Below are 72,089 nucleotides of genomic sequence, written 5' to 3' on the forward strand. Positions count from 1 at the left end.
CAGGGCCCCTAGGAGTCGGCCAACGTTTATTATACATTGACTGATTTGGTGTTTATTTTGTAGAACTCCATAAACAAAAATTTCGTGACAGTTATTTTGACTTGTTGGGCCATTTTAAAACGAATGTGTGAAACAATTGTCACGAAATTTTTAGTTTTTATATTTGTAAAAATAAAATAAAGTGTTCAGTAGACTCAAATCAGTGTTTGATATCTTATATTATAAGTTTTATTATACATATTTACGTAGGTACTTTGACATAATAAAATAGACAAGCAGACGTAGAAACGCGTCTGCGTCTTTAAAAACTTAATGTTTACACCCTATGTTTTTTTATCGTTCTGGGTGGATTCTGGATGCGGTTGGAAAACGGTCTTTCAGACAATGCAATGCCATTTGGACAATTATATGCGGATTAAGGAATTATGATGCAAATGAGGAAGTTCAGCCCTGTGGGAAATTTGATAAAAATGTATTCTTGCACGCGGTAAAAAATAGAGCATTAAATTGTGCAGCGAGTTTTTTTTGATAATGTACGAAAAAAATATTTGGAAATGTTTTAATAAAAACTAATTACTTTGAACGCCATCACTAGTTCATATGAATCAACCAATAATAAGAGAGCTGTGACAGGTTTTCGGTTTACAGAAAGTCTACTGACGAATTAGCAGAACTCATCGAGAAGAAGGGAAAGAGAACTTGAGACGTCACACACGAAGTAATTTCAAAAACGAAAAACTTTAAAAAGCATAGCGCTGAAAATACGATATATAAAATTTAAAAAAAAAATATTTATGGCTTAGTTTAATAGTATGTTAACAGATTTAAAAAAACACTGAACTCCCACATTGTAATATTTTTTGAGATTTTATACACAAAGATATTTTATTTTTAGAATGGCATTAGGTACTTTTATCGTTAGAAATTAAGTAAAGATCTGAATTAACACTTCCTTGGGAAAGAAGCTTAAGAAATGGGTGCAATGCATGTATTTATTGAAGTGTAAACATACAAGTAAATAAAACAAGTAAAAATAGTTTCCCTAATTATTTGTCGACAAATACAACTGAAATTATCATTAGTTATTTACTCCGCGCAAATAGCAATGGCTCTGATTACGTAGAAATGATTTAATTTGATACGTGAATTATCGCGTAAGACGGGGTCTAACAACAGGTGTACTTTACCGTAGAAAAATGAAGTTGTGTTATTAAGAAAGCTTGTGTGTTCATTGCTTCACGTAATATTATACCCGATTATTACGGACTTGGATAAGTCGTAAACTTGCTATAAAGATAATGCTTCCGAGAAATTTATTTTAGAACGCAACCGTAACTAAAATATAAAATGTATTGTCGTAAATACAAGGCTTTATAGAAAAGTAAAGAACCTGAAAAAAGAGAATGAGGAACTGCTGTTTTTATTTATTTTTTAAAATGTTGTTTTTTTTTTATTTCATACGAAACCTGCCCTAAATACATAATAAACAAATTTTACTTTTAACATTTATCCTATGAGTAACACTACAAATACAAATACTTTTTTTACCTATTTGGCCTGATCTACTTATCAATCCGAACGCAACCCACCTCCATTATCCTCTTCTTGATAGCAATTTTATTTTACTCTTAATTGTACAAATGTTCATACGAGTACATGCAATTTGTTTATTGGATGGAAGGTAAGGTGATCAGTTATACGTTTCAGGTATGTCATTTTCTTACCGCAGATTATTTTATGGCCTGCCACACACTCGACGAGTGGCATGAGAAGTAGCGAGGAAAGGATGCAGAGACGTTGTGTGGCAACACTACTCGTCATGCCGCACGTCACGCTCCTCGTCGTGCCCACCGCTCCCTATTTTGTCGGTTTTTGAGCGCGAGTCAAAGGACCGGCAATATGAGCGCGAGTGGTTGGCCACATAATCGCGCGGTCGCAGTACGCATCGAGCGTTCACACGAGACACACACGTAATTTTTGAATGACGTATATTTCTTTGTATGACATTGATTTAATTAGCTATACTAAAAATGCATGGCGCGCACGCTGTCACAGTTTCATCGTCCATTGTATAGAAAGACAAATGACAAGTGCGGAGCGTCGCGATTAATTGCGCGAGTAGAGCAGTGGGTGGGCGGAGAGAGCAACATCGGGCGAGAGGGCGGCAGCGCGAGGAGCAAAGTGAGGAGCAGCGCAAGCGTGGCGGGGCTAGTACATAGGCCACTGCATTGGTACACGATCCGCATAGTGACTTAATCATTTGTGTTATTATACATGAACGTAGGGTTATCAGTGTGATGTTTTAGGTGCCAGTCCAGGGACTATGACATATTCTAGTGTAAAAACATCCTTATAAATAAAAAAATAATGTCAACCATGTCCGGCTTCGAACCTGAGACCTTTGCGGGGTAGGCAATCGCGCTGACCATATTGAATTTATCGCCATACAATACTTGTATTTCCGGGAGTTATTCCCATAGTTCAATCTGGAAAAGATTTAAAGTTTATTGTGATATAAAATGAGAATAAATAAGTACAAATCCAATATACTCATACTCTTGTTCTAGAATTAAAAATTTCAGATATTTACGCATTCATTCTGAGAGACAGCAAAATAACAACACCATACAAAAAAAAATTCTGACAGACATTAAAAAAATATTATTTTAAATCTATCGAATTCAAGTGAATATTTTAAATTCAGGCAAATGCAAATGATTCAATTTTCCTCTAGTCTGTTCTATTATTTTTTTACTCAAAAGTGTTCGTTTCGGATTCATATATCTTTTATTCAAGTGTCAAGCCACCCCTTCCTTTGATTCCGGTGGTTCTTGTTTTTGAATCCCAATAATATAAAGCAAACCTTGTATTTTATTATCTCTGGGCTTTTTACCAGTGCAAATCTCGAAGATGTTGTGAGATGTGAGAATATTTTTTTACTCCCGTAATAAGCCTTGCTGTTGCATTAAAAACAGATTAAAGTTTATTAGTTTAATATTTTAATGCACCTACTCCTCCCTGACGATGACGACGAGTCAAGAAAGCAACATGCGCGAACACAACGAAAAACGTCCCGCGAGCGTAAAGTGATTTGAATCATAAAAAATATACAGGAAACGAAAAAAGTGATTTTTGCAAACGAAAACGGTGTTTTTCTGGACCAGTGCCAAAGGGAGGGAATCGTCCTTACACCTTTCATTTTCCAGGATTGACACTTAAAAACATAACATCAAATAGTTTACGTAAAACCAGACGTTCCCTATTTTCTTCGAACACGCGTACCCCGGGGAGGCCTCGTTTACAGTCCCGAGGTCGAAGGAATCAAGCATCCAACAATGTTGGTCGTGTTAATAACATAATTTTAAAGTAATCGATTTATAATAAAATTGTTTAAGATACGTAGGACATAATAAATTAGTAATAAGAAATATAATCCGAAGATCTTGAGGAAGATCGAGATATTCTCTTTTTGAAGGCTATTATAAAACGCTGCGTAGTTTTACATCAAAGCATCGAATTGAAGACTAACAAAAATATATAACACGCATTATAAAGACGTCGTTTTACACGATGGATATGAATGGATATTAATCTCTCGTGATACATAAATGTCTAATAAAATGGTCTAATAAAATGTCTAAAAACAATGATAATCTTGTAATAAAACGGCTTTTAGTATTTTCCTTAACAAATACTTTATACAATGGTGGTATCTACGAGTACAAAAATTTTATCAGTCGCGTGTTGAATGGCTTTCCTTGTTTAGAAGGTACTCAATAAAATTAATTTTAGGAATCGGGCATGAGTAATGCCGAGGTAGTGAAATTTCATTGAACGGGTACAGAAATAGTATTTCCACTTCGATGTTGTTTTGTGAGTTCGGGGTAAACAACAATTATTAGCCTCGATTCAGAAAAGACTGAACAGGCCAGGCCTCTGGTGGAAAGCGGCAATAGTTCGGGAGCGTTTCATAGAAATGCCATGTTTTCCGATGATTAGCCACTGGCGACTTGCGATGAGTGGAAATCGCTTTGTGTGGAACTCCCTTAAAGTATCATAGTACAGTCTATGCTAATAGCAATAATAATGCGTTCATTCATTAGGTATAGTATCTATGTGTTTTATAGCTTTGAACTTTCACCATCATCATCATTTTCCCTTTCCGCACCCAGTGGTGCAAAGGGAACTGCATTCGTAGAATAATTTATTAAAGTGTTCACAAGAATGTTAAAAGTGATTTTAACCAATAATTGTAACAATACATGGGAAGTGAGGTTACTGACTGCATAAAAAATGTTAATTTATTTATTTTCATTTTTGCACCACAACAGGCCAGGAGGCCCAATTATTACCAGGCTTAAGAAAAATCACATTAATTTTTTTGTGTTTTCACCGGGAATCGAACCCGGAACCTTCCGTGTGTGAGTCAAGCGTCTTGACCACTAAACAACGAATGTCTCGAACAAGTAGAAGAATTTCTGTATCTGGGAAGCATGTTTTCAAGAGATGGAAGAGTAGAAAAAGATGTTGAAAGGAGAGTGAATGCGGGCAACAAAATGAACGGGGCACTAAGCACAGTAATTGCCAATAAAAATATGTCAATCGAAGCTAAACTGGCAGTGCACAACGGAGTTTTAGTCCCAACACTTATGTATGGAAGTGAAACATGGAACTGGCAGAGGAAGGATGAAAGCCGAGTGAACGCGGTCGAAATGCGATCTCTTAGACGAATGTGTGGGAAATCAATGTATGACAGGGTTAAAAATGATGAAATCAGGCGGCAGTGTAAATCTGAGTCAAGTATAATTAATAAGATTAAGAAAGGGTCTCTGAGATGGTTTGGTCACAAAGAACGAATGCACGACGAAAGAATGGTAAAACAAGTATAAATGGCGAAAATGAACGGCAACGTAAGACGAGGACGACCAGGGAAGACGTGGAATGATCAGATAAACCAAAATGTTAAATCTGGTCATGTCAAAAGCAGACAGAACCGATGGGCATGTATGACAAGATGTATGAATGTGGAAGAAACTAGGAATATATGCCAGGATAGACGTGTGTGGCGGTCCATTCTCTCTGCCTACCCCTACGGGGAAATAGCGTGATTGCAGTAGTAGTACGTGGTTAGTGTTGCGTAATTATCTGATTGAATTATTTCACATACTAGGCAAAACAGAAATGGAAAATTAATCAATTGTCTTAGAAGTATAAAAAAAATTTTATTCAAAAGGAGAGAGGAGGAGGAATCAGAGTAATAATCCTCTAGAGAAGCCTTGCTCGAAGGTTTGCTTTTAGTTTGGTTTTTAGTTTAACAACAAACGTGTAATGGACGGTTTCGGTTTGCGCTCGCAATTCTCACCCGAAGTACCTACGGCCAGTTGCATTGCCGCAATATGTAGCTAACTTCGTGGTCAATAATTATATAATCGTTTTTCTCCGTATGGGCGACTCTATTACGTTATTACTCAAAGTAAAAACGCTGGGTAAAGGGGTAGGTAAGTGAAATACTTTCAGCCAGGACAAAAAATCTCTCTGAACAAACATTCAACTGTAAAAACGCTCTTTAGGCGACCCTTTCTAAAGGTCAAAGTCCGTCGTAATAAAGATTTTTTACAATATTTTCGGGTTGGTGAAAGGGTTGCGCGGGGTGTGATCGTCTAAAAACAGGGGCGAAATGAAAATGGAACAGAATTCGCGGAAAACTTCTGACTATTAATGTAGCCGAAACGAAAGCGTTTGCTCAAAATGAAATGAAAAACATTTCTGAGAAAATTTTAAAGTAAAATGAGAATGAGAATATGGAGTAACTTCCAAGCCTAAAAAATAATTACACGGATTATTTTTTTTTACGATTAAATATTCATGAGAAGATTGCAAAAGTTAATTTATTTCAAATGAAACACTTAAGAGTTTAATATATTATAACACAACTAGTTTCAGGCATTTCAGGTATAAATAAATTGAAATGTTTTTCCACTTAGTAAATGCTAAAAGAATAAATAATGCAAATGTAAATGTAACGCAAAAGTCAGTCCGCCTTTTGATATACTTGTTGGCGCGTAAACTAAATAATATTGTCAACATATTACAACAGAGATGAAAAACATTTAAGAGAAGGTAATATATAATAGTCTATCTTAATAAAATTTAAATTTAAATAATTGCTGCGTTTTCGTAAAAATAGACAAAAGTTCGCACAAAAAGTCAAATTAAACAACTCATTTCGCACATTTTGTAAAAACGGAAGTTATTTAACATTAAACTTTAAGTAACTTTTGATCCAACTGGCACTTATTTCACTAGCAGACGAATAACATGAATTTAGTTAATTTTTAGAATTCACAAAGTTGTAAAAAATACTTCAGTCGTATCATTTAATGAGCTGGTAACACGCTACGATGGTTTTTAACATAATCTTAACGATTCTGGTGGAGGTGGTAGCATTTATAATGCTAATAATATGAACACATAGGTTATTTCTTAATTACAGTGAAATTCCATCAATAAGTGTCCGTAAGAAATAATATTGGGGTGATTCTGATAAATTAATAAAGAAAAACATGGGTCTAAAGCATATCAACACATACCACTAGATATGTACGTATGTAGGTATATTAAAAACATCATTAGCTTATATGTAGCAAATATACAAAAGTGCTATAATGCAGCCTTTCATGATGCTTCAAAATGTGTCAGAGTGTAAATTTTACAATGATATTCAGTCAGGTGAGATTAGTATAGATCAAGGGTGGCCAAAGCGTCGACCGTGTATCCATTTCTAGGCGCCCGCCTGCGCCTGTCTGATCTGCGTCGAAACTAGAATCAATTTGTTCGATTTCATAAGATACAGTACATTTTTTCTTAGGTCAATATACAAAAGCGTATCAATTTTGTTTACCTTTCATATAAATTACTTCTTAATAGTTTTGTTCAATCCCCGTGACAGATTACTCAGAATTTAATCTCGAAAGCACTATTGCGCCCCTAGCGGTGATGTGCGGCGTATTTAAAAAATTTTTTGATCAACTTTCCTCCGCGTATCTAAATTTTCTACAATGAACGCAATAAAAAAAAAACATCGCTCTCGTTTGGCAGATGACCATTTGGCAGCATGTTTATAAAAGTAGCTAGGAACCCAATTATAAGCTTATTGAAAATATGCTCCAGCGCGCCTTCTGATACTACATAAATAGTCAATATTTCATCATTGTTCCTTTTCCGCACCTAATAATGCATAGGACACTGCATCGGTACACCAGTCGCACGCAGCGTATCTTAATCATTTTTGTTACATGAAGGTAAGATAATCAGTCTTATGCTTCAGGTACCAGACCAGGGACTATAAAATATTCTAGTGAGAAAACACCCTTTAAATAAATATTTCTTATCAACCATGTCGGGAAACGAACCCGAGACCTACCTGAGGTAAGCAAACACGCTGACCGTTACATCACAATGCCGACGGTAAACTTACAAATTATAAAGCTAGCAATGACCACACTGCAACTGAAAAAAACGAACATCTTTTATTTACACATTATTTTTATGTTTGTGTGATGTCATCATCAATATGGAAATATTCCATACTACGAATACCGATAAAAATATATGAAATGGATTCAGAATAATTGATAGTCTTTTCAAAATCAATATGGATATTGTGGAGAAATGTTTTCATACATAACTCTAAAAACGAAATTATAAAAAAACCTATCCCTAGAAAAACGGAACATGTTTAGTATTGATAATTGTGACGTCAAAATTCGTGACAATGTTCTAAACCAATTTAAATGGGCAGGAACAAATAAACACGAATAAATCAATCAGGCCAATGCAAAGACCGTTTTTGCGGCAATTAAAAATGAAAATTTAAAAACATATTTTATCCTAAGTACTAATAAACAGCCAAAAATGTTTTTTTTGTTTGTAAGTATTTCATGCGTATTACTTGAAAAATGTAAAAAAGTGATATTTAGCTTTTCTTGAAAAAATTTTTGAAAGAAAAATTTTAAAAGCAGTTCGCCCAAAGTGGTTAAAACTTTGGCCACCCATTGCATAGAGTAACAAAGTAACGATTCATTTGAAGGAATATTATCTACATAACATGAGATACAAAGTGATATATTTTTTTAATACAAGTTGGTTACATAAGTACATACTAAGTACGCGTTCCAGTAGATTTTATTCCGAGAAGCTGAGACGACAATTTCCGCATCGACTGACATTCAAATTGGCAATATTATGTATCCGCTTCTGCTTCGCCGTACTTCGCTTCCCAGTATGGGTGGGTTTGGTGAAAGCGAGCTAATATCTCGTTACATAGGGAATAGGGTATATCGGTATCTGGGCCGCGATTACAATCGGAAGTTAGGGACGGTATGGTTGAAGATAAATTCTACCGAGCGATCACAGCGATAAACTACCGACTCTACCTTTTAAGTTTTAGGTAGGTACATCGACATTTACCAAGGTGACGCGTACGCCACGGTACACATATCGTCATAGCAGAAGATAAATTCTCGCGAGCGATCACGAAGATACACTACCGACCCCTTTCTTCAAGTTTTGAGGTAGGTACATCGGTATGTACCGAGGACTCAAGTACCCCACGGTACGCATGAAAAGTGACAAAAAATTTGTTACACTGAGCAATTTTTGCTTTAATTACAATTTATTTTAATTTTTCGTCGTTCTGAGGTGGCTACTTTTTTTTCTTGTTGTTTCTTGCCTGTTTCAAACACGAAAGAGAAATAAATACATTTTGAAGGCAGAATTAATACTGACAAAACTGTCAGTTTTGAAAACGAGATAATGTGGCTAGATGCTGACATATTAACATATAGCAGCATCTAGGCATACGGTTTTAAAACATGGGTTTGTAAAAACATTGCCTTCATAAAAAATAAACATAATATTATAAATAAATTATTTTTATATTTTCCCCACATTTTTCCTATCTTTCTGAGAGTGTATCGAGATGTCGATAGAGTTGAGCCGGCTTTGTAATATCTCTGTAGATACAGACATACGAAAAGTTAACAGCACCGTCTAGGTATTGCTAAACGTAATATAAAAATGTTCAAGCGATATTATTTTACTTTAATTGTGATTTGTTTGAATTTTTAATATTTTTTTTGCACCAAAACAGGCCAGGAGGCCTAATAACAGTGGTGAATTACATTACAAAACACCCAGGCTTGAGAAAAATCACATTAAATTAGTGTTATCTGTGTTCTCACGGGGAATCCAACCCGGAACCTTCCGTGCGTAAGTCAAGAGTCTTAAACACAACACTTTGAAGTGAACACTTTTGATAAAAAGCGTACCCTGTGATAACAGAAGCCTATTGAAAATACGAAAGAGCAATACTTTCATTTTTAATTAAGCATCGAACGCGGAGTAAAGTTTCAGCGTCACTTATAGCCCTGGACTGCCACCCGAAGCATGTGACTGATTAGCTTGCCTTCATGTATATTGTGAATGTTTGCTGATACGCTGCAATCAGAGGATCAATGTAGTGCCTTATGCACCGTTAGGTGCTTATTGATGAAGTATATTATAATAAATGTTGTACATTTTTCTTTATTTATACACTAACAAAAAACGATGCTTACATAACCTACGATAAACTTTTTTTCGTCTCTTGAACAATTTACATTTTGCCCCTTACAGCATTTCAAATTTTCGACGATTATATTTAGTCTGAGTCCGGACGGATGAGAAAACAGTTATGTGTGTGAAATAGAACCAGAATCCTGGACCAGTGTTTTTGGCTCGTCGGCTAGTCTCAGGTAAAAATCCTGAAAAAGAAATAGAGTGGAGAAAAGTCCACCTGGTAGTGCAGTGGTTGGCACGTTCGCCTACCATTACTGAGGTCCGGGGATATTTGTTTATAAGGTGCCTTTACATTGCCACGTTTCACTGTCCCTTGCGCCTGAAGCGTACGACCGATCACATTACCTTCACGTAACAGATGATCGAACTATGTTGCATTTGATGTTTCAATGTTGCGCCCTGTTGTGAAAGGGAAATGATGATGGTGATATGAAGGCAATGCATTAATGATAATAGGTTAAAAATAATTTATGAATAAGAACGCGAAGGTCGACGAGTTCCATGACCAAATTGTATTATTGTATACTTTGATGATGTAATTGTATAAGTAATAAAGTCGATATAAAGTAAGCATATATAGCATATAGCAACGTGGAGAATGAATAGTCCACGATATTAATAATTTTGTTCCTTAGTGGGGAAATACTACCAACTTAAACGATAAGTCACAAAGTAAACATTAAACGTCAATGGATAGTGACAAAAAAACTCTCCAAGGAGACACTTGCTAATACTTATCGCTAAGAAAACAAAATCATTACTAGGTATTCGGTAAAGAATTCAGCCCTACGGGAAATTCGCTATTAAATGTACCCTTACGCGCGGTAAAAAATAGAGCATTAAATTGTACGGCGAAGTTTCGCGAAATGCATAAAAAAATATTAATATAATAATTTGAATAAAAACGAACTACTACGAACGAGGTCAGTAGATTTCAAATTAACCAAAAAAAAGAGAGGTGTGATATATTTACCAACAATATTTTGAGTTTGTCCAAATTTTTGTAGACAAGGACTGGATTCTACTCCCCGGGAGCTTTAAATATTAACATATTACAACAGAGATGAAGAACATTTTAGAGAAGAATGGTGAATGGTGGTGAAAATGGCCCTCAAAATTAAATATTTGGGTAAATCATAAGAACGCAAATGTTTCTTTAAAAAAAAGGGCAGAATGGTGAATGTTACACAGTGTGTAAAGTGGCCACTTAAACCAGCCAATAACAGGTCATAAGCCCTGTAGATGCCTAGATATCTATATTGCCTTCTCTAAAATGTTCTTTATCTCTACTACTACTACCATCACGCCATTTCCCTGTAGGGATGGGAAAAGAGAATGGACCGCCACACACGTCTATTCTGGCATACATTCCTAGCTTCTTCCACATTCATACATTTTGTCACACATGCCCTTCGGTTCTGTCTGCTTTTGACATTAGCAGACTTAATATTTTGGTTTATCTGATCATGCCACGTCTTCCTTGGCCGTCCTCTCTCACGTTACCGTTTATTTTCGCCATATATACTTGTTTTACCATTCTTTCGCCGTCCATTCGTTCTACGTGACCAAACTATCTCAGAGACCCTTTCTTAATCTTATCAATTATACTTGACTCAGATTTACACTCTCGCCTGATTTCATCATTTATCTCTGTTGTAATATGATGATATATTTACGGTAAGTCAACTGAACAATCAGTAGAACTCATCGAGAAGAAAGGGAAGAGAACTTGATACGTCGCAAGCGGAGTAATTAAAAAAAATCTAAAACTTTAAAAAATCATAGCGCAGATAAATACGATCCATATTAAAAAAAAAAAATTCTTAGCAGAATAGTCTATTAACAAATATTTTTTTAATAAGTGAACTTCCTCGTTTAACAAACGAAACATGATTTTTAATATCTTTTTTACATACACAGTAAAAAGCCACATGTCCTTGGTTAGTAAAAATGTAGGTCTTTGAATAAGTATGTATTACGGATTTTCATAAGCTGGCGCGTGCGCTATACTTACACATACGCATTGTGTAGAATCAGTGAATAAGCCGATGGTATGACATCGCACGGCATACGCATTATGAAAATAATATCTGTCTCTCTCGCGCTCAGACGCGCTTATGAGCGTGGCATAGACAACTATTGCTTTATTAGTTTCTAATAATATGGTAATACAATATACACAGGATGCTTCTGCGTTCGCCTGAATTTCGCTGCGATTCTTAGTCGTAAAAATATAATAATATGTACGAGTATTAAGTTATGGATTAAAAACACTGGTTTATAAATATGTAGGGATTTTTATTTGATCAAATCATGAATAGGTCGATTATCTAGTGCTGGCGCTTTTGCAAAACGTACACAAATACATTTTCAATGTTTAAAATACTGATTTAAAAAATCTTGATGGTATATATGTAGTTATATTAAATGTTTTTAAAAAACTCTTTAGGATTGGAGCTAAAAAGATAATTATTTAAGAAAATGTCATATATTGACGAGTATTTATTTTCAAACAAGCCTGTTTTTTTATGAAATATTTTGAGTTCATCATAATAATAATAAATAGAGTGTAATTAAAATGTACAGCACAAACTATATCGGAGAAAATTATTTATAAACAATAAATCTTGTTATTAATATACTTAAAACAATCCACACAATTTCGCATTCTAGTTTTAGAGTAATTGACTATAAATAATTTTAAAAAATCAAATTTAAATGGCCTCTTGTTCTTGGAAGGACTATAATTAGTTAAATGCAACATTTTAAAAAATGACTTGAAAAATATAAAATAATGAAACAAAATATTTTAGTACATTAATATAACATTTTCTTAACCCATTGTATTTTTTTTTCATAAACACAACATTTTTTTAAAATTTTAAAAAAAGACAGCACATTTGGTTAAAATTTAATACAACATTTTTTTCATCAACATCCTGTAGATTTTAAATGCGTTAGTGTGAGTTTTCTGAACGCGCCAGCTTAAATTAAACCACCAGTACCTACACCGAGATTGCAATTTAATGAACGCATGGGAGGTATTAAAGTTAATTACGATATAAAATTCAGCGACTTTCAGTGCAAACATGAACATTGCAACGATTTGTAATTATTATTGTTTCTAAGAAAAACATTATGCGTGAAAATATCGCACTATTGTGCTGGATTTCAAGAGATTCTGCGAATAAAAACTGCGTGTTTTCAATAATCGAGTACAACATATTATTCAATTTAACGCTTGAATAATTCCTTGAAACCGTATTTGCAAAATAAATGCAATATTAATAATAATGAATACTGGATGTGACAATTACAAAACATATCCAGATACGATTTCTTTTCTGTGGAGCGTGTGGACATAACCAGACGCCTCCAGGAGACTCCCGCGTCCCTCAGTTCCGCCGAATATCATCCATCATCCAGGTCGCGGGAGCTCGCAGGTGTGAAGAAGAAGCAACTTGGGTTAAGGCTCCTGAGGCGTCCGCAGTACATGTCCAATCCAGGTCCACAGCTGCATCCCCAAGACGCTCGTTATGGGAGGCTACTGCGTCCGTTCTCGGATTTTAATGTTGTTTATGAAATCGAACCACCTTGTACATAATATTTCCTTACGGCAAATCATCATCATCATTCCCTTTCTGCATCCAATGGTGCACAGAGCACTGCATTGGTACACCAATCGCAGCAAATTTTCATCATTTTTGTTACATGCAGGAAATATGATCAGACTTACGCTCTAGGTGCCAGTCCAGGGACTACGAAATATTCTTATGTAAAAACACCCTTTTAAATAAATATTTTATGTCTACCATATCGGGAAGCGAAACCGAGTTACGATATTTTAAAAAACGAAATAAAAAACAAATTTAAAAAAATAGGTGTTAGATTACAAGTCTTGCAGCTACTGAGCGCATGGACGGTTCTAATTCTAGACCTTGACTAAATTTAGATATAAGATTATGCACTTGCACATTGCACATATATATATATATATACGAGTGAACGCCCTTTAGGCAATAGGGAAATTCACATACAACGAATACTGATGTGAAATGGATTTTTTTTTAAATGAATTTTTAAAATAAATATGGATATTGTGGAAAAATGTTTTCATTCATAATTTTAAAAACAAAATGGCTCAAAAATGCATTTTTATAAAAACGCGACATATTTTGCCTTTACAATTTTGACGTCGAGATTTGTGATGACGTTCTATCTAAATTTAAACTGTCACACAGGTCAAGATTTAACCGAATCGTGACGTATTAATTGAACTGTTTTTGTGCGAATTTTAAATTATAAATTGAAAAATATTTTTTATGCTACTAATAAGTACAAAAAAATGTTTTTATTCGACAGTATTAGACCGTTATTAATTTTTAAATGGTTAGAAAAAAAAGCCCAATATTTCCCTTTCGTTTTAATAAATAGTTTTTATTCCGTGACATTATTTGTTGTTTTATTCATAATTGCTGGGGTTTTCTATGCAAGCGTCTAATTGAAGTAATTATTTGTGGGGCGTTCCATGAATTTTACATAGAAATACTGAATAGGATAAACTAAAGGATACAAATACGCTCGTTAATTGGTCATTTAAAACCTCCAGTCATTTATTTATTTATGGTCTGTTAATTTTCTACAAACTAGAGGATTAAAGCGATACCCCGCCATTTAATTAATTGAAATTATTACTTTAATCAACTCACACAATACTGGTTGGGAAAAAAAAAATTAAAATTTAAGTTCTATACACGCGCTCCTAGAGAGACAAGTACCTACATAATAATTATAAAACCTGAGCCCCGATTACAATGAGAATTAACAGTTATCTTCAACAAAATGGATTGGGTTGTGGTCCCGTGGTTAGTGTTGTGGACTTATGGATCAGAGGTCCGAGGTTCGATCCCTAACTTGAAAACCATTTTTCTAATAATGAGAATTCACAACTCGTTGGCAATGGCCCCAAAATTGAAATAGTAGACATTTCTTTTTTTTTTTAATAAATAATTGTATTATAAAGTAAAATCGAATTTTCTGTACGAAAATGCGTATTTTTATATGAAAATGTTAATTATCATTGTCGCAAACCCGGAAAACAAGAGCAATGCAAAATAATACGTAAAATATTTAAGCATAAAATTAAACCAATAAAGTAATCTACAAAACACAATAAAAAAAGTTAGAAAAGAAACATAATATTAAAAAAAATGCTAAAAATAATTAATGATGTATGTGTGAAGGTATGTGGGTGCAGAAGTGGGGTTTGGTTTTGGTATATAGGTGTGTGTGATAAAATTAATATAAACCAAAAAAAATCATTTTACGTATTTAGATACTAATAGGGGTTTTTATATTAATATATCGTACTACGGATTAAATATACGCATTTTAGCATTACCATGACGGGTGCGGCTAACATTTGCCAAGAACACAAAATAATGAATGCACTTGGCGACGAAACAAAAAGAATTCGAATAAATAATATTACAATAAATAAACACCTTTTCTTAGAATCGATCATCAAATTGGTAGCCGAATAAAGTCAACCAGGGTCATGAAAAAAGCCATTCAGGGTCGAGCAAAATGACGGACATGTTTCATTAATAATTACTTTTTTGTATCGGTTTTGGCACTATTTAAAGCGATAAGTAGCTGTCGGGAGCTTTAGGCGTGTTGGTATTTGGTTTTCATACCATAAAAAGAGTAATCGGTTTTTGAAGATTAAGAGGCCAGTCATTGATAACGGACTTTGCTTTACGACATTCTTCTTAGAGACTCATAATTTAACAAAAATTATTACTAATAATCATATTCCGGCACCCTACAACATAGAACAGTTATTTCAATGCATGGAGATACCGGATGTGAGACAACTCCTTAAAGTACCTCAAATAAGCATTGACACACTTCTGGTCGAACAATAAGGAGAGATCTCGTCGTCCATCTTTTAAAAGGCGTACCTCGAATTTGTTAATTATTTAGACGACTTTTTAAGAATTTGTCTGGAAAATTTTCGCCTTTAAAAAGAATTAAAAAAATAATCTTAGTGTATTTTGCTGGGTTTTAAAAAAATATTTTAAGACAGTACGATGCCCATATATTCCATTGATATGGCATAATTTTTACTAAAATATGCATAACTCAATTTCGGCAAAAAACGAGATAGGCCTTTTTGAAAGATGGACGACGATCTCAGCAAAATGTTCGTACGAATGTTGTTTAAGTTAATTATTTTTCCTAACTTAACACAGACAGGACTTTGGTGTTATGGAGTTAGGACTTAAGTCTTAAAAAATGTAAAATGAAGTAGTTGCATTCTTAAAAGAGGCTGATATTTTTTTAATGTAGGTATTCTAGTACATAATCATCATCATCTTCTTTTCCGCACCCAGTGGCGCATAGGGCACATAATTGGTAAATTAAATACAGTGTAGTTCAATCATCGGTTAGATGTAGGTTAGGTGTAAGTATCACCATATCTTCGTGTGTATCAACAGATGATCGCGACACGCTAGATTTTGTTTTACCAACGCAGTGCCCCATGCTCCATTAAGTGCGGATAAATTAGCAGCCTCCATAGTGTAGTGGTTAGGACGCTTGACTCAAGCACGGAAGGTTTCGGGTTCGACGGAGAAGTTCGGGGGCGATGAACCCATTCGAGCTTCCTCATCCACCGACCAGATTGGTCGAGTAAAAGAAGAGACTAAAACCAACCTTAGACAAAACATATTCTCTAACCACAAGTGAAATTGTGCACAAGATAAAAAATCAAATAAAAAGATTTTCTCGATTAACTTTCGTTTAACATTAAAGGCATTAATTATATGAAATAAAATTTGTTAAAAGATTTGATGATGATGATATTTAAGTGTGTTGGTATTTTGAGTCATTTTATATTAAAATCTATGTCAAAATTTTGTACAACATTAATGAAATTAATTTTGTTAAGTCATTTGTATGTATTATTTTGAATCAAAATCGCGAACAAAACTAATGCTATTAATTTTGTTACACCATTTGTGTAAAATTGGCTTTATTTTTTTTATTTTGTGAAAATTATATTTAAGGTTTGAAAATTCCAAAGATTGTTTAGTATTCAAGAGTTTATTCAATAACTTGCCAAATGCAAGATCGTAATTTTACTATTGTGAATATTTAAATACTCTTTACAATGTGGATATTCAAAAGTTTGCTTTAAAGGTACTAGCAGAAACTGACACCTTAAGGTTGTAAGATTTTCTATGTAGGTCGAATACATTCCTATTGAAATGCCACGGTGTGATCAAAGCTACCGAAGTATACGAGTATGTATGTTAAAATACTAGTTATTTACGGTTTATTACGCGCAATGTTAAATCTCATTATTTCACGCTTTGAAATTACAATACTCAATTAAAATTATTGAGATTGACAATGAAATCAAACAATAAACATTTTTTTCTTGTACCGATGCGGAAAGAGAGAACAAATGTTGGTCGTAGGTTTATTTGACAACCTGCAATCATCATCATCATCAAACCCATATCCACACCTGATATGCAGCATAACTCAACTTGAACGTATGTTGCAGGAAGGTAACGTGATCAGTCTTACGCCTCAGGCCTTAGACCAGGGACAGTGAAATATTGCAGTGTATAACCGCCTTGTTAACAGATATTTCATTTCACGCTCAGCCTCCGTACCGGCTGGGCGTGAATTATAGTTTCTCTCTCCAATCGTAGTTTAAAATTCGAAAATAAATTGTTAACTGTTAAACAAACATTGTGTTAGTGTGTATAAGAAGACTATTCATTTTAAAGCATTATTTTGCGCTTTATTCTTACTAAAATATGTGACAAGTAGTGAATAACGGAAACTTTCAAACAGTGCGCCTACTTTAAAATCATAAAAAAGTATTTGAGCCCATTAAAATCGTTAAAGAATGTATTAATTTGTGATGCGAATGTACCAAGATTTAACTCTGGAATACTACCTCCCACGATAAATTACAACAGTGCTACTAAAAGTGAACTTATTGATAAATACTCAATAGATTTAAAATGATCTTTCCAATATACTCGTACATACAAAATGATACGTCAATCCTCAAACCACTTTCATACACACGTTTGTCTAATAATAAAAAAAATTGAGCGGGAATTTCATATTCATTATAAAACGAAATAATACAGACTAAAATGGATACAAAGTCGTTGGAACAATAGGCTTCTTTCTCCCCTCCGGCAACTACACGTGGACCGGACCATCTTCTAGAAATTTAGCAAACAACATGTGTTTGCACTTGTGCGACACTGCGACAGTGACTAGTGACTACCCAAAGTCTATGAAAGCTACCCTTTGGATACTTTTATCTGTTGTTATTCATAGTGTTAAAATGCTTTATCTGTTTAGTTTTTAATTGTTTACTTTTTAGCACGAACACTTACCAAATTTACTATTATGCTCAATGTTTGTTTTTGTAAATTTATTGATAATTCTAAGTTGCCAGAATTTCACTCGTCCATGCACTTTGTAGCTGCAAGACGATTAGTAATCTAGCTTCAATAGGTAAATATTATCAACTATCAAATATCCAAATTTAGTAAATGAGGTCTAGAATTCCAACCATCCATACGCTCAGTAGCTGCAAGACTTGTTGTAAACTAACTTCTATTTTTATAAATTTGTTTTTTATTATTTTTTTTAATATCACTAAATCTCTAAACTTTATTGTCAAATAAAAAAATAAAAAATGTAAATAGGGGCTAGATTTCTTATTGTCTATGCGCTCTGTAGCTGCAAGACGTGCTGTAATCTAGCTCCTGTATATAATAATTGGAGACGAGGAACAAGAATCCCAACCGTCCATGCGCTCTTTAGCTGAAAGACGTGGTGGGATATTTATTTATTGTACAGCGCCCTTGAGGTGATTTTCACAAAAACGGCGCTATAGAAATTATCCAAATATACATATATACGTCGACCCTCCCAGAAATTAAACTCAGGACTTCAAGCATAGCAGATGAACAAAAACTTGAATAATGTGTAACTCCTACATCTGAATACCTTTGAAATTATATTTTTAAGTTGGTTGGTCTTCTAAGTACTAAATAAGCGCTAAATAATTTAACATCAAAAACAGTCTAGTAATTGGTACAAGACGCTCGGGTGAAATAGATTATTACCAACTGGGCCAATATTTTCTTTTGGGTGTAATTCGTATAAAAAACAATACAATCAATTTGTAGTCATATAGTTGTTTGAACGGAAGGACATTCGGGAGTGATTACATACCCGAATCTTTCATCCGCGATTAGTAAGCTCTATTTGGTACAATATTTTTAATTATTCGCGATTCTTTCAAATAAAGAAAATGAACGTTAGATAAAAACAATAATTTTCTAAGGTATTTATGATAAAAACGTGCTTAAAAGTCTAAAATAAATGAAATATAATTACTTTTCGACCGGCAGATAAAACATAGGTACGCATTGGCGCTTATATAAACACAAAGTATTTAAGTAACCTTTGTTCTAATGATTTTAGGACAACGAATTAAACGGGAAAGTTATTAAAGAAAAAACTTGTACTCGTACAAGCATTTTTTTTTGCATATTTTTCTGAAATTCTAGGAAAAATTATGCCACCAATAATTCAAATGGTTAAAATAGTTTATATCAAAACTGTTTTATGGAGATATATTTTATGTCTTTAAGGAAGAATAATTTGATTGCATATACAGGGTGTTCTTTAAACCCTGTCACATCCGAAACCACGATGATCAGTATAGGCAAGAAGACATATAAGCATGTTAAAAAATATATTTAGAACGAAGATTTTTTTTAAAAATAAAATATTTAAAAAACAAATGGTTGCTTACTTTTGCAGGGGAGAAGCGAGGGGCGCGCGGCCGTGTGGCTCAGACTCCCCATACCCCCTCCTCGTTTCCTCTGCAGAAGTAAGCAACCATTTGTTTTTTAATTTATTTTTTAAAAAGATTTTAGCCGTTATTAAAAATTATTTTAGTGTGCCAATATGTCTTCTTGCTCATACTGATCATCGTGGTTTCGGATGTGACAGGGTTTAAAAAACACCCTGTATATGTAACTTCTACAGTACGTTTTAAGTCAAATTTTAAAATTCGTATCGACCATTCGGTGCCATAATTTTTTTTTCGAAAATATCTTGTCTTTAAAAAATTTAGTCTTTATTTCAACAGCATTTTTTTTCCGGTCGAAAGGTAATTATATTTAAGTTATATAATTTTTATATAAAAGTCCTATGAAAAACGTCCGCCTGGAAGTGTAATGGTCAGCACGTTCGCCCACTATGCAGGAGATCGCAGGTCCGAATCCCGTCATGGTTGACGTAAAATATTTATTTATTTAAAAAGGTGTTTTTACTTTAAAATATTTCATAGTCCCTGGACTGGCACCTAAAGCATAAGACTGATCATCTTCCCTTCATGTAGCGAAAATGATCAAAGTACGCTGTAATCGGTGTACCAATGCAGTGCCCTATGTACCATTACGCGAGGAAAGGGAATGACGATAACAATGACGGGTTATACGAGTATAAATATTTCAAACTTTTAAGCACATTTTTATAAGAAATACTTTAGAAAGTAACTGTTTTTATCAATCTAATGTTAATGGTATCTTTTCTTTTAATGGCGGGATTTTAAAAGAACGGCGTTTTAAAATGGCAAAATCGTATGATTTCCTTACTTTTTATCAAAGCAGCCTTTTTTAACGCGTTGTCAGTTTAAACTTGTTTAAAATTATTTATAAATTAAAATAAAAAAAGTATGAAGCACGGTTATTCTCTCACTTAATGCATAATAACTGTTTACGTATTTATGCTATAATAAAATACAAGCTTGAATGAGTACCGAGTAGTGCAAATTAATGCTAGGCTATAAAAGTAATTGGTAAAATATGTCTTACGAATTGGCCAAGATAAAAGCTATCCGTTTTTGTTTAATTTATATTTATGCACTATTAGGCATTCTGAGAAACTCCGAAATAGAAAAAGCCGAGGCCGTTTCAAACGGCACAATTCTAGATAAATTGAACAAATTATTGTTTCGCGAATTGTAGGAATATTATTTTGACGCGAAAGTACCTAAATTTTGCTATTTGGAACACTACACCCATAATTAATCAATTACAACAGTGCTATTAAAAGTGAACTGACATTTATTGATAAATACATAAAATTTCAAATATCTGCCTTCTAATAACATACAAAATGATAAATCAAACTTCTTATAACTAACTTATACGAAAAAATATTCATTTAAAAATGTGAATTGAACAGGAATGTTGCGTCTCATAAAATGAAATAATACGGACCAAAATGGACACCAAGTCGTTGGAACAATAGGCATAATCCCCCAGTCTACACACGTGCGTTTCCAGAAATTCTCCAGCAGCCTAGTGGACCACATGGTGACGATATCCACCTACTGTCTACAAAAGATTCTCTTCGGACATCTATCTCCCTTTGTTAACCATGGAGTTGATACAGTGCTTTATTTATTTAGTTTTTTATTGCTTACTTCTTGGCATGAACACTTGACAAACTTACTACTATGCTCTATTTTTTATAAATTTATTGATATCATTCTAACTTTGCTGGAATTCCACTCGTCCATGCGCTTTGTAGCTGCACGATGATTGGTTATCTAGCTTTCATATACCAACTTAAAAATACCTATATTTTTTAAATGGGGTCTAGAATTCCAATCGTCTATGCGCTTAGTAGCTGCAAGACGTGTTGTAATCTTACTCCTTTTTATTATTCATATTATTTTTAATTTTTTTTAGTATCATTAATACACTAAATTTATTTGTCAATTTTTAAAATGTGTAAATGGGGGCTAAATTTCTAACTGTCTATGCGCTCTGTAGCTGCAAGACGTCCTGTAATCTAGCTCCTATCTGTTATAATTTTTATTGATCTTAATTGAAAACGAGGAACTAGAATCCCAACCGTCCATGCGCTCTGTAGCTGCAAGACGTACTGGGATATTTATTAATTGTACAGCGACCTTGAGATGATTTTCACAAAAATGGCGCTATATAAATTATCCAACTATTTATATATATTAGCCAAAAAATAGCCATAAACACAAAATGTTTCATAACCAGCTGATTTATTGTTCATGCGTTCTAGATGTGCGCAATCATTATTTAAAACTCCCCACCCCTCCCGCGCTTGCGTCGTGACATATTTCATTAAGCAGTGTCCGGTGGAATATCACACACTTAAAACCGTTATAACTTTTGTACGAAAGCAGCTAGAGGAATTTGGAGTATGGCGTTTTAAGCACAAAAACGGTTTTATTTGTTACAAAAAATACTGGTTGAAAGATCGGCATTGTTTCGCTATCGAGGCATAATTAAAAGACGATGTTTGCCGAGAACTCAGCCATTGTAGAGAGTATCAATTTTTACGTTCCTGACAGTTATCTTCGACAGCGTCAGCACATACTATTTTACCTCCCGGCTTCCTAAACCAGCCTGCCTCTGGTTCTGCCGATTGGAAGAGCCATTGCTCAATGGTTCCTGGTTTTTAGATATATTGTCCCAGTATAACGCCTTAAATGTCATATTTTGCTATTTGTAATGTTGGTGAAATAAATCAATTTGAAATACGATACTCTTGTGACATTATTGTTTTGCCCTTGTTTGTCTTTGCTAAATAGTTTTATGTTCTTTTTGTTCAGTTTCTTGCATTTATGTTTCTTCGTGTAACTGTTGTAATTGGCTTAGGCCGTATATATAATAAATAAATAAATAAATAAGACTTATTAAACGCACAGTATAAATGGTCTATGCTCATTAAAACGAAATATTATAAAATAAATCCCGCAATCCAATATTTATGTACAATTTTGTTTTAGGTTCCTATAAAGGGTTAATAAACTATTTTCCATTATTTGTAAGAATAATCGTTAAAATAATTTAGGCCAGTTATAGCAAAATACGACTACATTATTTAAAAAAAGAACAACACTTGGTTACATTATCATAAAAATTGACAAATTACGTTTCATTAAAAAAAATAAAGTAAGCGATTTTGTCATATATATTGTCCATTTGGTCGAAAACGTGACGATTTTTGTTAAACTATTTTTTTAAAAATAAAACAACTTTGTTTTTAACCACTAATTTTTATTTTTCATCGACCGGTTTCAAAGCAAACAAGCTTCTTTGTCAAGGTTTACGTAACTAACGTAAAAAAAAAGTGGTTAAAAACAAAGTTGTTTTATTTATTTTATTATAATGAATAACCACAAAATTAGTGCTTCAAACATAAACTTTTTTTTTTTTTTTTGCTCAACTGGTTCCAACTTAATTAACTCAGCTTAGAGTATGAAGAGACTGGAAGTTTATAGTTGTAGAGTGTAAATACGAAGCCGACAAATTCATAGAGTCTGCTAGACAAACTTGATAGTCGATTTCCCCACCAACTAATGCAATCATTTAGAGAATACCGGGAGTTTAATGCAACAGTGTTATACAAAAGATGGTCAAGTGTATTTTTTTTTTCAAAAATCATGTACATAAAATATACTTACATAACATAAGAATGTTTATAAATTAACATACAAATAACATTATTTTTAAGATAGTTAAGAAAATACGCACACAAAAGCTAAATGCTTGTGCGTGGGCCATTTCTTTTCATGTCACGCGAACCGACATTTTCATCATACTGGCCTATTTTAGACGATCGTAAAAATCGATAAAATTACATAGGGTGGATTGATTTTTATGGTACTCTTATTATTTTTTTTGATGGCAGGCTAACGCACTAAACAGTATCCTATGAGGCCAACTAATCTCCACTCGATTTTCATTTGCGAAAATTTTAACCGAGAGCAGTCATTAAATAACTAAATAACAATAAAATTAAAATAACGCTATGCAGATGATATACAGATTTATTTTTATTGTAAACCAGGCGAGAGAAAAGTGCTTGCTAATTTAATTAATTGGTTGGACATGTAGAACGAATGGACAGCGAGAGAACGGCTAAGAATATTTACAATGAAAATGTTGATGGATGCAGAAATAGAGGAAGACCGAGAAAGACATGGCATGACCAAATCCAACAAATACTTAAAGATGGACATGTCAAAAGTCGGAATAATCGGTGCGCGTGCATGAGAAGATGTATGAATGTAGAGGAAGCGAGATCTGTATGCAAATATAGAGTATTATGGCGTTCTATCCTCTCTGCCTACCCTTACGGGGAAACGGCGTGATGGTTTGTTTGTTTTTTGTTTGTTTGTTTGCAATCAGAACGTTAATTCAAAATATTTTTTTATAAATATGCAGCATTTTACATTTTTGTATTCTGACTATTAAAAATCAGGACTTTTTCTTTTTTAAAAAAATTACGTCTTCATTTTCACAACCTTTTAATATTTATGTGTAAATAATAAATAAAGTTAGTAATTCCTTTAGTTTACCTATGCTATTGCCAATAACAAATTTTGTCAAGTGATACTTTTAAAAAAGTTACAGAAACATTCGCGTTCTTATGATTTACCCAAATATTTCATTTTTGAGGGTTATTTTTATCGAGTCGTAAATAACTCAAAATTGGAAAATGTTAATCGAGTTGTGGTAGAGCAGGATTTGAATCTCGAACTTTTGATCCGTGAGTCCGCGTCATTAGCCACGGAACCGCAACCCGGTCACTTAAAAATACTTTAGAGAAAAATATTTTAATAGTTTTTTTAAACGAATCGCGAATAACTACAAAATACCCGAACTCCTGAAATAGTTGTGACATTATACATTAAATAAGAATATTTTCAAAAAACATAAGCTTACGAAAAATTATTTTGAAATTAAAATTGTTGGCTAATTTTTGCTTAACAACATTTGGTCGGAACGAGATGTTTTGAGTAAATTTTTTAGCTGAGTAGCAATTAAATAAACATTTGAAGAGAGTCGAAGAAATTAAACAGGAAAATATACATCAAACAGTGCTTACTTTATATTTATTTTTGTCTCTGCTTCCGAAGTGCAATGGTTATTTGGTAGTCCTTATATGCATTATATACTGGGTTTAATTCCCGATCAGTACCACAGATTAACCTGGAAAAATAAAAATCAATTAATATTTTGTTCATAATCGATCAATATATTATATAATTCGTGTGAGGCTACAATACCACACCCGTCCATATTGCATATTACATTTTTAATATGGAATTTACGACTCCTAAAATAAGTCTCATATTTTACACGATGTACTTAAAAAAAGATAAAATTTATATTGTTTAAAATTGATATCACTATTACTAGAAGGGTGGGCAGCTATTATGAAGTAGCTACTAGGTGACATTGTGTTTAGTAAATGTTTTTCCACAATTTTTCCTTTCCGAAAATATCTTTATTCCACGTAAAGGCAGTGTTAATCTTATATGACAAATTACGTAATCCACATTTAATTAAAATGCTTCGCGAAATTATAATAACCAAATTCATTAAAACAAAACTTGCAACGTTTACAATTAAAAATATGTTATAAGTTTATCAAAATAAAATAAGTAATCAACTGTATTTGAAAGTTCTTTTTTACATTTTGAGATAGTCATATTTGGATTGATATATTTTTGGACTATGGAAGTCTAGGTATTTACAGAGCTCGTGACCAGTCATCAGCTGATTTTAGGGATAACTTTTTACACTGTTTTACATTGATGCATATAATGTAAACTCCCGAGGGGGTAAAATCCAGCACTTATTGTCTTCAAAGATTTGGACAGTAAAAGTATTATTTGCTGTAGTATTTGGGGAAGTCAAAGTAATTTTCCTGCAGAATAAATATTATTTTTGTAAAATAAATACTTAATTTACAAATGAAAAATATTATTGCCCATCCACAAAGAATAATTATGAATTTAATTGACTTAATATTATGTATCTTTTTTGGGTAATACCGTGTATGTTGGATTTGATCCGACGTTTCGGTTACCATTGCAGGAGCCATCTTCAGGGAAAACTGTGTGTTTTTTAAAGAAATGTATGTATTTATGTACTAGTAATTTGTACCGTGTCACAGTCAGCAGTAGGCACATTTCTAGTTTTGTAGGAAAGAATAATTATGTTTATGTACTAGTAATTTGTACTGTGTCGCAGCCGAAAGTAGGCACATATCTATTCGTTTTTGTCATATGTAGTGCTGGGAACCATGTTGAATTTATTTTAGATACATAATATTGATAACAGTGACCGTGAAAACCTTCGCACCTATTTAATTGACTTAGTTCGCGAAGTCAATTAAAGCATATACCTAAGATTTGCTACAATATTAAAAACTATTTAGAAAAAAAAAACGTGTTTAATATACATTTACTCCAAATGTTATTATTATTATTGATAACTTATATAACGCCATATTCGTCATTTCAATAGCGCTTTACTAAGTGATTCTATGAATACTGATTTTGATTCTTATTTTAAAATATTATGTTTATTGAAAATAAAAATACATTTACTCTCCTAAAACGGGGAAGCAGGCAATATATACATATCATTAATTTATTTCTTTTAAAAGGATGAATGTAAATAGATAAATAAATGGATTTCTAGTTTAAATAGCAATGACATAGGATTTATATATTTGTGCTACATTTATTATTAATTTGTGTCCATTTTTTTATTTTTTTTAAATCTGGAAGTAGGGCACACACAAACATATACTTAGCAATATTACTCTAGCAATAATACGGTATATACATGTACATCATTAATAAATAATTTTATATGTATTATCTAAGTTTCTACCTTCTTCTATCTATGTCTATTTATTAAGTTTGGGAAACTATCAAAATGGATAAAAATGTTTTATTTAAGTAAATTATATTTATGACAAAAATAACTTTAAAAAATTCATTATTTAGGCCTTAGAACGAGGAAGCTATCCCTAGATCGGCAGTTTAGATGACTCACCGCAAAAACAAAAAATATGTTTAAAAAAAAATATTAAAAATTTGGCAACCTCTGTGGTGTAATGAATAAGACGCTTAACTCACACACGGAAGGCTCCGAGTTCGATTCCTAACAAGAACGCAATAATTAAATTTGATTTTTCTGAAGGGTGTTGTGATTGGGTCTTCTGGCCTGTCGCGGTGTAAAAAAACAATTTATTTTGTTATCATACGCTGCAGATTTATTCAAATGGCTGTAATGTTTTTTGAAAGGTGTGATGAATATTTAATTAAATAAATATGTTAATGCGTTGGGAAAAGTTTAACACGGGATGGAAAATAATTAAATTATGAATAAAACATGACGAGCATATTGAAATTTTCTTGCGCCAGACTCGCTGAACTTAAAACATTCTAAGCTCGTCGGAAGCGACAGACTGGAAAATGTGCTCCGTAATACGAATAACTTAAATTAACTGCAATTTGTAGAAGGAAATGAAATGCGGCTGCGGAGACTCATTTACATAAAATGGAGGTCCAGAGAATACATTTCTGAGCACGGAACATAATACTTTTATAAATTAAGACATTTTCTGTAAGATGCAATCTATAATAATAATAAAAAATTTGGACAATTTTTATAGCGCCGTTTTCGTAAGTTATCACTTCAAGGGCGCTGTACATTATACTTAAATAAAAAAATAAGGTCTATCTACAGGCTAACTCTTAATTACTATTTACTAACAGACAAATATTACAAATCTTGTACTACACATAATATTGTACTTCTAACAATTACATCTACAAAGTAGCACTTTAAGCGTCAGGAAACGATTTCACAAATAATCAAGTTTTTATTTTTTTTCTGAAAAGGGATTCAGTTGCACAATTTCAAACTTCTGAAAGCAGAGCATTCCACGCCAAAGGTCCGGCCATTGCAAAAGCCCTATCGCCAAATTTGGAACTCTGGTTGCGTGAATGGGGTTGTATCACCTTCCCTACAGCAGAACAGGAGGCTGAGCGAAGAGGGGGGTGCCTATCTGCCAGCTCGTCCGGAACCCAGAGTTCCTTAAGGTATTGAGGAGCCGTGTTATGCATCGCCTTGTACATTAACCAACACAGCTTGTACTCGACCCTCTCTGGAAAACGTAACCAGTGAAGACTTTGAAGCAACGGTGTAATGTGATCGTACTTTTATACACCAAATATTAACCTGGCAGCTGCATTCAGAATGGACTGCAATCGCTCCATTTTATATTTAGGTAAGCCAGCATATATTCCATTGCAATAATCGTCTCTTGATATCACAAATGCGTTCCATTTCTACCATTAGTAGAGTACCATTTTGAAAATATATGGATACGACCATTTTTTAACGTTTATTTTTATTTACTCATTTCATAGTTTTTTACAATATACAGAGGTTCTTTGTTTCAGGTCTCAAATAGCTAAAAATTGCATGTATTCAAGCGGGACCTTTTTGTCACACGCGTTTTCATTGGATGATGCCAAAACAATTAAAATTGATGCAAATTGTGACAAATATATATTTACATTACAAAAAATAACGAGATATAATCAAAACGAAAAAATATTACGCCAAAGAAACAATTCACATGTTATCAAAATGTCTAGTTTTTATCCACATGTTCACCAGCATTGCAACTGACAGACGCTTTTACGTCAGAGTCTAACATGTTCAAAAACCTGTGACGTGAAATGCCTCTGAAAAAAGGCAGCTCCGCTTGGAGGTACACTAATGTTTTTTTATTCATTTCATTTCATTTTTTTGAAAATGAAAAAAATGAAAATTTTCAAAAAAATGAAATGAAATGAAAAAAATGAAATGAAAAACTAATGTTAATGCCCGTTATACACCGTGTTTTAATATTTCGTAGGGTTATATTCTTAATGAAAAACCAGAGCCCCAATTACGTTGGGAAGTCAAAAGAGTTATCTCCAATAATATCAATATTTTTCTAATCGATATTACTTTATATGCGATTAATTACCTATTGTCTAATTACTATCGTTAAAATATAAATCATAATATTCAATAAATTCCTTACATTTACAAGCAAACTGGATCTCGTTTGTGTTATTTGCTTTTTCTTTTATTGTTTCCTTTCTAGTTTTATGTTATTTACTGTATTTACATGTTTAAAATAGACTTAGACCGTAAATTTATTAAAATTAAAATAAATATAAAACAACAATTTATCTAAATTCTACAGCCACTTTGTGGGGTAGGCAGATTTATTTTTTAATATTCTTAATTTTAAACATATTGTGTAGTTGGTTAACAAAGAACAAGATTACTTTAAATACAAAAGATAGATAAAAAAATAAAACGTAATAATAATTTTCATAAGAAATCTCAATAAACGTAAAAAACGCTTCCAAAATATTTTGAATACGTCCAAATGTTTGAAGACAGGCTGAATTTTACTTTCTGGGAGTTAAGATTGAAATTGATTGCAACAGGAATGGAAAACATTTTTGATTTATAACAATTAATAACACTAGCGGTACAATTATGAACCGCTCTCGCGGCCATAGAAAACACTTTTATCTCGCGTATTTTGTGCTTTTATTACGGCCGCGAGAGCGTTTGGAATATCACCCCAGGTGTTGCCTAGTAGGTGAAATAATTCAGCCAGATAAATCTCATTCACATCAATAAAGGTTTCAGCTCTTTTACTCCATAAAAGTAAACAGATTGAAGAGTTAAGGAAATGTGATGTTTTAACATAGGCAGAATAGTGACTGTTACCCAGTGTGAAAAGTGGCGACTTAAACCAGCCAATGACAGGTCGTAAGCCCTGCAAATGCCTAGACTTACATTTTTCCTTTTTAAAATGTTTTCTCTTACTGTTGCAGAAGATATTTTTCAATTTAGAAAATAAATAAATACAGTAAAACTCAAATTATCAAGATTAATAAGTGCCAGACGTTATCCGGATATGCAGAAATCCGAATAATTGGATTAACCATTAAATTAAGGAGGATGTCAATGATTTGAAAGAAAACACAAAATTGACACTGAGATTACTTTTTGATTGTTTTTAAAAAAAATACAGAGAATCGAAATCGCATTAAAAACTTACTTAAATATGTCTAACTAAGTTAGCTGCTTTGACGCCAGCGCCCTTTTTAATATGAACTCTCCTTTATTTTTAATTTCCTTATAATGATCCGGATATTTGGCAATCCGGATGGCTGGATTTCGGATAAACGGAGTTTTACAAACATAAATCTAATCTCGATGCAATTTATCTATAAACTTTAATGGCTGATATTGTATTTTTTGGTAGAGAGCCGTAGGTACTCCTTTTTTCATCGTGCAAGTTTCAAGGGACCTTTTTTTTATTTTTATATTAATCAAGTTTTTACGTTTTTTTTTTACAATATACATAAGAGGTAAATAGAGTATTAAAAAAAATATAGGATAATTACACAGCAATGAAATATATCAATAGTGAAAATTGTAAACAAAAAAATCCCACAAAGGCATGGGTATACAAAAAAATGATAATTAATTTTTGTTCCTATAATAAATAGACGGTTTTAATATTTTTGTGTAACATAGAAAGAGAACGTAAAGTTTTCTGTAAAAGATTATATGGTACTTTTTTATAGTAATTAAAAAGGAAATGAAAAATATTTAAAAAAAAACATAAAAATATTCCTTATTATTAAAGGGCAACAAAATATATCATGGAAAAAAAGAGTTTATATCTTTAGTTTGAATCCAAGATAGAGCGTGTTTTTTAAAAGAAGGAGATTTTAAAAGGTTGGGATCAATGAAATATTATCAGTAAAAAAAGAATAATAAAGTTTTGGGCCTATAAAATATTTATGTCTCTGTGCGACCTCGTTTTACAATGTGGTATTTCTAACACACGATTCCTTCTTTGACTTGATCTATTTGAATTACTTGTAAATAAATTTTGGTTCTTAAATAAACATTTTAAACATTGAAAACAATATATTTGTCTTATATCTAAAAGTTTAGCTTCTTGGAACAATTCGAAAGAGAGAAAAGTGCGATTTTTGTGAAGCATTATTTTTAATTTAAATTTTTGAATCGTTTCTAATGGTTTAATATGGTTGTTGTAAGCTCCCCCCATCCAATTATTCCATAGGAACGCGACGACTGTACAAGTGCATAATATACAATTTTAATAGTATTTAGTTGGGCGTAAATACTTAGCCGTTTAATAAAACACATGTTTATATTATCTCAGTTTATTAACAAATATTTCAAGATGATTGGTCCATTTAAGTTGACGATTACTCCTAGGTATTTTATGCACCTTTCAGACTTCATGTTTTCGCAGTTATGTCAAGATTACAATATTTATTATAAAACATTGCATTACGGGAAGAAGAAGGGGAAGATGATTTTGAGTTAGAAAATGGAAAAAACAGTGTTTTATTAAAATTTAGCGAGAGAAGATTTCGTTCTAACCACTCCTTGACAATAGTTATACATATATTGGCTTTTTTGAGATATTATTCCAGGTATCACTTTGTACAATTATTGCAGTATCATCTGCATAAGAAACTAATGTACCAGGGACAGCTATACTACAAATATCATTAATATATATAAGAAACAACAAAGTGTTGAGAACCATTCCTTGTGGGACTCCGTGTATAACAGTTTTTGTATTACTAACATCAATTCCGATCCTGGTACATTGCATTCTATTTGCTAGGTAACTTTCAAAAAACACATTTTGTTTACGTTATGTTGATATTTAATAAAAATTTTGATCAAAGTGCATGTTGTCTTCGTAAAATGCTTAAGATTCTATGGAATGAACAGTAGCGGTTCTTGACCCATTATACTCGTACATTACCATCTCGTATTACAAATGAATCAATGAAATCTTCGGTTCAAAGTCGCTTGGCATACAAAGTCGTTTTGGACACAAACACACTGGATTGAATTGAGTTATTCGCACACGATTTACATCTTACGGAGCACTTGCTCCCGATGTTTGTGTATTCAACAGGTTAGAGGTTTTTTATAATCCATTTATTATACACGTGGATTCCGAGTATAATAAAAACAACATTCGTTTACTACGTGTATGAAATATTTCTATTGAAAGGTGAGTACATCCCCAAGGGAGCTTAGCGAAAATGATTCCATTCAGTATTATTGATATTTAAAGCATTTACTTTGTGGTCAAACATTTTACTAAATATTTGCATATTTATTTTAATATTCTTTTTTAGAAATATTTTTACATTTGAGAATAAACAAAGAAGACTAACTTAATAAACAGAGATAATTAACAAAATATTCAGACAGTTTTAAACACTACGTTTATAATTCATTTAAGTACGTCTGTATTATTTATATTACAAAACGCACAATGAAAATAACAAAAACCTAACATAAGCTTTACACTTGTGGAGCAGTTGATTAAATATTGGTTTGGACGAATGAGACAATCCATTTTACTTCTACCTAGCTCCACTATCCATTTTTTTATAGCCCTTTTAAACATTTTCTCGTTACTAATTGTTTTAATAGATAGTGGAAGTAGGTTGTAGATTTTTATTGAATAATACTCAAAATCCCTTTGTCCGAAAGTGGTATGAGTTTGTATTTGTTTAACTTGTCTTTGTGTTGAGGATCTAGTGATTACATTATTTGTATGTGATGTATTGTTGGGGTTATGTCTTTCATTTGAGTAATTTTTGAATCTGTAAGTAAGTATATAACCACTAACTGACTTTTCTATGTCAACCGGTTTCGAGAGGTACCCGTCTCTTCGTCAGGACATCAATTAAACCAGCATGCAAAATCCATAATACACCTTCACCATAGTTGTTGCACAAAAATGTAAAACATTTTAATAGGCAACCTTTACATGCGCTGATTAGGTTATAAAATATTTTCATAACCTTTAGATTCTATTCAGTATTGACTTTTATTTGACTTAGTTTTTTTTTCTTCAGAAAAACAAATTATTATGTCATCACATTATAAGGATTCATTTCAATGATTTGGAGAACGTTGTGGGTTGGAAAAGGATAGAATGCCACAATAGTCTATCTTTACAGACATCGCTTCCTTTATATAATATGCACGCACGCTGGTCAAGTATTCCGATTTTTACGTTTTGAATTTTACGACTTCAGGGCCCCGATTACAATGGGAAGTCAACTTTTATTTCATTTTATCTACAAAGTAAAATTACGTTTTCTGTATGAAAAACAGAATATGCGTACATTTTTTTCTTCTTAACATGTTCAATTATAGGTTACCGACGAAGATAATTTAAATTTAAATGTTCATGCAAATATACTAATTTTCGTACACAAATTTCGGCTTTTCTTTATAGACAGTCGAAGATAACTGTTAACTTTCAATTGTAATCGGGGCTCATGTCTTCCTCGGTTTTCTTCTTCCACCTTAGTTTAAATACAATGTAAGTTTAATATAAAAGTAAAAAATTGGAAAAAAAGGCGCTGTATAAATTAACAAAATTATTATTACTTAATCATTAAAATTACTTCTCGCGACGAATATCATACTACACACATATATATATATATATGTTTAAAATATATTTATTTATACATTTAATCATATTTTCATTTTTTTGTTGAAAACTTATCCCAGCTAACAAGGGTAAAAACCTCGTCCCAAGCTAGGCAGTTACATTTTGACCCTTTAATGCCCAATTTTTCTAATTCTAACTAAAACATATTTTTATGTGTGTTTTTTTATACAAATACTGGGAAAACTAATGTTTAAAAAAAAAGTTAATTTTTTATAGTTTTAATTTCATATTTTAGTATATGTGGACAATATGCTACATCAAAAATAAAAATGATAAAAAATACAAGAATGTAAGGAAAACAAGAAATAACGATTATTATGAACATCTTTTTATATAATAATGATAGTAGGGGAAACTATTATAACTTTAAATCCTAAAAAAAAAACAAATAAATCACCCCTTGAAATTGAGCTAAATTACACTCTTGACAGAATACGTGCAACCGACTTTTTGTTTAAAATTTTATCGAAAATTTTTACCCTAGTGGCGACTTTTTCAAATAAATTATAATGGCTAGTATGCATACAATATAATAAACTAGTCCCCGAGTGATAAACATATTTAAAATCACTTTTATACACCGATTATCGGTATGTAGCAGATCGTCTATATTGGGCAATATAGGGTTAATACAGTTAATTTACAAGTTAATTTATTTTAAAGAAAGAACAGGTAAATAAAATATAAACTTACTAGTATACACGTATTCATATGCATATACACACATACATATACCTATCCGCATACACATACATACATAAAAGATAAATAATTTAAACAATACAGGCTAAAAATTACTTTATTTTTTTATTTGAATAGATTTACGGACAAGGTCCATTTTTTGACGTATACAACGAAAACAATCATTTACAGTAACATTAAACTAGAAACGCGACAATAAAAAGAAAAACCAAAGACAAATAAGCATATTGGACAAATAAAATGAGATATGGGTTAATTATATATATAATGAGTTTATTGAGTATTATTAATATTTTTTTTAGTTTATTAGTAAAGTTATTTAATTTAATTGAAACTTACAATATTTATAAATGACACTTGTTTGAACTAACGGTGAAGTATACGCCTAGTGGTTAAGTGGTTTGGGCGTTTGCCTAGCGCGAAAGAGGTCAAGGGTTAGATTTCCGACATGGTTGGCATAAAATATTTATTTTTTACATTGAAATATTTCATAGTCCCTGGACTGGTACTAGAAGTGACAAACATCTTGTTTAATGTACGAGTATCTAATAAATGATAAGATACGCTGCGATCGGCGTACCAATGCAGTGCCATATGCACCATTAGGTACGGGAATGGAATGGAAACGGGAAAACCTTTAAATATCAACGATATTTTGAATATGTCTAATGTCAGTTTTTAACTAGGCAAGGTTCGGTATAAACAGCAGATTCGCAATTTTTGTATGGACCCGACGGTTTTGACTTCAATTCAGTTAAAAAGATTTGGTTTTTGTTGAGATATGTATTTATTTATTATGTTGCATAGTATATGCGTGATTTTCTTCATATCACTTTTTTAATATTCATGCAAACATAGTTATAATAGAGGCTCAAGATATATTTGGATTAAGTGTATCGAGTAAAAAATATCAGGTTTTAAAAGCCACAGGCCAACGCTCTACAAAAACTTAAAAAGGAAATAACGAAATGTTGGTATGGCGATGATGTCATCGGATTAGCACCTGATCAGGTCCAAAGGAGGCGAGTCCTGATATTAGAGTATTACTCATCGACTTGGAACATAAATTAGAAAATAGCGGTTTATGCATAAAAAGCTTGAAAAAGAGATAAAAATAGAACAAAATAAGGATGTTTTTTAATACATCAATTTGTTTCGATTTTTACTACAAGGAATGTAAGCTCAGTTTTTTACTTTATGGTTTCAGTACTTTATGGATTTGGCCTTGGAGGGGGAGATTACGCAAAATGAAAACTCTCGCCTTCTTTCTGGGCTTGGAGGGCGAGAACTTTTCACGGGGACTCGTCACAATAGATCTTCACAAGTCACAGTGACGTCAATATCCTGCATAGTACAAACCCCCCACCTCTATGAATAAGAATAAGCACTAGGCATCTTTTGATTATTGTTTTAAGGTTTTTTCGCAAATTTTACACATAATAAAAGTGTTATTACACTGTTACAACAGGGTTATAACAGTGTTATAACAATATAGATATTTTCATTCCCTTTCCATCCCTTATGGTGCATAGGACACTGCATTGGTACACAAATCGCAGCGTATCTTGATCATATTTTTTGTTACATGAAGGTAAGATGATCAGTCTGCCAGTCCAGAGACTACAAAATATTCTATAGTTCTTAAAATATAGCTTGATTAGAATGACAGTTGTCAGACTAATTTCATTAGTGATGGAAAATTACTGATCACTGATCAAATCGATTTTATCAATTATTTCGTGCAATCATGAAACTCTGTTTCCGAAAATTGATATAAAAATCGAAAAAACAAGCCTATTATAGTGTGTTTAACATATTTTTCACCAAAGAATGAGACATTAATACTTATTTCATGAACAACATCAAACGAATAATTTTTTTATTCGATCAATTTACATTGATCAATTTGTCCCATCTCTAACGTTTTTGCAAAATGATGCAACCTTGTAAGAACGTCGTTAATAATTAGGTTTATTTAAGTTTTTTTTTAGTTTTAAAGCTGATTTAATATATTAATGTTGATTTATGTTTCAAGCATTGTAATAAAAAAATAAATTAACACGCCAGATTCAAATGATTTTTCGTGTCAATACAAATAACTCCTTTGACGTTACTACAAGATTATGTCGTCACTTTTTCTGACAACTGTCATTCTAATCATGTTACATTTTAAGGACTATAGTGTTAAAACACCTTTTTACATAAATATTTCATTTCAACCATGTCGGGAATCGAACCCGAGACCACTTCCATGGCAGGCAACGCGTTGACCACTACACCACGGGCCGACGATGTACATTTACAATTACATTAGTCCATCAACAGGTGACAATATAGCGTTTTGCATCTCAAAGTTATTTGAATTTTGTAGTTCGAAGTTGATTCGGCGGTCGGTTCTGGGTTCTGGGTACAGTAACCTTCTGAAATATGGCGATATCAAGGCGAACTACAATGCGGTTCGGATGCATCACTGCTTCCCTCATCCCGCATAGTTGCGGTCGTTTCCGAGAACCGGCCCCCCACTCCGCATTCCCTGCCGCGATCATCCCCACTCCGACAGACTCTATACTCGGTATTGACAATAGCGTGGAGCGTAGAGTGGAGTAGAAATTTGATGTATATTATTCGCTGGTATTATGATTATTTTAGATACAGCGCAATATTCCTGAAAATTACCTTAATAGCGCTGCGTATTTAATGTGTACCCATAGAAGATTGGGATTTCTGCGATCAAATGTGGACTAACTGGTAAATGATATAAATATAAATTTATAAATGTAAAATGTAATAATGTATAAAGTATCAATGATGTGTATGTGCGAATAAATATATATATATGTGTGTGAATGTGGTTATGAATGCATTACAAGTGCCACGACTCAACACGGATTTTCTAGCGAGTCGGAGCAAGTTCACAGACATGGGTCGTTCCTGATTGTGTCGCTATAAACTGTGTCTCTGTCCTTAACAAATGTATGTATAATGTAATTAATAAATAAATAAATTAAATAAAAATTCTTATTCCGTGTTTACAATTAACTTTTATTCAAAACATACTACATCGCATTCAATCGATTACATAAAAAAAAACTTATAAAGAAGTCTGTAAATTTATCTGTTATATTTATAGTTATCATTGTATATAAAAATACGCTTATTTTTTTTATACTATTTTTATAATGTATTATTTTCATTAAAACTGCATATTCTTATCAATGTATGATAGGGTTACGAATGATGAAATCAGGCGAGAGTGTGAATCTGAGTCAAGTAAAATTGATAAGATTAAGAAAGGATCTCTGAGATGGTTTGGTATGTAGAACGAATGGAAGACGAAAGATTGGTAAAACAAGTATATATGGCGAAAATAAACGGTGTCGTGAGACGAGGACGACCAAGGAAAAAACCAAAATCTTAAGTCTGGTCATGTCAAAAGCAGACAGAACCGAAGGGCATGTATGACAAGATATATGAATGTGGAAGAAGCTAGGAATGTTTGCCAGGATAAACGTGTGTGGTGGTCCATTTTTTCTGCCTACCCCTACGGTACCCTAGTAGTAGCAGTAGTAACCAAAGTTTCGGTTTCAGACAGTTTCGGTTTCGACCGAAAATCAGCCGAAACTTCGACTATCCGACACCTGCAGTCGGGATGTGTTAGATTATGTTCAGCTGTATTCGGGTGCATATTATGGCTCGTGACTCGGCCGCGTGACCATTGACCTGCGACGTTTAATTTTTTTTCGGCTTGTTGAGTGTTGTTAGTTGTCACGTTATATTCATGCATTTTATTTATCGCTTATTTTATTTAATATTTATTTTAATTATGTCTTGTAATTTGTAATTTTTAAAAATACTCGTAGTCCAACGGGTGTAATAATTAATAACTACATTATAAAGATATTATAATGCGTAAAATATTTTGAAGACACAATGAGGAACTTCAGCCCCACGGGAAATTGGATACAAAAAATGTTTTCTTACGCGGGGTAAAAATTAGAACATTAAATTGTAGAACAAAGTTTCTTGAAAATGTACAGAAAAAATAATAAAAAATATTTTGATAAAAACGCACTACTTTAAATGACGTCACTGGTTCATGTGAATCAACCTATGATCTGAGAGCTATGGAAGATTTCCGGTCTGCTTGTCGCTTCTGGACCAATAGGAAGAACTGAATGAGAATAAGCGGAAATGAACCTCTGACGTTACACGCGGAGTTATTTCAGAAATACAAAACTTTGAAAAATCGTAGCGCCGATAATACGATGTATAAAAATTAAAAAGAAAATTTTTTGACTTAGTTTAACAGTCTATTAACAAATAAAAAATTCAAAAAAAATCACTGAACTTCCTCATTAGAAGCTAGATTGGCATTCGAGTTGCAGTAATTTAATATTAAAAAGATTACCATTTGCAGGAGACTGCTGCATGCTGCGAGACATAGCATAGATTTCTATGCTATTAAGCGTGTTGCCAGATGTTTATTAAAAAATATGGTTGTGTAATAATTGTTATTTTTAGTATTCTTTAATAATATAACCTAATAATATACAACCTACTTGTATCTATATAAAACAAAAAATCGCAAATTTCAATCAAAAAATAAAATTATGATGAATATCGCGCCCTTCGTCTACCACCTTTACCACTCACTTTCACGGTACTATGAGGTTTATGCCCCCAGCTGATAGAACCAGATGGAAGGTCTGTGTTCGCCCACAAATATTTGCACCTGCCCTGTCCTTGCCTCTAAAGATATTATCACGAGGCAGAGCATGGGCTTAAATTTCATAAAAGTGGAAAAACAAAGAAAAAATAACGATAAAGATATTTGATATGGTATCCAAAATAAAACACTTTTATTGGATTTAATTCTAGTTTTTTTTTTAAATATATGTGACGCGTTTTGCCTTGTTAGGACATTATCAAACTGACTTCAATATTTACAAAGTATATAAGAATACTTAAACATTTAAGTCAGTTTGATAATGTCCTAACAAGACGAAACGCATCACATACGAGTATATATATATATATATATATTTTTAAAAGTGGAATTAAATCCAATGGAGTGTTTTTTTTTGGATACTTTACAAAATTTCATTATGGAATCCTACCAATTATCTGCATACACAATAAATAATGATAAAGATCACTAATAACGAGAAATAAAATTTAGTACCTACAACTTCGTGGAAAAGTCGTTAAAAATATGGGCAGAAATAGCAGCTTTTATAGCACACAATTATGTAGCGCTTTATTGGATAAAAAATATTTTAAAACGCTTAAAATAATTATTTCATTTAATCTGATGAGCCCACAATATTACTAATACGTATAAACCCACTTTGATAAATTCTGTTTTTTTTTAACCCTATTTTTACTTTATTTTTTCTTTATACAATCTAATCGGCTGTCGAATAATTTCATTTTATAGTTCATTGAATTCCATTTTGAATTATTTGCGTTTTTATGTGTATTATTTAGCTTTAGTTTTGGTATGTATTATATTTTTGTATACTAACGTAAAAGACTTATTACGTATATACTTCTAAGTGAAGTATTGTAGCCATTTATACTCACTATAATTACAATTTTCTACGTCATGTAAGGATGTATTAGCTGTTTTGATAAATTACTAGCATAATTTTTATTATAATCGTGAATGTGCACATTGGGCACTAAATACATAAATATTATGGAGCGGAGCTTATAGATTATGCGCGACCTGATTTGGTCGTGTTCCTTTTTTGGTCAGCTCGGAGCCAAAACGAGATCCTCCGACCATAATAAAATATCGGGTATAATGTTGTCACGCGCGGTCAGTGATTTATTTGGCGTGATCAATACGCGTGCATTGATGGGTTTAACGAAACCGCGATATATTCAGGTATTCATCGAGGAATCTGCGGCGAACACGTGACACATTGTGAATTCCGACTAAGTTACTCGTATGATTAGGTAGGGACGATCGTATAAGGATTACGCTCCATTGTGGTTTAGTTCGGAAGCCGAGTGTTACGTGAAATCGTGTAACGAATCTAGAGTGCGTCGACGTTACTTTATCACAAAAGAATGACAAGACTGTGTAACGAAAAATTAACTTAAGCCATGTTCGCTCCCCAGGTGGAGCATACAGTACCCATTAAAAAGGCCTCCCTAACAGTGGTCAATGGCCAACTCCCGTGGGTTATCTTACCCCTTTGGCCCGGGTATTCAGTAAAAAATACACGAAATTTAAGGTTTTTTTACTCTCGTACCTACCGAAATTTAAAAGCGGCGAATTTATTTATTAATTACTGGGACACCTATGAACGTCTCAATTGTTTGCATATCGCACTTTTAGGACGAAAACGACTTAACTAAAAAAAGCTTAAAATGAGTTAAGATCATAAAACGACCTCAAAGAACATTATCAGTCTTTCTGCATTTAAAAACGTAACATTCGGGTGGGAATAGGACAAAACCGTTACATCGGTCTCTTTATTACTCAGAGAATTTAGATTCTGTGTCAGTACGGAAGCGAATCAGTGTTGTGTTTACATTGTTGTGTTTACATTGTTGTGTGAAGGACGCAACGCAGCCAAACATATAGTTGCCAAAAACCGGTTTACTAGATTTTATTCCGATGCAAATGGCATGTTTAATTTATTTTTTTAAATATTAAAACGAACAATTTAAGTTTGTGATTGTTTCGTTCTGACTTACCGATAATCTTAGTGACTTGTTTAAGTTAATGTCATTTTATTATTTAAATTATCGATAATCTTAGTGACTTATTTACGTTTATGTAATTTCGTGAATAAATAAAAACATGTGTTTGGTGACCTGATCTGATCTAATAAAAAATATGTCATTATCTTATTTATCAAAGTGCTTTGGTTTGTTTTTTTTTCGATCTAATAATGACTCGTTAAATAAATGTCTTGTTTAAACTTACAATAATGTATTTTTATTAAGCTTTTTTTTCATAGATTCATAGCTGAAAGCCTTCGGTATAATTTTTAACTCAAAATTTGGTGCTTACTTCGAAAAATACGAAACAATCGACGAAAGAATACGAAGGTGTCACAATTTACATTCTTCTTTTGCAATTTCCCAAAAAGTTGATTTTTCGAGTTTAGTCGGTTTCGTCGTAAAGGTGCGATATAATATGTCCGTAATCAGCATTACGCAGAAAAAATCGTTTTTAACTTTGACTTGGGTATTCTTTATTACTTTACTGAAATTTTGTCGACTACCTTTGGTTTAAAATCTTCTCCTTATATTGCTTTTTCAAATTTTAAATATTACTTGCTATACCTGTTATTCGTTATTTTTTCTCTGCTGAATTGTCATGTTTTTATACTTTTAAACTACTTTTAATTACTTATATTGTATTTGTATATAAAATAAATATATTGCTGCTCGTAAGAGTAATATGTGTCATTAATTAGAAGATGTTTTTAAATTGACTTAAATTTATTTTCTTATTTAAAGATTCTTTAAAGATTATTCTCTTCGTTTCTTTGAATCCTTTAAAATATGTTTGTGTATATTTACATTTTTCCGTTTTAAAAAAATGTTATTATTATTTTATTTTATTTTTACATCTGAGCATGTTTTTCATTCTTTATTTTAATTCTTAACTTTTAATAACTTTTTAAATTTTCTTCATTATTTTACTTTAATTTTTAAACAACGTCTATTTATGTTTTTTCCCTTTTTTTTGTACTTTAATTAATAACCTTACATATAATTACTTTATGATATGGAAACTTCATTGGTCTATTGGAGTTAAGTGTAACTTTGTAAAATATAAAACTATGTAACTGTACTGTATGTTTCCTACATAAAATAAAATAAAAATAAATAAATAAATTCCTGTCGTCCTTATAAATGTTATGTAAGATCACATACTATCAAATCTGCATTTTTGCAAGGGTTAACAGGAGAGCAAAAACAAACCTTGATATTGTTTTAAGAAGCTATTAGATACTGTAGAATTGCCATACATGTGTCTATTGAAATACGATGTATATTTATAAGTTCCAAACATGTGTATTTTTAATTAATAACTTACTAGATATCGATTTGATAGTAACTACCAGAAAAGGTATCTACATACACATAATACAAGGCTAGCACAACGTGAAGGCTTGTCAGTACTGAGGTTTGTAAACAAGTATGGCCAAAGAACATTTCATTATACAATTTCTAAAATTTTCAATAAGATTCCTAAGCAGATCTTAAAAGAAAATGTTGACAAAACTTTTAAGAAAAAAAATATTAAATAGCTAGTTTGTAACAAGGCTTTTTATTGATTATTATTTTATGTTAACCGTCATCTATTAAAATTTTTGTAAATAAATTTTGTGTAAAAAATACGTATGCTTTTAGTTTTTAATAATGTTTATATAACTTTTTAAATTTATATTATTTCTCAAACGTTTTTCTTTGTAAAGGAAAAATAAGAAACCTGCTGACAAGCCGGTTTCTTGGTTTAGTTGGTTTCATTATTTTTCCTTTTATATTTTCTGTTCATGTTTACCTTCTTAAATAAAAATAAATACAAAAAAAATATAAGTTGTTACATCATTACGGTATACAGGGTGTTCATTAAACCCTGTCACATCCAAAACCACGATGGTCAGTATGAGCAAGAAGACATATTGGCACATTAAAATAATTTTTAAGAACAAATAAAAATTTTAAAAATAAAATACCAAAAAAAGCAAATGGTTGCTTAATTCTGCAGGGGAGAAAAGAGGAGGAGGAGGAGGAGGGAATCTGATACTGCCCCGCGCTCCCCTCACTTCTCCCTGCAGAAGTAAGCAACCATTTTTCTTCGTTCTAAATATTTTTTTTAATATACTAATATGTCTTCTTCCCCATACTGATCATCGTGGTTTCGGATGTGACAGGGTTTAAAGAACATCCTGTTTACATGTTTGGCAATTCTACAGTATCTAATAATTTCTTTTAAAAAAATCAAAGTTTGTTTTTGCTCTCCTGTAAACCCTGCAAAATGCAGATTCAATAGTATAAGTAGGTACTCTATACCTAGATGTGCATATTCTGAAAGAGATTCGCCATGCGTATTATTTTCGGTTAATAACTGTCCGACCTTTAAGTCATTTTAAACTTCCATGGACGATATGTTTAAGAGTAATTAACATGTTTATAATGCCTATAAATGACGTGTATGTATAATATTACATACGTATACAAAGTTTCCAATACTTGAATCGGACATCTTGACGAGTGACGAGCACTTTTTGTACACTTTGTACTGAATATAGTTTACACTGCGCGTTTTTTCGTCAGTCTTCTAAGAATTTTATAACTGGTAAATTCATGTTTTTTATGAAGTCCAGGAAACGTATTCGTATACACTGTAGTTTTGTTCTTTGCATTTTGAAAAGGTTTCATTTATTTTATTTGATGAAGCCATGAAGGTTTTTGCACTGTATAAATTAATCCTCTACGATGCAGGTTAATACATAAATAATAATGGATAAAATCATAATAATAATGATAATATTTGGCTGATTTATATAGCGTCATTTTTGTAAGAAATCACCTCAAGGGCGCTTTACAATTGTATACCTAAACTTACATTCTAATTAAACTAAAGTAATATATTATTTTTCCAGATTTAAAATTGTTCGCAACGTGAACGCTAGCGTTTACGTCGCGAACCCTGGGCAATGGGATCCCACTCATAGCGGTGTGATCGCAGCAGATAACGAGAGGATGAAAGGCGAGTTTCTGGCGCCTCAAAACCAAAACCAACGAGCTAAGGGAAGACAACCCCGACAGAAAAATCCACCAAAGAAGGTAACGGGAAACCACTCTGGTCATCTTTTCCCAGGAATCACTATGGGTAGTGCATCCAATAAGCAGCTGTCCTGGCTGCGGAATACAAGAGTAGCGCAGGACCGAGATGTTTTGGCTGTAGTGATCGCCAACGTCGGGGGGACCTGACAAGGCACCGCGAGAAGATAATAAACCGATCGAGGTGTTTCAAACTATTAAGTTATTAAGTATCTGGATTTTTTTATTTACATCGACCCTCTACAAAACGTTGGCAAGAAAAAAAACCGACATTGGCCCTTTCAGACGCAGGACACAGATCTATCGATTAACTATTAGAGAAGTTTTAGACATTCCTTGCCTAAAACGTAGGCATACTATACATTATACATACGACGTACACTAGCTTTATAGTATATAATATACTACAAGCAACAAGCCAAAGTAGGAATAGAAGTCTCAATACCAAACTACGACGTGTATAGAATTATATGGAAATCAATACTTCGGCCAACGTACGGCCACAAATATAGATAAAGACATGAACTCGGAAACAGGTGGGCGATATTTTTATTTTATTTGGAAGTTCAACAAGGATATATACAATTTGTAAGTAAGCATTGGCATTATTCTTCATGTATACATAGGTATATCCTCATTTAATTATATAAAATAAGTATGTAGCTTAATTATGTCAATTTGAGTAATAATACAGATTGAGTTTAAGAAAAGACTAATTGTTTTTTTTTTAAAGAAAATAAGAAGTAATAAAATAAACTAAAATTAATTTACACAAAAACATACACATACAAAAAAAATGAAGTTTTTTTTCCTAAATTTATTTGTTAACCTTTACGGATAATTACATTCATTTTACAAAAATAATTTATATATTTTTTTCGTACTCTGTAATAATTAGACATTTGATTTCAGAAACACATATTGTTTATAATCATTTACTCTATCGTGATAAATGTCAGTACAAACTTTTTTTCTATTTTGTTATAGACTCTAAACTTCCCTGCAAGAGGGTTAAAATGTGCTATATTGTTTGTAAAAATTGGAAGGTAAAAGGTATTAATAATATTTATGAATAAACTACAGTTAAACAATAAATAAATAATTCTCGCAAGTACGGACTGATATTATCGGAGTCCATGTGTTTTTTTAAACATTAATTTGCTGTTCTAAGATTTAACCAAACATATAAATTTAAAGACCCTTAGCAACTCTGCTAGAAAATGATTATATTATTTTATTCATTTATCTTATTATATTTACATAAAATTTTTGCAACATAAAGTTGCTTTGACTGTCTTACTAGAGTTAGAAACCCTGTTTTAAGACAGTCTTACAGGCAAGACTGTAATATTTGTAACTATTTAAAAAAGTTATTTGTTACTACAAAAAAATTGTTAGAAGTACTTTTTTTAACAAAACTTAATATTTTTTTAATCAATACATCCTGTTACCTAAGTAATAATAACGTTAGTTTATATTTACAATCACGTCTTATTCTTCGTGGGGGGGTCTTTAATCGTCGATTGTGAGTATAATCCTCACTTTAAATGGAAAAGGCTCTAGTGGTTGGATTACGTTTCCTGGAATTGATTATTTCATTCAGAAGCAACATAATCCAATTTTTTAGAATCTCGGTTGGGTAAAGCTCCTATTCTTAAAGCAATAACGAACTTTATCCCAAGAACTTGAATAAAAAAAGGGCCGTTGGGGAAAAAATATCGTGTAATTAAAAACAATAATAAAAAAATATATATATGCTTTAAGTTAATTATTTTAATTATATCCAGAAAAAAATCGTTTAAATGGAAAAACGTCATTCTAAAAACGGTATTATTTAAAAAAAATATTCAGCAACTAAACACAAAAAGAAATGCATGAGTAATCAAGAAAAAAAAACAGATGATGCGTGAATATATATTACATTATTAGATATAAAATCCATTCCAGCAGAGCCCAGTATAAAGATAATTACTCCTTCGAAGTGGTTGAGCAGTTCATCTACCTGGGTTCCAGTCTAACAGCGATCCAATGAGGATCTAGCAGAAATCAGAAAGACTCACAGCAGCCAACAAAACATACTTTTCTTTGCTGTCAGTGTTCAAATCACGTAGCGTCCACATAAAAACGAACTGTATTGGCATATGGATGTGAGGAGTGAACACTGACAGTGAAGATGGAGAAGATTCTGGAAGCCTTTGAAGGGAAAGTTTTTGAAAAAATCTGCGGACTAATGTAATCAGTGGTACATTCAGTCTGACGACGGACTGTACAGCCAATACCAGGCCCCAATCATCTCGACCCATTTAAAATTGCTTAGATTAAGATGGGCCGGACATGTACAGCGAATGCCTAGTTCACGCGTCCCTAAAATACCAATGATCGGACACCCGGGTGGAAGGAGATTAGTGGGAAGACCCAGGCCTGGACGGGAGAATGAAGAGAGAAAGGATTTAGCGCGGCTTCACCAGGTGGCGAATCGGAAGACGGCGGCTGAGGATAGACGGAGTTGGAGGCGAAAGTTGTAGGAGGCCAAAGCTCAATATGGGCTGAAGCGCCAACATCGGAGATATAAAATAGGTATTAAATAGAGCATTGACTGACATCTCATCAGAGATAGAAAGACCTTATCAAAAATCGAATAGAAAGTAATTATCTGGTTTTAACAATATTCGAATTAGACCAACATTGTGTTAATATTGTTTCAATTAATGAAGGTACTGGATATTAGACATTTAAAAAATATATATCGACATATTTCTAGTCATGTAGTTACAAGACGAGATACCAGCAAAATGCGCGTATGAGAATTTTCTTGTAATTTGAATTATTTAATACCAAAAACAAGTACGACTTTCATTTAGAGAAATTTTTCTTTTGTGGCCCCAAGAGTGTTCAATGTCCTGTATGAACATACTAAGTTCCACACGAAAACCATTTTCAGGAGAAGTGTACAGGTTTGGATTTCATATAAGGAAAGAGCAGGAAACTACTGCGAGACATTGCAAAGATTTGTATATAGTACTATTAAGCGTGTTTTCCAGATGTTCATTGAGATTTATGTTTATGTAATATTTTTTAATTGTATTATAATATTCTTTAATAATATGCATGCTTCCACTTTCTATTATGTTGTATCCCAACTCAACACAGGGCTCTTGGCCTCTTGGAGTTAGGGATACGTTATTATTTTTTTCTAATATGTATATTTATATGAACAAATAAAAATAAATAAGTATCAGGGGCCAGTTGTATAAAAAGAGTCGAAAAATAGTTTTAGATAAAAACTCAATTGTTACGTTCTCGTCTAAATGGATGGGTGGCATGTGAAAAAGTAAGATTATGTAACTTCTTTAAACTTAACTTTTTTTGGCGCAACTGATCCTTAAGACACAATACAATTCTGACGATGTATACCTATTAAGTGCAACTAATAACTGCATATTTTGATTAAGGATTCGCAAAGGACAACGACAAAGAAAGTGATTCATTTACCTACAAAGGTGTTGTGTGTGACAATTCTATTGAAAATTAAGGTCCGCGTAGCAATGTGGCACAAAGCCAACCCAATAATTATTGTATCTATGTGGGTAAGTGGAACTGATGTCATAAAAAATACTCGGAATCGCGTTCATGTATGTCAGAGTACGACGCTATATCAATCCGAACACATTGTAATGGTTCATTGTCCCATCAATCAGCATTTCTAAATCCGATTTCTCGGCCATTGATACAACAATATCTTACAAGTACGGACGCGATATAATACCATTCGTCCGTGCGCTTTGTAGCTGCAAGACGTTCGGTAACTAAGCTTCCTAATGTATATTATATCAACTATCAAATAATTGGGCAGATAAGAATCTCGAATACACGCTTTAACCCTTTATTACACAAGTTTTATTATATTGAAAACAAAGATATTTTCATTGCATATTAAAAACTTTTTTTTACATACTCGTACGAGGTTTGTTCAGACTTTAAAAACTATTTTATTTTTCAAGAAAATCTAAAATTTTCGGTCATCTTAAAACCAACCATATTGCATTTATTTGGTAAGGTGATATATGCTGGGGGTGTGTTGTGGGCTTTAGGATCTCTGCGGTGCCCAGTGCACCACCGTGTGCGAATTAGGGTTTTACAGACGATGATCGCCAATCGCAAGCTCTGTAGTACGCACGGTGTTCATTTTATTGATCGTGTTATTCATACCAATACATTGTATACAATAAAAATTTTTGCTCAGAGACATCTCACATTTATCGCACCGAGAGTGTTCAATATTTTGAAAGAACGTATTAAGCTCTCAAGGACAAAAAATATTTTTAAGAAAGGAGTTAAGGACTGGATTTTCCTTAGTGGGAGGGATTTGAGTAGGAAACTCCTTGATGATTTTCCAAATGCTTGAGTTTACTGTTTACCATATTGATGTCCCATATATATGTTTTTTTAAATATTTTTTATAATTATTTTTTATGTTTCTAATCCTATATTTGTGGTGATATACTCATGTGTCTGTGTCATATAATTGCTCGTCCCATCTCAACACAGGAATTTGTCCTATGGAGTTGAGACTTATTGTCTCAAATAATGTACAGTAAACTTATGTATGTAAATAAATAAATAAATACAGTATAAGAAATTTTCAAAAATACATCAATAAAAAAAAACCAACAACTAATGTAATTCTATCTATTTTATGTAATTCTATGTATAATTGAAGATTTGTAAGCATGTGAAATTGTATCGACGAATACCTTCAAATTGTATGTTTTCTTGTATGTATCTTTGTCGAATTACCTTATAAAATAAAATAAAATTTTGGATTCCACTCAGTCATTGCATTGGTCGCGCTCCTAATACGTTCATGCTAGTATTGAACTTTATTTGCGATCGTTTAAATTTTTATAGAACACCGTCACGAATCTGGACGTCACAATTATCAATGCTGGACATGTCGCGTTTTTCTAGGGACATATTTTTTATAATTTCCTTTTTAAAGTTACGTATGAAAATATTTCTTATTTATTTGACACTTTATATACATATACAATAAATATACATATAAGGGCGGGCATATTGCCCTTAGGCAATTTCTTCCTACCTACCCAAACCGTTTAGTTTGAGAAAATTATAAATACATGGACATATTGAATCTTACAATTTTATACAAAAATTAAAAGCAAAGATTAACAAAAATAAACCTATAAAAAAAAAATTAACACTATACTATGAAGAGAGGAGAGGGGATGGGAAGGAAAAAAGAAGGATTAAGGAACAATTTAAATATTTAGATAGTGACATTTCAATCGTGACTTAAATGTAAATAAAGAAGGGGCGTCTCTAACATTAGTGGGTAGATTATTCCACAATCGAGCGGCTACTACTGTGAAAGAGGAGGCAAGAAAATTAGAGCGATTAGAGCGATGACAGCGATTAGAGCAATTTCTTCGCAATATTCATATTGATTTTGTAAATACAATTAATGTACCTTGATCCATTTCATATATGTATTTTTATCGGTATTCGTAGTACGTGATATTCCCTATTGCTCGAAATACATACCAAAGTACTGCATAACGTCAGATGAAGAACACGCAATTTATGCCATAAGTGGCGGCTGAGATGCGTTCTCTGAAATTCTCTTTCACACACCGCCACCGACGCGAAGTGTAGTAATTAATTGGTGCTCTCCGTAAACTACTGTTTTATAGCTAACATTTTGTAAACTAAACCGCAGTGAACGTGACGGCATTCTTACACATACACATACACACATAATGAGTCATGCGAATGTAAGAAAAATTTGTTGGCCGAATTACGTAAGTACCTGTTGATTTTTATGACCGATTTTTTTTTTGAAATTATAAAAACTATGCATCAAATACCATTGACATATTAATACACATAGACAAGCCCTGAGCCCTCAAAAATGATAACACTTAATTCATGCCCAAGCGTTCAGTCATGCCCGACGCGTATGTAGACGTTCTTCAACAATGGACCTCAAATGCCGTTTTAAAATACTTAATGCTATAATGTACTATAATCCATTAGCAATCACGCAATATGTATTCGTTGGAGAAACGGAGAACGGAGATGGACCTTATATGCAGTTTCAAAATACTTAATGCTATAAGTGATGTCCCAACAATGTCGCGATTTATTTATTTACATGTTCCCAACCTTGTCACCAATAGCCTAATTAATTAATTAATTATGGATAACTTATACAGCGCCATTTTCGTAATAAAATACCTCAAGGGCGCTTTACATGGTGATTCTAAATCTGCTTTTTATCAAATCTTCTAAGAGCAACTTTCGTTTTTATGCCCCAATGTTCAGAATGTCCAGATTAGTCAATTCGTCACACAACTTGGAATTTTTCGGGACGGATCTTCCGGCTTTTCGTATATCTCTTCGCCATGAACATAGTGCGGGATGAAGATGAATTGGCATGAATATTAATATATTGAATACAAACAAACAAACAAACCATCACGCCGTTTCCCCGTAAGGGTAGGCAGAGAGGATAGAACGCCACAACACTCTATCTTTGCATACAGATCTCGCTTCCTCTACATTCATACATCTTCTCATGCACGCGCGCCGATTATTCCTACTTTTGACATGTCCATCTTCAAGTATTTAATGTACTAGATCGTGCCATGTTTTACTCGATCTTCCTCGTTTTCTGCATCCATCAACATTCGCACCGTAGAGTCTTAGCCGTTCCTTCGCTGTCCATTTGCTCTACATGTCCAAACCAACGCAACACCCATTTCTTGATTCAGAGGTTCTCTTCCGCTTATTCTCGATTAGTTATGTCCACTGGTCCATTGCCGGCAATCAAATCGGAAATCGTCCATAACTATCTTATCATTGGTTGATTCATATAAACTAGTGACGTCGTTTAAAGCAGTTAATTTTGATTATATTTTCGTACATTTACAGAAAACTTTTCAGTACAATTTACTACTCCAATTTTTACTACCCGAAAAAAAACATTTATTGTATATAATTTACCGTAGGGCTGAAGTTCCTTATTAGTAAATACTGTCACTATAAAATCGCCACTAAGAAATGGATAACGGAGGCGGGATGCGCACTGATTAATGAGTGGATCAGGCCAGATAGGTAGTAATACGTTTTTATTTGTGAGTTTGATGTGTTTTTATTATGTTTTAAATGAATTTGATATAAAAATTTAATTATGCTTAATAAGGCATGTTTCAAAATTATATAAAATGTCTCTCTCGGCACGGGATACCCCACATAATTAATGTAAAAAAAAGTAATACATAAATTTATTGTAAAACAACAAATAAATACACACAAAATATACTTCTATATAACGATCGAGTAATTACTTATCTTTATTTACTCGACCAACGAGTCATTGCACATATTTGTTTAATAGGAAGAAAAATTGAACGAAATTATGCAGAAAGCAGCCAGCATTAGAAAAGTGAAACTGAGATAATAGCGCTTTTGTGAAAAGAGTGAATAATCAAATCTGGAATTTGGAACAGTTGGAATGTTTTTGACTTTAAAAAATTATGAATACATTAGTTTTTTTTACATTACAATCAAGAATCTAATTACGTATTTAACCAGTATTAATAATTTTTTTAAGTAGGTACCGTAAAAGCATACAACTTGAGACAGCTTTCAACTTCAACTGACTATATCTTTTTATATATTTAATATTACGCTTTCAAATTTTAACACAAATGTGAGTCTATGTTTCATGTTACAGAAGTATACCACATGTGTGGACATATTAAAATCCTTTAACTTCTTTTTTCATTTTTTGTTGTTGTCTCAATTTACCCGCAAATGTTGCAAACATGAGACACAATAAGAAAGTCGTAGTTTCCCATGTAGCATTTTACTGCTTTAACCGTGAGATGATAAAAATTTAAAAAATATTCAGGTTCTACGAATAATATTGTAAATGTGTCATGCACAATTAGAGAAATTAAATTGAAAAAAAATTTCAACTTTAAAAACCATGATATAATTGAAAAGCTTACGTTATCAAACAAAAAAAAACCCATTCAAAAAAAAAATTAAAGCTCTTTTAAAAATCGTTAAAATCAAATTTAAAACTCAACATTGAGACTGTAATTTGAGACATGAATAATGCTAGAACAATAAACAAATATTACAATGAATACACTAGCTTCACAGTCTGTAGTTTTCTATAATAAAATAACTAGGTACTGTAGTCGTACATATTTATAAAATAATTGAGTTTTCTCCTAATTATTAAACAAAACTTTTAGTAGAGATTTGAGACGATTTGAGACTTAATAATTGAACGTAGTTATGCAGAAAGCAGCCAGTCCACAATTTGGAAAAATGATATATTGGTAAATATGGCATCAATTCTAAGTTCTGCTAAAAACAGCCAGGCCGCTTTCATACAAAAAACTGTAACAATAACCCTTTGAAAATAGTGTTGATCCCAAAAAGGGGATTTCTCAATTTGCAAAAAACACCCACTGCACTAGAGAAATCTTACGGTACTTTAAAAGTTATTAAAACTAGTAAATACGTAATAAGATTCTTGTTTATAATATTTAAAAAAAACTAATGTATTCATTGTTTATCATTTGTCAAAGTCAAAAACATTTCAACTGTTGTGTAGATTTAGATAAATACTATTTTTACAAATGTGCTATTATCTTAGTTTCACTTTTTTATGGCTGGCTGCTTTCTGTATAACTACGTTCAATTGAGACTTATATACCTAATTTGAGACTATGCCTCAAATTACCTTCCGAAAAAAATGCTTTCATTTCTGCGATTTTTTTATTTCACTCTACCAACCTACGCTGAAAGTGTCAAACATAGCGTTGACTTTTTTACGGAAAAGTGCCTCACGAGACCGTATTATTAAATCGATTTAGAGCACTACAGTTTTTTTTTACTAATAATAGAGTTTTGAGGCATATGTAATTTAGAAATATATTTGAATTAAAAATCAATGTCAATTTCTCAATAAATGCTACTTACTTGTCTAAATTTCCTCTTGACAGCAATTATACGTTCACAAGCAAAAACTTTGGAAAGACACCACTGCCAGTGCTGTCTGAGTAGCAATGATACCAAATGTAATATTATGTGCCGCGGAAGTTTCGTCTCAAATTATATTCAATTCTCACATGTTGTCTGTTTACTGCACCCGATAACATCAATATCTATTTTTTTCAAAATTGTGGACTGGCTGCATTTTGCATAACTACGTTCAATTATTAGGTATGAGAGAGAGAGAGAGAGAGAGAAAGAGAAAACGTATTGATATAACAAAATGAGCGTATTTATGTTAATCAAACAAACTCAATTATTAAATAACTATTGTTTGTGGTATACAAAAATACAACGAGTTTTGAAAAGATAACGACATAGGTAAACAGCAGAATATAACGTCATAAAATGAAGGAAGAATTTTCACTTATCAATCTCGGTATAAACATCTCTAAAGTCATAGACAGAGACAGATGGACTACCCACTTCACACGTGGAATGGAGCAATGTTAGTCAAGGTCATAATTGTTATGGTAATCTTATTATGCGCCATTTTTGTTTAGCCACAGCAGCTAGCCCATCTTCAAATAAAACATTTAAAAATTATTACTACTTCACTGGCCGATTCTCAAAATAGAAATGACAATATTTACTACATACTTTTAGATAAGTGAGTATGCCATGCTTTATCTATTTACATTACATCAAGCAAGTTATTTTTATTTATTTATTACAACAGTAAATATATTATTATATTTCATTTCTTTTCCAGACTGTAATTATTAAATTTGTGTAGTACTGTCTCTGGAGCTAAATACCTTTTAAAGGAATACATTTAATACTACAAAACATTATATTTTTATCTTCTGTTATTGTGATATGTATGCTCAAGTCACGGATTTAAATGTATACGATTTTTTTGTAATTTCTACATCAAACTCTAACTCGATTTATTTTTTATTAATTTTGTTTATATACACATCACACGAGTGTTTTGTTTTATGATCATTTTGATATTTTGTTAAAGGCATAAACCGATGAACCAATAAATATTAAAAATATACGTAATTAATATTAAAATTATAATATATCCTAAATTCTATGATACCAAAAGCCCTGTGTTGAGTTGGGTTATACACAATAATGGAAATTAGAAGTATAAAAAAGCAACAATTGAAATAATAACACAAATAATAATTCCATATCACTATCACTATTACCTTAGAATATGTATGTATTTCAAGTAATTTATAATGTGTATAGTACGAGTATATTAATATATCGTTTCCTGGCACTAAAAGTGCTACTTTTTAGATGTTAGAAGTAGCATATTATGTGTATTACATGATTTGTAAAATTTGTCTGTTAGTAAATAGTAATTAAGAGTTGGCCTGTAGATAGACCTTATTTTTTTATTTAAGTATAATGTACAGCGCCCCTGAAGTGATTACTCACGAAAACGGCGCTATAAAAATTGTCGAAATTTATTATTATTATATCATACTCAATTTTTTTAATGTTTTATTTTCAAGCACTCTTTAAACTACATATTTTTATTTATTTTATTTTTATTTATTTATTTACGGACAAAGTCCATTATAAACATTACAATTAAAAGAAATTTTTACAAAGGAATAAAAAAATATAAGGAACAGAAATAAGCAGCAAAGACAGATGATAGATTTTTTAGATTAAGTAAAAAGCATAGGCTAACTATACAGATTCTTTAGCTGATTTGTAAAGAAAGACATCCTTACACCATAATAATCAAGATCTTGATGATCGTTCACCCGCCTGATCATTCTGGGCAAAGGCGACTGTGCACCATAATTGGTCCTGTAGTGACCGAGGAAAAGCATTTCATTATTTCTTAGTCTACGGGTGGGAACGTTAAAAAGAATCTTTTGCAAAATTTCAGGGGCATCAATGAGACAGTTCATAATTTTATACATGCAGATTATATCTGCAATGCATCTGCGTTTTTCAAGACTTGATATGCTTAAAAACCTCTCCATATCAGAATATGAATAGTCTCCTCTTTCCAATCCCATCTTCCATGCAATTTTTCTTATAAAACGATGTTGAACTGATTCAAGGCGCTTGATATGAACAGCATAATGAGGGGACCAGATTACAGATGCATATTCAAGAATAGGGCGAACTAAAGAGCAATAAAGTGTTTTAAGTGTAAGCATACTTTGGAAATCAGACGTAGTTCTATTAATAAAGCCTAAAATTTTTAAGGATCTGTTTACTATATTATCAAAGTGTTCCAGAAAAGTTAGTTTATTATCTAGGATCACTCCAAGATCTCTTATAGAGGTGACAATCGAAAGAACTTGGCCATTAAGTTTATAATCAAAAATAAAAGGATGTTTACATTTATGGTATGAAATAATTTTGCATTTATCGATGTTAAGTTCCATGTTATTAGTTTTGCACCAAGTATGAAATGCATTTATGTCTTCTTGGAGTCTGACACAGTCATCAATATTTTTAATTAGCTTAAGTATCTTGTTATCGTCAGCAAAAAGCCAGAATTTTGTAAAAGAAAAAACATTAGCAGCATCATTAACAAACAGATTAAATAGAAGAGGGGCCAAGTGGGCACCCTGTGGTACACCAGAAGTTACTAGGAAGCTATTTGATATGAAGTTATTGATTTTTACACTTTGTTTTCTATGTGAGAGGTAGGATTTTAAAAACGATAAAAAGGGATCTCTAATGCCTACAGCACGAAGTTTAGCACATAAAATGTTGTGATCAACTTTGTCAAAGGCCTTGGAGAAGTCTGTATACAGTACATCAGCTTGAAGATTATTCTCGAACGCTGTAAAAATAGTATCAGTAAAAGAAAGCAAATTGGTCGTCGTTGATTTGGCTGTCCTAAATCCATGCTGCTCCTCAATCAGCACATTTTTAAATATAGGTGTTATTTTATTTGTAATAATTGATTCGAATAGTTTAGGTACAGGAGATATCATTGAAATGGGTCTATAGTTAGTTACGTTATATATATGTAAATGGCATTAATGCCGTTTATAAATAAATAAATAAGACTTTTTGTGATGTTCGTTAGTTTTCGTATTATATCTAAATTAAACTTCAACTAAAAATGCGGTCTAGATTTTACCTCAGACACTTCACAAAGTGAGTCTATAAATAAATAAATTTAATGTTAACTTTTTGAATTTGTAATTTAGGTAAAACAATTTACTTTGTTATCACATGCTATGGATTTATTCAAATGATTTAGACAATAAGTGGGTTTTAAGATTTTTCAGAAACATTATTTCACTTTCAGTTTCGCACTTCTGCGTGTGGAAAACGTATCCAGTTTAATTCCCCTAAATAAATAATCAATTATCCTAAATAAATAAAAATAAAATTAATAAATATGGAGCAATTTGTGTGCATTGAAGTGTGTATATTGAAAATAATCGTTCATCTTCATACACCAGGGGTGGTATTCCAAACGCTCTCGCGGCCGTATTAACTCGTGTATTTACATACAAAATACACGAGAAAAACTATTTTCTCGTACCGCGAAAGCGGTTCGGAATAGCACCCCCGTCCGCGCCCGATGGTGCATGGGGCACTGCAATAGTACACAAAATGCAGCGTAACTCGATCATCCGTTTTCCGCCAGTCCAGGAACATGAAACAGGCAGTATAAAAACGGACCTTTAATCAATATTTTAAGTCGACCTTTCCAGAATTTGAACCCGCGACTTTAAGTATGCTAGTTAAAATCGCAACTATTTAAAAAAAAAAAAATTACGATTTTTAACTAGTATTAGGTACTAATTTATTTATTTATATAAACGCCCAATGGACATTTTTATGGACACATTCATACATAGAAAAATATTTTTTTTAAATTAGAAAGACTCAATGGTTTATAGTAGACTTTGTGGGAGTGGAAGCGGGAGAGAGGTGTTTATAATTGAATTTGATTCAGTGATCGTTTGAAAGAAGACAACTTGTTGTCAAAGAAATCAAGACTGGGGATTATGATTACAACCGGGCGTTACTAACTTTAAAATGATTTTTATTTATGCATATTAAAAAAAACTATGTTTACTATAGCGAAGCAAAAATATGACGTGTGGTAATGTAGTAAGTTATCCCCCTTGGAATCGTTTGTTATATCTTGACTTGGAAACAAAAGCGTATGAAAGTTAAAAAAATAATACTTTTATCGTGATAATATAACCCTACTCTGGAAGTGCTCTTCGTAACTAGAGAAAAAAAACAAATGAAGCCTTTTATACCGCAGACTGCAATTTAAAATTTGTTCGAGGACGATTCTGCGAAATTATATCCAGAGCCAGACCATTTTCTCGGAAGGCCGCAGTGGACAAGAATGGCGTGTTCTTGTATTTCAGGTAAGATGCGACGAGAAAACCAACCACAAAGAAGATGCGTAAACAAAAAAGCGACACGTTTCATTTAATTTTGATTATATTTCGTCATTCTCGGAATCATTTGATCGCGTGTTAAAACACTTTTCGAAATAACTTCTTTCTTACAAAAGCACGCATTTTTGACAGCCGCAACACGCACAAACTTCGTGTAGGTATTAAAAATATTGTCACGCTGTGATAACTACACGAAAATTGTACAAATATGAATATTATTCTTAATTTATATACAAAAACAAAACATTCTCGCGTATCTAATGTCAAATTCACTCACCTTTTTACTTTTAACTAAGCTGGTGCTATCCTTGAATTAATTTCACTTGGGTTAACGTCTCAACTTGCACAAATTATCGAATTGTCCGTCTTTACTACGTTTAATAGAGTTTTATGGGTGGCGCACACATGTCATAAGTCACTGCACTCGATTAATATAGAAAAATAAATAATTAAGACAAACATAAAAAGTACAAAGTATTCTTTCCATTGACAGGTGAGGCGAACGGCATGCGAGCGTCGACCCGCACGGACACATGCAGGGAACTGAATTTCTCGTTTTAGTAGTGGCAGCACTGATCAGACATCCAACATGGCGGCAAAGTAAGCAGACACTCTTGCATCTCGCGGATAATAATTTCATTTTTGAATTTCTTTTTTTTAATACGAAACTATTAATATTTTTTAAGACAATTGTGGTTCAAACAATATTTAATTCCTTAGTGATTATTTTAAACGGTTGGCAGTTTATAAATATCCATACGAAAGATAACAGAAAATACGTAACAAAAATCTATTAAATATTTACATAAAAATTATGTCGTGCATTTATAAAATAATATACCTTTGTTTGCTTTTGTGACGCAATAATATTATTGTTGTTTTATAACCAGCTTTCCCTTTCCGCATCTAATGGTGCATATGGCACTGCATTGGTTCACCAACCGCAGCTTATCTTGTTTATTTTTATTAGATGAAGGTAAGATTATCAGTCTTAGGCTTCAGATCCAGGAGTATGAAATATTAGTGCGTAAAATATATATTTTTAATTAGTTTGTGCTCATGTGGCTAGTGTCGTGAAGTAAAAAATTAAAGATTCGAGTTTCGCACCCCGTTTTACCACATTTCGTTCCTATTTTCTATTTACATAAAACATAAAATTAAAACTATTAACATAAACGTTTATGTTTTTATCAAATAATTAAAATATTTTAAGTGAACCATCTCGGGAATCGAACATGAGATTTTTTGCATGGCCAATTGTTGCTTATATACCTTTGTTAATAACAATAGAAATCATTGTATTCGACTTAATTATTAATTAGTATGTATTGCAAAATTATTATTTTATTAATTTTATTTTTATTGTTAACTATGTAGTTTCATATTAATCACTTTATTTTTATCCTTAATTATTCTCAGCTTTACTTTGTTATGTTTATAACATAATATTGTATTTTTTTAGATTTTATGTTTTATTTACTGATGTTATGTTTTTGTTTTAGTTTTTTGCTGTTTTATTTTATTTTATATTTTGACTCAATAGGGAAATATCAGTTTTTTTTTGCATTAAAAAAGGTCTATGAAATACAGTCCAGTTTCAATTTTTTTTTGCTTATTATTAGTGCTTAGCATATATTTCTTTTTAAATTTGTAATTTTGAATTCTCGCAAAAACGGTTATTCCATTAACCACGCCCCTAATACGCCTCGAGGTTTATTTGTTCCCGACCATTCAAATTTGTTTTGAACATTGTCACGAATCATGACGTCACAACTGTCAAGGCCAAACATGTTGCGTTTTTCTAGCGACGTATTTTTAAAAAGTATTTTTTTTAAATTTATGTACATTTCTCCACAATATCCATATTGATTTTGAAAATACATATAACATCAAACAACACAAACTAAACAAACAAACCATCACGCCGTTTCCCTGTTAGGGTAGGCAGAGAGAATAGAACGCCACATCACTCTATCTTTGCATACAGATCTCGCTTCCTCTACATCCATACATCTTATCATGCACGCGCGTTGATCATTCCGACTTTCAACATGCCCATCTTCAAGTATTTTTTGGATTTGGTCATGCTATGTCTTTCTCGGTCTTCCTCTATTTCTGCATCTATCAACATTCATCGTAAATATTTTTAGCGTTCTTTCGCTGTCCATTCGCTCTACATGTCTAAACCAACGCATAACTCCTTTCTTGATTTTGTCGATAATGCTTACCTCAGCCTTGCATAATGTACGGATCTCAACATTTGCGCATCTATCGTACATAATTTTACATAGTTCACATTTCGACAGTATTCAGCATTCAGCCTACTTTTATCCCTGTTTTTTCCAAGTCCATACTTCTCTTCTATACATCAAGGTCGGGACCAGGAGTCCATTGTGAACTGTTAATTTTGCCTCTTGCGACAACCATTTATTTGCCAAGGTTGATTTAAGTGCCACCGTTCACTCACCCTTTTAATATCTTTCTCAGTCATTCCATCCCTAGTAAACATACTACCCAGGTACACAAATTCCTCTACCTAAGCATAACCCCACTCCACCTTATTCACAGTATTTCACATTTAGTCATAATTTTCACATTTCTTTCAAAAACCATCACATTCGATTTATCGACATTCATCAGGAAATCGCTTCCCTCTACATCGTAGACTTTGTTACCAAGAATTTCAGCTCATCTTTGCTGTTAGCAAGAAGCACGGTATGTTTAGATGTATTTTATTATAACTTCAAGAGAAATATGTTCGATAAAACCTTGCAAATAACAAAAGCAACGTACAAATAATTTGGAACTGCAAAAAAAAATAAAAAAAGACCCTTATTACCTACTTTAAAAATGTAATAAAAAAACGTGATTTTTCCCAATTACGAGAGTTCAAGACTCCTCTAGTACCTCAGCTGAATGTCCTCGCGGGGAGATTGAACAAAGAGTTTCGGAAAAAAACGCGTGATGGTTTTTGTAATGTCGACGGCGCCGGGTTCGGGGAATCATAATATCGAAACGAGTTTGGTTCCGAGCGGAGAGACGGCGGGCGGGCGGGCGCGGGCGGTGCGGGCGGCGCGCGTTTCTCGGGAACGCTCCGCTTCGGAGAAGGATTGCAAGGAGACTGAACAGAACAGTGAACAGTGAACACTGAACGGTTGCCGTTGCCTCGCATCTTGAGACATTCACAGATTCACAGGACCGAGGACTCGTATTTCGTATTACAATGAAAAGATAAGAAATTTACGGACAGCTACTACTACTCGTAGGGGTAGGCACAGAGAATGGACCGCCACACACGTCTATCCTGGTATACAATCCTAGCCTCTTCCACATTCATACATCTCGTCATACATGCCCTTCGGTTCTGTCTGCTTTTGACATGACCAGACATAAGATTTTGGTTTATCTGATCATGCCACGTCTTCCTTGGTCGTCCTCATCTTACGTTGCCGTTCGTTTTCGCCATATATACTTGTTTTACCATTCTTTCGTCGTCCATTCGTTCTACGTGACCAAACCATCTCAGAGACCTTTTCTTAATCTTATCAATTATACTTGACTCAGATTTACACTCTCGCCTGATTTCATCATTCGTAACCCTGTCATACATTGATTTCCTACACATTCGTCTAAGAGATCGCATTTCAACCGCGTTCGCTCGGCTTTCATCCTTCCTCTGCCAGTTCCATGTTTCACTTCCATACATAAGTGTTGGGACTAAAACTCCGTTGTGCACTGCCAGTTAAGCTTCGATTGACATATTTTTATTAGAAATTACTGTCGTTGTTATCAACATAAATATTATCTTCTACTACTACCATAATACATCCGTAGGGGTAGGCAGAGTGACTGGAAAACCACACAAGTCCATAATGATCTTTATTTATTTATTTACATACATAAGTTTATTGTACATTATTTGAGACATAAGTCCTCTCTCCATGGGACTTAAAGTCCTGTGTTGAGATGGGACTAGCATAGGGTTGCCATATTTCGCTAGGGTCTCGTCGGGACGTTGTGGAGTGGGGATGTAGTAACAAAAAAGGCAATTGTATAATGATTTTTCAGAAATACAATATAAATGTTTTTCTTACATTTCATGTGGTGATTCTTGTGGAAGAAGTATCGCTGGCCATATTTTTTCTATGACTGAATATTAACGTAACACTGCAATATTGATTCTACAGTCCTTGGCAGCAGACGACATTTTTTATCGTTACTTTTTACTAGGCCAACATCAATGATATTAATTTTCTCTCTATGGTTTTATGAGCAAGAATGGAAATGAAATATTCGCTCAATTTCAAAAATTGACAAACTTAAAACAATTTTCTTTCACAGAACCAATCGACTTCCATTCTATCGAGGCAAGTTCAGCTTCTATGAAGTTCTTTAGATACATCACTTGCTGAAACCGTTTGCCACCTTATTTTCATATTCGTTGTCAGTACGGCCGCGGAAGATTTTCGTTGATTTACAGCGTTGCACTGTGTAAGTTTAAATCGGGACATTATAGGTTTTATCGGGACGTCGGGACAGAGGGCTCAATAACGGTGACAGTCCCTATATATCGGGACGGATGGTAGCCCAAGACCAGCAATTAGTTGACACAGACACATGAAAATATCACCACAAATATTATTTTTTTATTTTAAAATTTCATTGATAAACCCTTACGGGTTACATACATTAAACAAAATATTCTCACTTTTAAATTTCACATTGTACTGTTAATGATAATATTTTTAACATCTTTTGTAAAGGTTGTCTGAGTCTTTTGCTTAGTTTTGTCTGGTAGTTGTATAATTTCAGTCCATGGTTTATTAGACTCGACTGTCCTTGTCTTGTTTTAGAAGGTTGCATATGATATTTTTCTGATATTCTCGTATTGTGTCCATGTTTACTACATTTTTTTTCAAGTTTTAGCTCTACGTTTACAATTACATTAGTGCCTAATTTATGAATAAATTTAAAGGATTCTAGTTCGAAGAGTTCAGTTACATTTATTTGCTTAGTTTGTTTGAAAAGTTCTTTAGTTGCTGTTAGATAGGGTAGGTCATATGCTAACTTTAATATTTGATTTTGCTGTCTTTGTAGTCTGTTTATGTCATTTTGATTTCCTGTTCCCCATAGTAGTTGCATATAACATATTTTAGTTTTTACATGGGCTTCGTACATTAGAATTTTTTTCGTTTTTGGAACAAAGTTTTTTTTTTTTTTTTAAACTCGATAATGGCGCCAACTTTGCTAATTCAATTGTTGATATAAATTGGCCATGTCAATTGTCTGTCTATTGTTAGTCAATAGTAATAGTAGGTAATATAGGATCAGAATGGAATGCTCTCCCAGCAGAGGTGCGAGGCTGTGAAAGTGAAGTGATGTTTCGGAAAAAACTTAAAACCCACTTGTTCTCTAAATCATTTGAATAAATCCGTGGCACGTGACAACAAAATAAATTATTTTAATTAAATTACAAATTTAAAAGCTTCAATTAAATTAACTTAACAATAGAATCACCATGTAAAGCGCCCTTGAGGTATTTTATTACGAAAATGGCGCTATATAAGTTATCCATAATAATAATAAGAAACATATATTTCTAGAACGAATAAAATTTCAAAAATATAATATTTTAAAAAGGGAGAAACGAGGAGGGGGAGGGGGAATCTGATACTGCTTCGCGGTTCCCTCACTTCTCCCCCGCAGAAGTAAGCAACCATTTATTTTTTTGATAGGGCTTTTTGCTTTCTGAATACGGCTTCTACGCATAATATTAGTCCATTTTTCTGTACATATCGGCAGTAAAACAGCTATCAGATATCAATTCATTAACTTCTAACTTATAGCATGTGATGACAAAGTACATGGTTCTTCTTCAATTACAAATTTAAAAAGTTAGAATTAAATTTATTTATTCATATAATCACTTTATAAGGCGATTATATAAATAAATAAATTTTGTAATATAATTCCTCAAGGCGCCCTTGAGGTATTATATTACAAAATGGCGCTATATAAGTTATCTATAATAATAATACATTTACAGTCTGCATTACTTAATGGGATAAACAGCCCGTAAAGTAATGCAGTCTACAATTTGTCAAATAAATAAATATCTGTTTTACCATTCTTTCGTCATCCATTCATTCTACATCACATCACCAAACCCTCTCAGTGAACCTTTATTAATCTTATACTTTCTTCATATTCTCTTTCCGCACCTAATGGTGCACAGGGCAGTGCGTTGGTACACCAATCTCAGTCTATCTTGATCATTTTTTTACATGAAGGAAAGATGATCAGTCCTACACTTAGGGTGCCAGTCTACGGACTATGAAAAATTCTAGTGTTAAAACACCGTTTTTTGCCGTTCATTACACCAAAAATTTTTTTTTTTGCAATGTGCGGATCTGAAAAGAGGCCACAAGATCTTTAAAACAGATCCGGGTAAGTGAGTGGGTGGGGGCTTTTAATATTGACTTTGGTGTAGTAAAAGAGCATGTGAGATTTATCCGGATGAACCAATTCACTTACTAGGCAACGCCTGAAAACAATTTTTCAATAAATCCAGCCTATCTGCAAACATTTGGACTTAATTAAAACATTATTGAATAGGTTACGGTTAGCTAATTTCTTTGAGCTAAATGTATAATTTTTCATAAAACCTATGATCAGATTTATTTATTTATATATCAACGGTTCAAAGAACCTTTTACAATAAAAAGTTTTACACAAATAATCACAGCAGTGAACAATTCATTATGTAATATATAATATGAAATATAACTATATAATTCAACTAAATAATTAAAACTAAACAAATGAATTATTTTTTTTAAAACTGCAAAAAAGTAAAAAATAAACGTACAAATATAAGATGACAAATAAAAGATAACAAATTGAAGTGAGAAAACCTTAAAACATAAATATGGCAAATTAAAATTGAGAATAATTTAACATAAACATAAAGTGACTAGTATTTAGCTAGGTTATAATGAAAAAGAAAATAATGCTACAATAAGATTTTATTAATAATACGTCTTTCGGATCAATGTGAAAGCTTGAATAATCTTCATAACACATTTATATTATCATTTGTTTGAAATTTGGCAATGAATCCACAAATGTACAATTTACATATATAAAGAAATAAACAAAAATACATTTCCAAAAAAACAAAGTTAAATTTATTAATATATTTTTAAATAAATTCATTCCTTTTCTAAAAAATAACGAGTGAGATTACATTTTAAAGCATTGACAGATTTTGTATTAAAAATATCAAATATTTTTTCGAACTTATAGTAGAATCCAAGAAATACGAAACAAGCAAACATAAACAAACGAACCATCACGCCGTTTTCCCGTTTTAGGCGTAGGCAGAGAGGATAGAATAGGCTGTAAGATTCGTGAATTCTTTATATTTCAACGAAGACTTCCATATTCCCATCTCTATGGAAAAATCAATCATTTTTAATAAACTCTCTAGAGTAGTGTTTTCCACGGTGGGGCGTCCGCCCCTCCGGTGGGGCATAAGGCCTCATAGGTGGGGCACCACGCTTCAGAGATGAGACACGTCGGCATTCCACATATAAAGGGGAATACTCATCGGCCATACGAAAAAATGCGTGAGATGTTTAAAATTGAAATTTACGCCAAATTGTACTTAAAATAGAATGAAACCCGTTACAATTTCAATAATTATATAAAAACACAGAAACTGTGCAGGATGTAGCTGTAGATGTTGTATTGGTACCGGGCCCAAGCTGTATAATTGTATTGTGGTATTTTGATAGTACATTGTTGTAGGTGTGTCAACGCGCAAAAGACGTGTCTATTAAGGGCACCATACACGTATTTATTTTATTCTACTTAATTACATTTTGAATTTCTGTTTTTTTTAATAATTTCAGTTATAATATATGTATTAGAATAGGTTTTATTCAATGACATTAGGGGTTAAAATGTTTACAAACATATAACAATATGATTTGAAAATTTACCTGCTGTTTAATTAAAAAAGATGCCGGTGGGGCATCTGACTTTTAAAAAGACTACGGTGGGGCATGGCATAAAGAAGGCTGGGAAACACTGCTTTAGAGGGTTAAATACAGTGTTTGTTAAAAAAAATATGCATAAACGTTAAAAAAGAAATATTTTTAATACTAACCTCCTTTCGTACTCAATACGGTCTTTTCGGAATAAATAAACATTAAACATTGACAATGAGTTATGGCACTCCGCCAATATTTTATAAACTTCCGCGTTTGTGATTATTTTATAATTATTCATTTTAATCTTGCTTTAAATTGATAATGTCGATTGAAATAGCTATTTTTAGGTCCGATTCTAGGAATAGTCCGCCATTTTGTTGATCTCAGTTCTAACATTTTCAGGACCAATCACGTGACATTAAACGCGCAATCCTTCGTGCCAATTTCCCAGAATTTGTCGAGATTCGAGATTCAAATCTAATCCGGTCATGGTTACGGAGTACATTGTTTGAGAGTATTAGTCGTGTCACTTTATAATATTTCTATTTTTCTATTTCCAAAAATGGCAAATTGAGATATGTCACAACGAGTTGACAACAGACGTAATATACTATATTTAGAAATGGAGTAATTGTTGACAATTTCTGATATGTCTTGTTTCGCCGTCATTGTTTTAGATGGCAAAATATGATATGTCAAACATATCTTACATGCAATTTTTTTCTCTGTTTTTGATAAGGAAAGTTGAATGTTTTTCGGTAATTATTTTTTCAAGTATTTTCAATAGGAGTATGTGTACCAAATACATTATTGTTTCATACATCATCATCATTCCCTTTCCACACCTAATGGTGCACAGGGCACTACATTGGTACACCAATCGCAGTGTATCTTGATTATTTTTGTTATATGAAGGTAAGATGATCAGTCTTACGCTTCAGGTACCAGTCCAGGGACTATGAAATATGCTAGTGTAAAAACACCTTTTTAAATAAATATTTCATGTCGGGAATCGAACCCGAGACTTCTTGCATGGTAGGCAAACGAGCTGACCACTGCACCACGAGGCCGACTGTCTCATACACTTACTGTATTTCTATTATTAATTTGTTTTTACTAATTTTTTTAATTTTGTAAATATATTTATTATTTGCTTTTTAATTCTAACATTTCCCATTTTTACAGAATATACTTACGGTTTTTTTTTTCATTGAATATTTTTATACCTAACAGTTATTGTTATAGTTTGATAATTTATATGGCGCCATTTTTGTGAAAATCACCCCAAGAGCGCTGTACTGTAAATAAATATCCCAGCACGTCTTGCAGCTACACAGCGCATGGACGATTGAGATTCTAGTACCTCGATTTCAATTATGATCTTTTTACAGTATAGCAGAAATGATCTAGATTACAGCACGTCTTGCAACTACATAGCGCATGGACGCTAAGAAATCTAGCTCCCATTTACATTATGTTTTATTTATTTGACTATGAAGTTTAGTGCTTGAATGACATTAAAATAAACAAAAATACTCGTTTTTCAAAATAGTAGTTAGATTATATCAAGTCTTGCAGCTACTGAGCGCATGGACGGTTGGAATTCTAGACCCCATTTACAAATTTGAGTTATTTGATAGTTGATAAAATTTACATATTACCAATCGTCTTGCAGCTTCAAAGCTCATGAACGAGTGGAATTCTAGCAGTTAAAATTATGTTAAATTTTTCAAAAAATAAACATTTGACGGAGTGGATAATTTGTCAAGTTTTCCAAGAAAACAATAAAAAACTAAATAAATAAAGCACTGTTTAAACATTATGGTTAACAAAATAAAAGAAAATGCCCGAAGAGTAGCTTTCGCAGACTGTAGGTATCATAGTTACCGCCGGACATGTGGCTAACACACTGCTCGCTGATTCTCGGAAGATGGCAGATGTACATATGTGCAGTTAACGAGAAAGAGTGTATTGTTTCAATGACTAGGTGCCCATTTTTATCGGAATTGTTTCGCTTTATGATAGGTTCGCAACATTTCCGCTCAATTAATTTTTTTACGTTAATATTAGACTTAAACGGTTTAAATGGATTCATATATATTTTTATGATTTTTAAGTAACAGACGCACTGCTGTTTGAAAGTTTCCGTTGTTCACTCCTTGTCATATATTTTGAAAAGAAAAAAGTGTAAAACAATCCAATGAATGGACTTCTTTTTCCAATTTTTTGTCCACATATTGACCACTTGATTGACGCACTAACTCAATGTTTGTTTAACAGTTTACAACTTATTTTCGAATTTTAAGTTACGATTGGAAAGAGGAACTTTATTTCACGCCCAGCCTTTATGGTGGCTGAGCGCGCTACATTTATTTATTTTTTATTACGCTAAGTTTTCCTTTTGATTTGGCATTCTAGCAAGCTTTTTTGGTTTCTACACGACTTAAAAAAATAATAATATCGTTTTGTTTATTAAAAAAATTATTACTATATTTTTACTTGCCTGAATAATTTTTGCTAAATGCCCCTTGGGCGTATTGTAAAATTAAATTAAATAAAAAAAATCTTTTTTTTTCGTTTTTGTTCAAGATAACTAAATATGATATGTACACAGACATATTAAATACCCTATTCAATGGATATGTCGAACATATCTTTTGGAAATTTTTCAGAATTTTATGCAAACACATCATCATCATCATCATTCCTTTTTTGCACCTAATAGCATTGGAATTCTAATCACAGCGTTTCTCGATAATTTGTTATTTACGAAACTAAATAAAATGTATATTTATTATACGTCATCTATTTTTTGTACTGATAACACAACAATAACAAACAAACCATCACACCGTTTCTCCGTAGGGATAGGCAGAGAGGATAGAACGCCATATCACTCTGTCTTTGCATACAGACCTCGCTTCCTCTACGTTCATACATCTTCTCATGCACGCACGCCGATTATTCCTACTCTTGACATGTCCATTTTCAAGTATTTGATGGACTTGATCGTGCCATGTCTTTCTCGGCCTTCCTCGTTTTCTGCATCCATCAACATCCACATCGTAGATCCTTTTTACCATTCTTTCGTCGTCTATTCGTTCTACATGACCAAATCATCTCAGAGACCATTTCTTATAAAAAGCATATTTAATAATAAACAAATAAAAATTTACTGTGACAAAGAAAACGATGATATTAGTGTGGAGTTTTGCCGCTTGAGCAGAGGAATAAAAAAAAGACAGTTCTTTCACTTCATGTCCTTATTATTCATTTACGTGTAGAAAATTTAAAATACCTGCTATCGTGAACCAGCTTACGCTTCGCCACTTACGCAAGAAACATTAGACGTCAACGCACATGCCTCTATCCTGACAAGTATTTCTTGCTTTTTCCACATTCACACATTTTACATAGAATCAAGTTGTTATGTTTTACATCAAGCATATATAATGATTTATTTTTATAATAATATTTACGAGTTGTCTACCTTTCCGGGTTTGAAACAACAAATACGTATTAGAAAATTGAAATTTATGTTATGCCATATTATTTATTACGCTTCCGACTTTTCCTACTAAAACCCTAAAATGAACAACTGGCAATCTACCCGAACTCAGGTACGCACCCAGCACCCAGGTAGGCAGTAAAGGCAAATGTCAGCCAGAAGGCTTCATCGCTAAAGGCCTTAACTTCAAAATACCCCCCTGGAGATGTATTAATTAAATTATTTTGCATGTTTCGTTTTGTTTTAGTATAAACAAACAATTTTTGCACAGATTACCTTAAGGGCGCTTTACATTGATTAAACTTTTAAAAAACATTTTTAAGTTACTCGAATTTCGCTCGTCCATGCGCTTCGTAGCTGCAAGACTTTTGGTGATATCAACTTACATACATATTATGTAAATTAAATGAACATGAAATTATTTATATCTTAAATTTTAACTGTAAACGGGGTCTAGATTTTCAATCGCTCATGCGTTTTGTAGCTGCAGGGTATGTAATCTAGATTTTATTAGTAAAAATATTTTTATAAATTTATTTATTTAACACTTTATATACATATTCAATGTATATACATATAAGGGCGAGCATTTTCCCTTAAGGCAATTTCTTCCTACCTACCAAAACCGTTCAGTTTGAGAAAATTACAAATACATGGACATATTGAATCTTACAATTTTATACAAAAATTAACAAAATAAAAATTAAAAAACTTTATAATAATAATAATAATATTTGTTTGATTTAAATAACGCCATTTTTGTTAAAAATCACCTCAAGGGCGCTTTACGATTGTATATCTAAACTTACATTCTAACTGAACTTAAGTGATATATTATATTTCCCGATTTAAAATTGAGGGTATGATAGTCTAAAGAAGTGGGATTTTTGTTGGGATCTGAACTGACTGGGACTGTCGATGATTCGTAAGTTTGAAGGAAATTGGTTCCAGGCAGAGGGGCCGGCGGCGGCAAAAGCACGATCTCCAAATCTAGTGTTTGGGGAGCGCCGGATTTCGACAAGTTTTTCCCTTCCTGAATCAAATGCTGACCTAAGAGTAGATTTTTTTTGACATGTATTTTCCCTAATACAAAGGTCCAATAGGTATTTTGGAGCCATTTCATGAAGGGATTTGAATACTGTCCAGCAAAGCTTGTATTTTATTCTCTCTGGGCTTTTTACCAGTGCTAATCGCGAAGATGTTGTGAGATGTGAGAATATTTTTTTACTCCCGTAATAAGCCTTGCTGCTGCATTGAAAACAGATTGAAGTTCATTAGTTTGATATTTGAATGTACCAACTCCTCCCTGACGATGACGACGAGTCAAGAAAGCTTATTAGTTTGATATTTAGGGAGATTTGCGTATATTCCATTACAGTTATCTAGACGCGAAATGACAAAAGCATTTACAAGAGCTTTAGTTGCATCTATAGGAATATTTTTCCGTACGGATTTGATTTGTCGAAGATGAAAGAAACCAGCACTTACCGTTTTATTGACCTGAGAATTAAGAGAAAAATCCGAATCTAAATGAACACCCAGTAGTTTAACATTTATACTAGGAAATTGGAGATTAGTCTAATTATACTACGAATATAAAAAATTAACACTATACTATGAATAGAGGAGAGGGGATGGAAAAGAAAGAAGAAGGATGAAGGAACTATTTAAATATTTAGATAGTGACATTTCAATCTTGACTTAAATGTAAATAAAGAAGGCGTCTCTAACATTAGTGTGTAGATTATTCCACAATCGAGCGGATACTACTGTGAAAGAGGAGGCAAGAAAATTATAGCAATAACAGGATATTAAAAGGATTCTGTCGTAACTAGAACGAAGAGATAGTCCGTGTTGTGAAAATTATCACTGATCCCCTACACTATACTACCTACGTTTTCTGCATTTTCATATGTTTTTGTAATTCAAGCCTGAGAGTCCTTCTCGGTAGTGAGTGGTCCCCCATTGCGGATCCTTAGTTCTAGAAATTTGACAAATAATACGCTATTATAGCTTGTATGCCTTTTTTTTTACTATTCAATAATTCCTAAAATTAACAGACAGCCTGGGATTCGAAACGAACCCGGGTGATTAGCATAAGTCCAATAATTTATCGTTCGCTGTTTCCCCTCTACAGTAGTAAACGGGAAACAGCGAACTGTTTTTCTATTGCAAAAATAATTCTTGAAGTTAAGAAAAAAAGAAAATAATATAGATTCAAACGGATATCTAAGTATAACATTGAATAATTGCATTTTTGCCAGGGAATTTTTATTGGCATTTTATTTTATTTTATTTATTCATATTTTTACTCTGACAACTTATAAATAATAATAACAATAATGTGACCTCACTGGGGTAACCCGTGCCAAGGACACTTAACAATATGCTTTTTTGATATGTTTTTTACATTAGAGAATAAACAAAGAAGACTAACTTAATAAACAGAGATAATTAACAAAATATTCAGAATGTTTTAAAAACTAGGTATGAATGTACATCTATATTATTTATTTACAAAACGCACATTGAAAATAACAAAAACCTAACATAAGCTATACACTTGTGGAGCAGTTGATTCAGTATTGGTTTGGGCGAATGAGATAATCCATTTTACTTCTACCTAGCTCCACTTTCCATTTTTTTATAGCCTTTTTAATTATTTTATCGTTACTAATTGTTTCAATAGATAGCGGAAGTGGGTTATAGATTTAAATATAATAATACTCAAAATCCCTTTGTCCGAAAGTGGTATTTGTTTGTATTTGTTTAAACATTATTATAACAATTCTAAACTTGTTGCAACGCAGAGAGGGCAAACATTTTTGAGGAGGAAATATGAAGTCTAGGCATTTACAGAGCTTATGACCTGTCATAGGCTGGTTTAAATAGCCACTTTATTTTACATACTGTGTAACATTCGCCCATGTTGAAATATTTACATTTCCTCAACTCGTCCATTTGTAGACTTTTGCGAAGTACAATAGCTGAATCCTTAATCATATGGGTGTCATAAGCCCTGTTAATAATAGACTTTCATATTCTCTCCACAAAAATGTTTTCCCTTTCTTTTGCAATAAATTTAGATCTAAATAATTCCTTAGGGAGGAGAAATTCAGCTTGTCTACAAACATTTGGACATACTTAAAACACTGTTGATAAAAATACGCAGAAGCGATGCGCATGCGAGCAAATCGCTATTTTTAGAATGTCCAGTCCGTGCGCGTTTACACGAGGACTATGCGGCCGCGCACGGTAGTAGGGGTAATCAAATATTGTTAAGTGGAGATAGCCTGTCCGTTTGTCTCGGTGATGGTGTCTCGGAAAATGTTTTGTCCTACAAATTGCTGTTTACACGGGGAGTTGGTCGAGTTTTGAGACAAAATAATATCGTATTGTTCACGTGTAAACGTCCAAGACGCAATACTACTCAAAACACTTAAAAGTCTAATGCGGTTACAAAAATCTTATTTATTTTAA

At 32.6% G+C, this 72,089-nt stretch overlaps 1 long non-coding RNA gene across 1 annotated transcript; it reads right to left on the minus strand.

Moving 5' to 3' along the window:
• Positions 1-1,417: 1,417 nt before the first annotated feature.
• LOC148276226 (uncharacterized) lies at positions 1,418-57,651 on the minus strand. Its single transcript, XR_015823827.1, has 3 exons — positions 57,385-57,651; positions 24,613-24,716; positions 1,418-2,486 (listed from the first exon to the last, which is right to left on the minus strand). It is a non-coding gene; the product is annotated as an uncharacterized LOC148276226 (long non-coding RNA).
• Positions 57,652-72,089: the final 14,438 nt, after the last annotated feature.

Source organism: Micrasema longulum, unplaced genomic scaffold (genome assembly GCF_059751315.1).
Source record: "Micrasema longulum isolate JH-2025_06_02 unplaced genomic scaffold, ASM5975131v1 h1tg001258l, whole genome shotgun sequence".
NCBI lineage: Eukaryota > Metazoa > Arthropoda > Insecta > Trichoptera > Brachycentridae > Micrasema > Micrasema longulum.